Source organism: Gossypium arboreum, chromosome 11, assembly GCF_025698485.1.
Source record: "Gossypium arboreum isolate Shixiya-1 chromosome 11, ASM2569848v2, whole genome shotgun sequence".
Taxonomy (NCBI): domain Eukaryota; kingdom Viridiplantae; phylum Streptophyta; class Magnoliopsida; order Malvales; family Malvaceae; genus Gossypium; species Gossypium arboreum.
Window position 1 is genome coordinate 136,429,927 of NC_069080.1, and position 63,496 is coordinate 136,493,422.

The following is a 63,496-nucleotide window of genomic DNA, read 5'->3' on the forward strand; positions in this document are numbered from 1 at the left end:
ATTTATTGAGTTTTTAAACTTAACAATTTTAAAAATTAAGGCTATAGTTTAATCCAAAGTGAAAAAATAAATTAATAATCCTTATATATTCCAGGATTAAATCTAAAATTTCAGCATAATAGAAGGACTAAACCCAGAATAAACACATTTATTTACATTTAAGCGCCTAAACGTAAAATTTGAAAATCAAATGACTCGCACCTGCTAAAAAGTTATTGCTGAAATCACAAAGCAGTCCTTCCCGAGTCTCCTTTCTTTGCCTATAATACCGCCCATTTTTCATTTTGAAAAATTTGCCAAAATTCACCGTCTTCAAAGAGCCAAAAGCTTTTTTTTTTTTCATCTTTTGCTGCTTCAAAGAGACCCTTCATCAACGTTAAAACCCTTTCAAGCAAACCCCCATTTCTTCAAAGGTAAGTAGTTTATTACAAATTGGAACTAACCCAATCCAAAGTTTCAATCATTTTTTTTCTTGCTTTTTTCTCCATTTTCTTGGGAAGTTTTGGATACCCATTTGCTTGTTTTTCAGCAATGGCGGAGTCAAGAGATAGACTCGGGAGAGCCGTTGATATAGCGGAAGTCTTCGCTCGAAGACGGTCTGGGCCTTTGGGGATTCTCTCAGATGAATCGATGGATCTTTTAGGCTCTCCCGTTCGACAATCAGTCACGCGTAGGTCAATGGGTGTTGTTGGTGTTACTACTTCGACGGCGCGTGGTGTAGGGCTCCGACGAGGTGGCAGTTTTGGGACTCCGAGAATAGGTATTCGACGTAGCCGGAATCTTTATCGATCGACCGGAAGAGAGAATGCTTCGGTGACACCGAGTCCCTTGGGCCGTGGAAGAGGTCGTGGTACGGGTAGTGTGTTACCTTCTTGGTACCCAAGAACTCCTCTTAGAGATATCACTGCAGTTGTAAGGGTAATAATCACTTTTTTCTTCTTTATTCATTGGCTTTTGATCTGCTTCTTTAAATTTTGTTTGTTTAATTGCTTTGTTTTGTTTTGGTAATGATAGATTCTTGAAATTATGATCCATTTTTGGTGCTGAAATTTTTGTTCATTCATGAAAGAATACTTCAAAAATTTAAGGCAGTGTGTTTGTTTTTGGTATTACTATGAAAAATTGCTTATTCTGGGTTTGAATGAACTCAATTTACTTTCTTATTTCTGGGTATTGATTCATTGAAAAAAAACCCGCCTTTTGTACCCATTGATTTTAATCTAATTGTTTTTATTTTTAATCATGGTTGTCAATAATCTATTGATGGGTATGTTCCATTTCAGCCTTAAACCGGTATCAAGTAGTTTTGGTCAAAACATTAGTGTGCTTCGGATTGTTTTGGTCAATATCAGTTTCAATCAGTCCGTATTAGCTTGTATAATTAAGTTATTGAGTTTAATTAATAATTAATAATATTATATTTGCATATGAATATGTTGTTATATGTCATTAAATTATATTTGCATGCATATATATATTATATTAAGAAACTAGAAATTAAGGTATATATATACATAGCTATAAACACAAAATGGTATATTGAAACTAGTATATGTATATATACCAATGTTCATAGAGCCATACAGTACATGAAAAGTATCACATTGCTTATCTCTTGTGTGCTTGAATGTGGTTTGTATTTTCTGTTCTTTTGCTAGCTTTTAACGCTTTCATCAACTGTTATTCGTTATACTGCCCTGTTTCATTGTCATCTCATAATTGCATTTGATCTCTTTGGTGCTTAACTCGAGCACCAAATGAAATGTTTGCATTTTATGTGTCAGTCTGAAAATTTCTCGTCTTTCTTTTGGTTCAGTTTTAAGGGGGAAGCATAATTTAGATTCAGGTTCGTCGGAGTCATACATTTCGATCCTAAAAATAGTTCATGGTATATGCATTTTTGCTTATTTTTCACTGAAATTTATAAGGATGTAACCAGGCCATCGAAAGGAGGAGAGCTCGTTTAGGAGATGGTGAAGGCCAAATAGTAGAGACCCCAATACTACCACATGATGAAACTATTCTTGGTTCAAACATGTCATCAGTTGCTCAACTCGAGCACATTTTCTCAACACCAGCTTCAACTACTAGATTGAAGCCTTGTCCTCCATCGGTACGGAATGTATCGAAGATATTGCTCAATGTTACGAACCAGAAACATGAGGAATCTTCGGAGGAGCTTCTTACACCTCAAAAGAAGCTCTTGAATTCCATTGACACTGTGGAGAAAGCTGTGATGGAAGAACTAAACAAAATGAAAAAGACCCCAAGTGCTAAGAAAGCTGAACGACAACACAAGGTCCGAACATTAATGTCGATGCGGTGATGATGTCGACAGAAGCTGGCTGATGATCATCCTCTGATGATGATATGTTTGAATGGCATAGATACTTTCTATCATCATTGTCTTTAGAAGTTTGACATATTCATGAATGTCTATTACCGTATAGGTTCATGAGGGCAATTTTACTTCAATCCTTGCTGAAGGGGTCATTCATGGTTTAAAACCTCGGTAAGCAAGCAACCTTAAGTTTCTTGCTATCCTTCATTCTTTGAAGGGATTAATGTAGGAATAGGAGGATTTTTGTTTCAACTTTCACAATCCATGTAGATAATAATACCTTTTTGGGATTTGGTTCACATTTTTCTAGGGATTCTATATTCATGTTTCTATAATGTACTATCAAAGCTTCATTAGAATGGATGGTTTCTATATGCTTTATGGTTTTTAATTGGTGCAATGCTTTTGCCTTTTTAGATATGATATGGCTATTCTTGCCTCTGCATAATATGATTCTAAGCTTTGTGATGGTTTTTGATTGGATTAAGATTGAGTCGGGTCAATTTAGGTTTTTATAATTTTGGATATTTTGAATTAGAGTTGTTTTGAGTTTGGATCATTTGGTTTTACTAATTGGGGTTTTTCGGGTAGTTGCATCTTGGGTATATGTTATTTTGAATTATTTATTTGAATCATTTCAAGTTTGATTATTTTGTATTTGAGTTATTTTAAGTTTAAGTTGAGTGTATTCTGGTTGAGAACATTTTATAATTAAAATGGGATAGTTTGAGTTTTCGAGTTTGAATTTTTTTGTTCTGAGTAATTTTGAATTTATGTTGGATAAATCAAATTGAAATAGAATTAATATATTATTATTAATAAAAAAGTAAAAATTGAAAAAGAGTGTTTTAAAAAATATTTTGGAGTTGAGCTAGAGTGGATTTGATTTAAAATTGTCTTAAATTCTATTTTGAAAAATTTAATAAAACCCCTAACTTACCTACTATTTTAACTTGATTTATAATAAACAAAAAAAATTAGAATAGAAAATTAGAATTTAAATTGTCAAGTTTTATAAAAATAAAATAAAATAAAATAAAGGCTCATTGCATCGATTAATCTTTATAGTATTTACTTTTTTCCACTTTGATTTTTAATTCCTTCTAAAAAACTTAGATTAGGAGTTCCAGCTACTCATTATCTATGTGCCAGACGATGTCATCTGAATAATTTAAAAAGTAAAATTCATAAACATTAGGGCCCAACCGGGTTCGAACCGGTGACCTCTTGATCTGCAGTCAAATGCTCTACCACTGAGCTGTGGACCCAATTTGTTTGTAGCTTAGCTTATTAAGCTATTTGTATATTATATACCCGATTCAAAATTCATTAAAAGTTGAATAAAGATTTTGGGATATCTTTAAAAAAAAAAACATAACAAAATACTATTATATATTCATCTATAACCACTATTTCTAAAAATTAATTTAACTTTAATTTTAAATTATAAATAAATATCTTTAATATTTTTCCAGAAGTTAATATTTTATTTTGTTCAACCAATTTTTCTTTTAATAAAATTAGTTTCTAGAAAAGTGGAAATTTTCTTTTTCCATTTTAAATTGTTTACTATTTCATATTATATATATTTTTAAAAAATTATATTATATTGAATTTTGTAAATTTTAATCTTTCAATGTTATTTGAATTTTTATTTTAATTATTTTATGTTTTTTTAAAAAACTTGAGTTGAAGAGTAGGTTGAATATGGATTGTGTATAATTATAATTTTATGTTTTAAAATTTGATAATGTAATGAAATTTTATTAGTAGCTAAAACTTTTAATTTTTAATATAATATTAATATAAATTATTCTCAAAGATTTAAGTTATGAAAATAACAAATATCTATAAAATTACAATTCCAAGAAAGTTATGCGTTTATTATGTACAAATTAATGAAATTAATTATGAATATATATTTTAAAAATAAACCAAATATAAAATATATTTAGTTTTTTTAATACCAATTCTAGATTTTTGCATATTGGTAATTTTCAAACAATCTAACAAAAACTTGCATAAGAAAAAAAAGGGTAACAAAAATTGAATCAAATTAAGAACAAAAACACAAATTCAAGTAATAAAATTAGGGTTTTTTTTTTTTTTGCATTATCAACCAAAAATAATATCACAAAATTCAGGGTTTTTTTTTCCTTATATCATCTTTTAAATAAATCCATTGATATCCATTGATAGTCTTAAGAAACCAAAGTAAAATCACTTAAACTAAATGCAAAATTTTCCTCTCTAGAAGACAAGCTCATGAGGTTTCATGCCGGATTTGAGCGAAAACCTAGCGGCAAGGTAGGCTTTCAATTCCGGGACTCCATCGATCGACTTTATCAAAAAGGCATCGACGGCCTTCTGATCTTCTTTCTTATCTTCGGGTAGTTTCTTCTTGTCCTGTAATATATGGATAACAGGGGGAATCGAATTATATAAATCCGATTAATACGGCTTAAACTATATTATAAATGCAAAACAAGAAACCAACCTCTTTCTCAGCTTCGAAAAACTCTCCCTCGGTTTTCTTCTTCTTGTTTTCTACTTCCTTGGCGAAGTACTTGTCATCGAACTTGTCTAGGTTAACCCCGGAGATGTCGATCTTGGTGGAAGTGGCAATGACGTAGGATTGGTTCACACGCCGTAGAGGAACACCGTTAATCTTGAATGGTCCTGCAATGAAAGGGAATTCCGCAAATTTAAAACAAAGAACTAGAACGAAGAATGATAGATATTCAACATAAAAAACAAGAACCAGCAAAGAAATAGCGATAATCTAGCAACACTAAGCTAGAAGAGACAAATTTGGGAAACGATGTCAGGAAACAAATACAAAACACACAAAATCATCAAGTCAGTTGCTCGGGTTATGATTTCGGGTTATAATAAACATCTATGTTAGTTGCATTCTAGTGCAAGTATTGAATATAATTATGTTTTCATCTTTTCTATGTTTCTCCATATATAAAGGGTTCGGGTCATATCGCATACCTATATCATGTGTAGATAGATTTTCAACAAAAACAATGAGAACCGAGTTCATGAACCAGCCAAGAAATAACTAGCCACACTAAGCTAAAAGAGACAAATTTGGATACCATGTTGGAAAACAAATATAATGCACACAAAATCATCAAGTATGCCGCTCGGGTTATGATTTTGGGTTGCAATACACATCTATGTTAGTTGCACTAGAATTGAATATAAGCATGTTACGATCTTTTCTAAGTTTCTCCATATATATAAAGGGTCCGGGTCATATCCAATAACCTATATGTCTAGATAAGTGCCGAAAATGAGTGTCGGACACGACATACTTCAAGAAAAATGTAATAACACCATTGCCATGCATCAACTTTGCATTTGAATTACAAAAATATTACATTAATTAATTAATTTTTTACACAATGAACTGCAATTGCTTTAAAATTACACTTAACACTCACTAATTCCATTTCATAAAAAAAAACCCAAACCAAAATTCAACAAAACAAGAACAATATCACAATCAAACAAGTGATAGCAGTAAATAAATTCCAAAACAATGCTAAAAAATTACCAGTAACCAAAAGGAGCCCAGAGCTGAGTTGCTTCAAGAAAACAACTCTCTTTCCCATAAATCTCCCAGCCAACAAAATCAATACCGTTCCTGGAGTAATGCTAGCCCTAAAAAAAATAAAACCCAACATTAAAAAACATATCTTTAGAGATCTACAAATTTTATAAAAATAACATTTAAATAAAAAAAAACCTGAGTTTGGTGGGTTTGGTCTTGCGCTTATTAAGAAGCGGTTTCTTGACATCGTCGGCGGGGTAAAACTTAGGAGGCTTCTCGACGGCAGTGGTGGGTTTGGGATTGGGTTCGTGGCGGGGGAAAACGCCGCCGTTTTTGGCCTTGATTGCCCAAAGGCCACGCTTGTGGTACATTTTAGACCTTGAGTACTTACCCACACCGCGAATTAGATCTGGGTTTCGGGTCTTGATTGGGGTTTTCCTTTCGGCCGCCATTTTAGCTGTAAAACCCTTTTGCAGTGCTCTGGTTCTGGTCTTTTAAATGGCGTATGATAATTTAACAATGGAATTTCTAAATCTAGGGTTTTAGGGAGGTCAAGTTTTGAGTGTTAATGGGCTTTAGGGTTTTGGGCTTTTTGAAGACATTGATTTTAAGAAGGCTTTAACAAAAAAATCCATTAATAATTGGGTAAACTGCATCTAACCTCACTAAATTGTTTATGAATTTATTTTTTAATTACTCAACTTTAGAAAATTACAAAATAATTTCTGAATCTTTTAAAAATCTTCATTTAAATCATGTGAAGTACACATGGATTGCTACACAAATTATCATGCCAACACTGTTAAAAAAATTAATATTTTAGTCTACACTTCCTTTAAAAAAAGCAATTTGACACTTTTGAAAAATTAATGGTCAAAATTAACACTGCTTAAAATATTGATGGCCAAAATAAAATAAAATAAAATAGACAAAAAATATAAACATTGATGATTAAATTTATAATTATACATTTTTCTTTAAAATCGAGCCAACCCGATGATACCTCTATGTCCAAGTAATAACATTTTTTATAATAGTCCAAGGAATAACATTGATCATAGATAAATACCAAAACATCGTCTAGTAATGCCTGACTTAATGATTCAGGCAACAACAATGGCAAATACAGGGGATAGTTCGGGTTTATTCCGTTAAAACATAAAATCTGATGCTCGGAAAAGTACGAATACAACATAAGAACTGGCACGAAAACAGGACAACAAGATGGGAAAGAGAAACGGGACGAACTTAGAGTGACCAGTGAACATACTGTGCCGATGTGTCAAATGATCTGGAGTGCTGCTCAAGTTCCATGTGTTGCACGCTGTTTTGCTGAGGCAACTCAAGCCTGCCGAAATGTTGAGCATCAGCAGGCTCCGAGGTTTGCAAATACGGGTTTACGAATGTGCCATGGGGCATTGGTTCGGTGTTCATCATGTCGTTAACACCAAGAGCCGAAGCTCGGTTTTTGGAGCCCCATGGTTGATTTGACAGAAGAGAGAGAGCACAGCTAGAGTCACTAACTCCCGTGAACCATTCTCCTTGAGAAGTTGTGGTACTGGAAAAACCGGTCCCTCCTAGTGAACCTTGAAGGAAAATATCACCCGAAGAAGGATTCTCCGAGTTGTTTGGCCACGGATGATGATGTTGAAGTGACTTTCCCGGAGCTGTGTTTTGATTTCCAGGTATGCGGTCCAACGATCTCATTGTTGGGCATGCATCTTTTCCGGAAACCCTTGAATAAGCCGTGAAATCCAAGATAAAGCTTCTACCTCGACCATTGCTTTCTGCATCATAGTTGTTGAATCCGGACAACATATCAATTACACACGTAATAGGAACTGCAAGTCAGAAAAGTACAAAAACTGAGAACTAACCGATAACAGATGAAGATAGCCTGCCGAAATGAGGGGGAAATAATGATCCAGGCGATGGTTTTCTGCGACGCTCGTTGTGACCAGCTAGCCGTCTACGGCAACTCCGTTTCACTTTGTCAAATTCAGGAAGCTGGTGAAACCTAAATTAGAGATTAGAACAAAAGATGTTAATGTTATTACACACACAAAAAGATTCCGAATTTCTTTCATTGGAAACCAAACCCGGCAAGAACTCATAATGTTCGACATGAATATAAGGATCGGAAACCAAACCTAAAGGGAGTAGTAGGGTTAGCCCATAACTGAAATTAGGGTTCTTGATAAATACTCAAATGAGTACGAGGGTATGATCCTCTAACGATCCAACACCCATACATAAACAAGCTCTAAAAAATTCTAGATCTTAGAACAATAGACACGCACTTATGTTACTCTGACTCGGACTTGATCCTATCGAAAACTCGGGTTTTATATAAAAAAGCATTGAACAAAATGGGAAACTATAATCAATGCTAAAAGCCAAATAATCTAACCAAAACCTGCACTCATATAAGCTCCAATAAACATCTCTATGATGTATCAATGCAAAGAGTAAAAGACTACTAGCTCCCATGGAACTAATAAACCAATAATCACAATAAAATCTATGTTACTCGGATTCAAGTATCAAGTCTCGAATATGTATAAAACAAAGGTATGTGCTTCAAAACATGATAAAAAAGCTGTTGAGGGAACTTCCAAGTTCCGATACTTTCGGAAAAAGTTTTCGAAGTTCTGTCTATCAGGCGGCTGGCCAAACTCTCCAACAATAGTCCCTTCCGTGAACCGTTTGGGGCTCTCAGCCAAGACGGAAGGCAAAACCCCACCGGCGACAATACCAACAATTGGTGGGAGTTTGACTATCTGCCTGGTAAGCGTTACTTCAAAAACTTTTCCCGAATTAGTGTGTATATATATAAGGCAAGGGTATGTCTGAAGGTTTTTTTTTTTTTTAGTTCTTCCATGTAATTAGGGGTACTGAACAAAGAATTTGAACAGGACTAATAAGTAGCAGAAAATAAAAGAGCTATCGAGTAAACTTCCGATTAATTTGGGAGAATTCTTCAAAATGACATCCCTCTTCGGGCAGTCGACTCAACCCCAACAATAGTCCCCTTCGTGAACCCTTCAAGGCTCTCAGTCGAGGTGGGAGACAAAACCTGACGACAATACCAACTATTGATGGGAGTTTGAGCGATTGTTCGACAAAACACTTCAAAAATTTCTTCCAAATTGGACGTCGATTTAATTGAAATACAAATAATAATAAAAACTTTAATCCATTGCAATTTAAAACACTAATCAAATCAATACAAATATTAAAAATATAGGGAAGTAAAAAGGTGAAACCTGCTACACTGCTGACAAAACCTTTGTTCAATACCAGCAACAATGGCTTTAGGTGATTTTGAATGAGTAACACAAACTTTATGCCTTGCATAATAAGCCTTAACATCACTCAGATCCACTTCACACCCTTCTACTTGACACCTCGGTGGTTGACCACCGTGAATCATCCCACCAGCCCTAGGTTTCTTACAACCCAGAGGTCGCTGTGACGGTGGTGATTGAGTCTTCATAGTAGCAGGACCATCGTTGACAGCGGCGGAGGAATCATTGAAGTAGATATTTCGACCCAACTTCAAGGCGTTGTTGTTGAGTGAATCAATGGAAGAACCACCTGAGTCAGACAGAGAACTCGAACCCATTTCCATGAGTGACTCAGTGGTGCTCTTTCATGGGTTTTATCTTCTTTATGTTATCTCAAAACTGTAAACAGAAACACACACTCTTTACCCAATTTCAGAAAAGGGTAGCTAAAAATGGGGATTCTTTTGTTTTTTCCTATAAAACAAAAGCATAATGAGAATAGAAATATGGGTAATTGCATTTATAGTTACCTAATTATTAGTAATTATTTTTATCACTTAATTATAAAAATTACAAAATCATCATTAACTATTTAGTTTTATTTTTTTTATCGCCACCTGGCTAATTGTGACAACTTTTATAATAACTTTAACTTTCAATATTTATAAATTATGTCAATTCAGTATTGATTCTAAAAAAAATTAACCTTTAAAATTTAAGCATTGTGCAATCTGTTTTTTTTTCTTATTTTACTTTTTCTTTTTTTGTGTGTGATATTGAGGTTTAATTTTAAAAGAACGAAAAAAAATGAAAATTGTTATCCTGAATTTTTCGGTGTTTTTATTTTTTGTATACTTTCATTCAAATTTAGCTACTAAATTTGTTATTTTAGCTTTTTAAGTGAAAAGGATCACAAATAAAAACAAAATTACAAAAAAATTAAATAGCATAATGCGTAAATGTAAAAGGTTAATTTTTTTTAGAATCAAGACTAAATTGACAAAATATATAAATATTAAGGGTTAAAGTTGCTATTATACCAATTTAAATAGATACCATCGTTAGCCCGCTCGGAACTAAATAGAGCTAAAATTGAATAATTAAATGATCATTTTGTAACTTTTTATAGTTGAATGGCTAAAAAAATACTAATAATTAAGGGATTAATTTGTAACTTTTATTAATTAGATGATAAAATTTCTAATAAGAATTATGTGAATTTCAAAAAAAAAAAGAGAGAGAGAAGGAGAGAAAATATTAAAAAGTTGTGGAAAAAGAGAGAGAGAATATGAATTTGCTGAGTGAGTTGACAGTAAAAGTGGCTCAATGCCAGCAATGAGAGGTGTGTATAGTGAACGACTTCATCTTTCAACTGTCATCTAAATAAAATAATCCCCAGCTCCCCCACCAAAGATTTTGAAAATGATGCTGATTTGACACGTAAAACTATTAATTAAGATTTTATATTATTAATTTATTGTTTAATTTATGTTAAATCAAAAATAAATTAATTATTTCTGTTAAAATTTTTATTTATTTTTATTGTTAAAAGTTGACATAGTTAATAGAATAACCATACAGTTATTATATTATTTCGATGTATAATGACTAGTTTTTAACAATAGAAATGAATAGAACGTTTAATGACGAATCAACTTGCTCTTTGATCTATTTTATGATGATTAATTTATTCAATTTTAAATAGAAAACAAAATGTAATTCAACTCTTAGTACAAAAGTTTTAACTATACTTTTACCGATTTCACTTTGTTGGCAAAGTTTAAAACTTTAAAATTTGAGTAAATTCAAGTTTCGTGATTAGCGTGTATGAGTTTTGTTTATATTCTCGTTCATTATTTGTTTGTATTTTATATTATATTTGTGATTATATTATATTTATATTTTGATTTTTTTAAAAATCAAAATGATTTAAATTAAAATTAACTAAACTTCAATTTCAAATGGTTTAAATTAAAATGGTTAGATTTGAAATAAGAAATTTTGTATTAAAAGAACTTAATTAAATTATTTAATTAACCGATAGAGTAAAACAACTTAAATTCAATTGTTAAATTGTAAGAAGAGTTAAAATCAACATTTGTACACTTAATCGAAGAATAAAAATGTTTAAATTAAATTATTAATTTGTGAATTTGAAAAAATATTTAGACTTTTCCATGGGTCGACTAAGTAAAAATTTAAGCTCATATTTTAGGTCCGAATTTAGCTTGAAAATGAATCTAAAATTGTGCCTAAGTACAACCGAATAAAAATATTAAAACCGTGTCCAATCTACATTAATTTTTTTATACAAAAATATAATATATCAAAATACTAAAGCCATTAAAATAAATGTTTCTCAACAAACAAAAAATTAAAAAATATACTTAAATAACACTAAGTTAAGAGCAACTTAACAAGAAATTTTTTAAAATACTAACAAAATTAATAATAAAATAAAAGTTATACAATATCTAAATAATAACAATAAAATAGTATCAATATAATAGTAGAATGATAGCAGAACAATAAAAAAAAAATAATAGTTGTATTCTTTTTCCTGCAAATTCAAGCTAGGTCAAACTTAGCTCAAATAAAAAAAATTTACCCAAAGCCCAGCCTATTTTAAAAACAGACCTTATTGTTTTGTCTAAACCCATTTTTCAGTTTATATTTTTACCTAAACCCTCTCATTTTTAAAATAGACCCTCAAGTTGGACAGAATGGCCTGACCCATCAACAAATCTAAAAAATTATTTACTTTAATAATAATATTAGTTTAATCGATCAAAATCCACTATGAATAACAATTAAAATATCGAAATCTAAAAAAAAAAAATTAAATATAAGCAGAAATATTCCATAAATTTTCAACAATAATACATAAAGCTCACTATCCATATTGCTAGAAACATGCAAAATGAACCAACATAATTTCCCGTACGTATGATACATAATAAAGATGATACGCAATTTCTACGAAAGAAAACATCGCTAACTCGATTTGATTTGAAAAAAACTTTGGCATTAGCAACTCACAAGAATGTCATCGACATATACGAGTGCTTTCACTCCATCTGTTTTCTTCCTCCAAACCCTAAATCACATTGTAGAAGCCCTTTCTCATTGTATGGAAAGGAACAAAAACCATGCCTATAGAAAACATTAGTAACATCATCAAATCGAAAAACCCCGATGTTGGATTCCGAGACTACACAAACGAATCAAATGTGACAAAAAGGAAAAAACCGAATCCATACATAAGCAAGCAAACAAGCATTACTTTTAGTACGAGAAAAGAAGGTAAAAGACACGGTGACGGTTATTCAAAACCTCGTCATTTGCACTCAACAATAGCTTCGGCGGCCCGTTGAGGTTTGTTTTTGCGCCTGCTACCATTTTGTCGATACCCCACAGGTTTAATCGAATCATTGGTGCTTAACTCTGTCGTAATCCCATTTTCTTTCGCCTGCATTGACCTTTTCCGTTTCCGTCCGTTCTCCGTGACAGCTTGATTTTTCGTCTCCTTGATTGGAACTGAACCTTTTACATCACCACTATCTTCTTCTGTCTTCTCCACTTTGAGTTCCTCGATGATTTCATCGTCGCCACTCCCGGGATCTTCACGAGACGAAACAACAACAGCCTGCTTCTTTACTTTTCCTCTACCTCTTCTCATTGTACAAATTAATCACTTTCCAAAGCAATTTCAAACAAATTAACAAGGTTTCTGTGATTGTAAAGAAACAACAACATCGATTCAGTAAAAAAATTCGACGTTCGTACGATTACACGAAATACATATCATGCTAACAATACATTTGAGTAAACTATCAGTTGAATTACAAAAATTAAACAGAAAGGAAGTCACTTAGATTCTAAATTGATCTCTGAACTTAAAAATCTTCTGAGTCCTTCAAGTATCAGTAGTATATCAATCAAGTCCTTAAATCAAATTATAAACACTTGTGCACTTATTATATCGGCAACTTGAAATCTAAAGGGTTAAAAAGAACAATGTCCCTAAGATTTAAGAAGGCTAACAAAGGCATCAAATCCAATTCGTCAATACAGTAAATACATACGTGTTTTAAATATGTTTCATGTCATATTTGAGCTGCATTTAACGCTTAAGCTAATGACTAAGCCAACGGAAAAACTTGATCGATACCAGGGGCGAACGGAGGGGGGCAGGCAGGGGCAATGGCCCTCCCTAAAATGAAAAATTGCAGCTTTAGACCACCAAAATTCATAAAATCCTAAGTTAATATATGGTAAAATTATAGTTTGACCCCCCAAAAATGCTAGGATTTCGATTTAATCCTTTTGAAAACCATAAAGATATAAGCCAATACAATGATGAAATTATATTTTAACTCTCCTAATAATATATAACTTAATCTTGCCAAAAATTTCTTGCTTCGGCCCTAGTTGATATGATATAGACCAGCTTAAAATCCGGATCATAGTTCAAGTACTTCTAGAGATATTAACCCTAAATTAAATGAAAAACATTCATGTAATCATTCCATCATTACAAACAAAATCATTCACCTCTTCTTAGCTTATCTTGCAAAAGATATAACAAAAGAAACTGTATGTGTATGTGTGTGTGTATGCATATATACATATATATAAAGTTCCCATTTCTAAGAAACTTCGAAGAACTCACCTAAACCAGAAGAGAAAATCCTAAATGATTCATCCAACAACAGATTTTGCCCCTTTTGAAATCAATAAGAAATGAAATTTTCCTGGATTTCGAATCCTCTTTCTATTTCCCTACATTTTCTGGGAAAAAAATAATAATCAAAAGCATAAGAAAGAGAGTAAAGCAACCTAATTTCAAACTGTATTAAAACCAACAATAAATCCATGTAATCTTCAATTTTCAGTAACTAACTAACAAAAGATTGAGTAAAGCAAAAGCCTTATTCATGTTTTTTTTCAATTAAGCCCATAAAGATTTCAAATCTATAACCCAAAATAGCTATATATATTCTTCATTGACTAAATTACACCACCAAACACAGCTTTAACTTCACATAAAGCAAGTACAACATAAATGAAATGATGAAGCTTACCTTGAAATATAGATCAATAATCTGCATCTTTGAAACAAATCCCATTGTATAAATCAATGAAGCTACTAAATCCCCAATAAAAAAAGTTGGGTTTTTTGCTCTTTCTTTCAATGGATTTTTTTTTCAAATGAGAAAGCCATTAAAGAACAAAACGGAAGCTTCTTTTTTATTTTTTTAACTATGATCTGAATGAGAAACAGAGGGGAAAAAACCCAGATCAGATTATGTGGTGTAAGTTAAAAAAGATGAACAATTAGGAAATTTTTTTGGAGAAAAAATAAAATAAAATCAGAGGCTTTTTTGCTTTGCTTACTGTTTAGGAAGAAATTTATGAATCTTGTGTTCACCCTTTTTTATTAGATCATTTTATCTCAAGTTTGACTGTGGGTGTGTGTTTGGGTGGGTTTGACTTACACGTGTGCGGTGATTACAGCTTAACTTTAGTGTTTGCACACTGTATTTTCACCCGTTGGATTGGGATTCTGTGAGCTTGGGGTTGGTTTTTGAATTCATACGCCAACGCCTGACAAAAACTCCTTTTGATTTGGAAAAATAAAAATTAAAAAATAAATTAAAATAATTCGATTTGAATTATTCTAGTCAATTTTAATAAGTAATTTGAGTTCGAATCTAGTTAAATTTTACAATTCAAATAATAAATTAATACAAATACTCTTTTGGTCCTTTTCAATTTTAAAATGAATAAATTAGTCTCTTTCTCAACAAAAATTACAAAAATTCAAAATTTATATTTTTTATAAATTATAAAATATGAAAAATCTAAAATATATATTAAAATTTTAAATAATAATTTTTTCTAAAATAATAATTTTATTGACCTAAATAAGTTAATTAATGATTTAAGTTATCATACTAAAGTATTTTTTATTTTGTTTTGAAAAATTTTCAAATATATATGGTTTCAAATTTATGTGCTCTAATATGGAATTAGTTATACTGTAACAAGATTTTAATTTGACATATTTTAATTTTTTAAATTTAACTCGAATAATTTCACTCGATTCAACTCAATTCAGTTCGAAAAAATTTCAAATTAAGTTAGAATAATAAAATAGGACTTGTCAACTCAATTAATTCAAGTCTTTTTATTCGACTCGATTTGATCGAACGTTCACCTTTATGGAAAATTATCTTTTTTTTTTGTAAATGTGCTTGATAGGAAAGAGAAAAAAATGAAAAAAAAACGAAATAATTTGCTCTTCATCTATTGCTAGATAAAGTTGAAAAACGAAAGGAAAGAAAATAAAACATTTGGAAAATGAATAATTTTGAACTAATATGCACTTATTTCTCATTTTCTTTTCTCTCGTCATTCCAAGTAAGAATAATTAATTTTTATGCATTATGATGGAAAATTGTCATCTCTCCTATTTTCTTTTCTCTCATTTTTCTTCTCAACCAAACATACTCAAATTTCATTCTCTACTTTATCACCCAACCAAAGACACTCTTAATGCTTGTTCGAATTATAGATTCATGAGTTACGAAGAAATTTTTTACAATTCATGAAAATCTTTTTAAGGTTCGTGATTATAATAATATCATTTTCAAAGTTCTTCTTAAGAATGCAACGTGCATTACCTTTGCATCTATATTCAAATATAAATTTAAATTTGAGTTTAAGTAAAAGTATGTATTGGATTGAATATATTTATTTATTTTTAAAATTTTTAGGATTATTAAAATTGGTAAAAGCACATTTGCAGTCTCTCACAATTTTAATATTGAGCAAATTAGTCCTTCTAAAAATGGAGTAATTTAATCCCTATCAATTTTAAAAGTAAACAATTAAGGACAATTAATCACTATGTTAATATTTTCCATCAATTATATATAATTTATACCAGTATAATATCAAATTTAGCCCTGGATGCCTTTATATTCTATGTAACTATTGATAGAATGTGTAAATGTTATAGGCTAACCGTTAAATCAAGATCAAATTGATGAACACGTAAATTTTAAAGCTAAATTTTTATTAAACTAATAAAAGTATCTACTATTTATCATAATTGCTCGAATTTAAGAAAAAAGGATCGATTTATTTAATATTAAAATCGAAAGAAATTAAAATCAAAATATAAATCCAATAATGAAAATTGACGTCATAAAAACTTAAAAAAAAAACTGTAACATGATTCAATGAATTATCGTTGAATTATATAATCCAAACTCTTCATTTACATGCACAGCTCTTTACATCTCCTACTTAAAGTAAAGAAAACACTAATTATTTCTCGAGAAAAGAATGCCCAAAATCAAAGATCCAATCCTTAAAAAAACCAAACAAAGAAATGATGAACAAACTGATCAAAACGAAGCTAGTTCTGGGTAGGATTCGAAACACTAGTTGGTGCTTCCCTTAAACTTGGCTCCACAGCTTTCTTGGGCTCTTCAATGGCGCCACCATTGATGAACTTGCTTTGAGTTTTACCAGTAGGAAATGAAGAAGAAGAAGACAATACCATCTTTCTTGAAATCTGATACATTTCTCCATGGCAGGTGAGACTCAATGAAGAACATATTAAGAATATGTGAAATATAATTAAAGCATGGAAAGATATTGAATTCATTAGAATTTCAGAGAAGGAGAAGAGGAAGAAAAGATTACAGTGAATTAAAGAGAGAAAATAAATGATTCAAAAGGATCTGGAAAACTTTGGAGTTGGTTTGTTTTTAAGGGTCAAGAACATGCATGCGTGCTCTTTTTGCACGTGGTATGCCCATAAGCCCTCCACTAGCATATCATATATATATATATATATATATAATTTAACTTAAACAAAATAAATAGAATATTAAATTTGAGCACTCCACTAGCATATCATATATATATATATATATATATATATATAATTTAACTTAAACAAAATAAATAGAATATTAAATTTTATTTATTACAAATAATTAGTATGTGAAATTATATATAGGTTTTATATATCTTTTAAGAGAGGTTCGAATTTAAATTATGATAGTAAAAATAAATTATCATTTTAATAGTTTATACATTTATAATTTTAAATGATTAAAATCAAATAATATTTTGAGGGCTAAAGTGTAATTTTACCATTATTAATTTAAAATTTTATAAATTATAAAGAAGTCCTTTTATGGGGCTAGGGCTAGAGATGTGCAAAGGCGGGCCGGGCCGGTCTCAACTAAAAAGTTAGGCTCGTTTCTAGGCTATGGCTTGGCTCGCCAAAAAATAGGCCAAAAATTTTTCCAAGCCGACCCAAATAAAAATATTAAAACTTGGGCTCGGCTCGCCTATATTAATTTTTATATTATTTTTACATAATTTAAAATATATATAATACATCAAAATAAATATTTCCCAATAAATTGAAAATAAATTTTAAAAAATATGTATGCTTAAATAACACTAAGATAAATGCAAATTAACAAGCAAATGCCTCTAAAATAATAACAAAATTAACAATAAAATAAGTTTTATACAATATCCAAACAATAACAATAAAATAATAGTACATAATAGTAAAATTGTAGCAAAATAGGGAGGAAACAAAAAGAAAATAATATTTCCTTCAGTGAATTCAGGCCGGGCCCTAGCCAAAAATGTCTTATCCGAGGTTCGACCTGTTTTTTAAACGAACTTTATTTTTTTGTCTAACCCATTTTTCATGCGTATATTTTTACTTAAATCCTCTCACATTTCAAGCAAGCATTCAGGTAAAGCCGAATTACACTCATTTCATAAAAAGGCCAAATGTAGAAGTATACATGTTGTCTATAGCCAATGGTCCACAAAGGAAAAAAAACTTATGAAATGGTACGAGAGCCATAACCCCTTCCCATGCAAAATGGAGTTTCATAACTATGCATAGATCAAACTTAAAGTGTTATACTAAATTCAAGAGTAATTTTGGTTTGGTTTTGTAAGATTTTCTCAAATTTTTTTATATTAAATTTTGATTTTAATTTTTTTTACTTGAAGAAAGATCATCAAAAGAAAAGATTCAAAAACAAGAGACATTAAAGAAAAAAGGAAAGAAAAAAAAAGCAAAAAAAATTAAATATTATTGTGACAAAAACACTAACAATATTCATGCTATCAACTTTATTCTGATCTTATGTTTCATTTGGTATTTAAATAACATGGATTCAAATTCTATCATCCTCTTGTAGTCTCCAAATGTAATAATAAAGAAAAAAAAGTTTTTGCTATCTAAATATTATGGGTAGATGCATATTTAATCATCAAATTTCATTAAGTTTTCATTTTAGTCATTGCAATAAAAAAATTCTCACATATAGCACATTATTAGATAGTTTTCCCGTTTTAGTCTCTCAACTTTAGTAATTTTCATTTTGGTCACTCATCGTTAATTGGGCTAACGACAATGTTACTATACACTCATTTTTTAGTCACCCAATTTTAGTAAATTTATCATTGTGGTCATTTATTTTAAAAAAAAAAATTAATTTTATTTTTTCAAAAGAAAAGAAAAGAGTTTTTATAGCGAATTGAGAAAAATCTGTATTTTACTGAGAAAATGGTTTAGGGTTTAGTAAGTCAGTGTGAAATAAAATCTATACCCATTTCAACTTTCAAAAACTCACTTTATAACCCAATGAAAGATGTTTTCGCTATCTCCAGTTTATGGATTTGGATCAAAATTAAGCATAATTAATATTAATATATTTTTTATTTTCTCAAACTCGTTAGACCCAAAATATGAGTCTAAAATTTTATGCAAGTTTATCCGTATTTGTAAATTATTAACCTAAATTCATTTTAAACTCACTCATATATTTTTTATTTTTAAAATCACATTTATATTATTTTTAATTTAATATATTTTTATATATTAAAATTTTATATATAAGCAACTTAATATTTCTTTTAATATGTTTAAATTATAGTATTAAATATTATTTTATATTTATGCCTCATTTGATTACTACTGTAATAACACTAGGAAGCTGCTTATTTATAAAGTATGTGTTATAATAGTTCTACATAAATAAAAATGTGTTCAATACAAATTTAAAATCGATATTAGATAGATAGGTAATAACTCTTGTAAAAAATAAGACCGCTTAATATAAGTGGAAAATTTACCTTCTATGTGCTACAAGAAATCGTAGGTATGGGTAAATATTATCAATTGATTTAGTTTAATACTAACTCATATAATAAAATGTGTGAAAATAATACTCCTACCAAATGTATTTATGTATTGTAAATTACATAATAGAATATATTAGAAACTTAGAAAATGGATAGAGCCAGGCTCAGGCCTTTAATGCTTGAGCCTAAGCCCGCCTTGCATATTAAAGCGGGCCCATTTATTTTATCCATGACCATTTTCGAGCTTAATATTTTTACTTAAACCCTCTCAAATTTCAAATAAGTTTTTAGGCTTAGGTGGATAACTCGACCCTAGATTAAATGACCCTATAGTTACCAATGTAAAAGCTCTCTCATAAATTTTGTTCAAAAAAAAAAAAAAGCTCTCTCATAAAGCTCAAAGGTTTAGATTTACCCCCAGTTGGTTTTTTAAATTAACAAATAAAAGTTGTTCCTAAATACGGATTGTTTTGATCAAGTTCAAATATCAATCTTTTTTAATATAATTATTTTTCATAGAAGTTGTTCTAAACAAAAGTAATTTGTCGTGATACTTTTTTTGAAAAGAGTGTTTTAAACAATGACTAATCTTGAAAAATAATTGTTGTTTATAACAGTACTTATTTAAAGCAATACTTGTTTTTAATTTTAGTTGTTCTCAAATAACAGTTATATTGAATTACAATTATTCTGAATCAAAGCCCTATTCTAAACATGGTTGTTTCGAATGTAATTATTCTCAAAAAAAATATTTTAAATAACAACTATTTTAAACAAGATTGTAGGAGTTATTCTTTTGGACACGAGCGAATGGGGAGGCATGGGCCTTATCCCCTTCCTCAAATGGAAAATTGTAGCTCCAAGTCACTCAAATTTTATAAAATCTTAAAATAATATGTGATAAAATTATAATATAGTCTCTAAAAATGTTAAATTTTCAATTTAATCATTTTAAAACCAAGCCAACTAAGAAATTGATGATTGGTCTATTCCATCTAGCCCACTTGTTGGAACCTTTATGTAAAATCAAATAAATCAAAATTTTAACTTCAATATCACTTCTAACAAGGGGTGAAGCGACAAAACTTTTTTAGGACTTAGATGAAATTTTAATTTTAAAGAGGGTTAAAATATAATTTTATTTTTATTAATTTAAAATTTTAAAAAGTTAAAAACTTAAATAAAAATTTTTCATTTTAGGGTCCCACCCCTAGATTCCCCTTATGCTTTTAACAAAACACAATTGAAACTTCGTATAATCACTTTCTTCCTTAATTAAAGAAGATGGGTGACTAGCTTTTTTTTTTATATCTACCTCCTTTATTAGTATACCCAATTAATTAGAAGTATAATGTGAAATTAAAGGATTTTATTTTTTATATAATCTGGATTATATAAATAATAAAAAATAAAAATAATTTTACAATTTTATAGATAATTATTTAAATTATTGCTATACTCTTTAATACAAAAATAATAATTATTGCTAAATTAAATTTAAATAATAAAATATTAGCATATAAAATGTATACATAATTACTGACTAAATTATAAAAATATAAAAACATAAGTATACTTTTCGCTAATCAAATTTCCTTTCTTTAATTACAACACTTCACATCCACTAATTACTTATACGGATCTTTCTTTTCTTTTCTTCAGTAAATAATTATTTATTCCAATGCCAAAAAGTATTCATAATTTATAATTACAACATTTCACTTTCTACTAATATATTTTTCTTTCTTATTAATAATTATGTTGATGATATTTTATATTTATTAGATTATTACATACTCATTATATGGGTGAAAAATAAAATTATATATATATATATATATATATATATATAGAAAGATAAAACATCATCAAAATAATATAATTTACTCAGTAAAGTAAATGTATCTTAGTTATTACAGATTTAAGTAGTGGCAGATGGGGACTAGCAAGATCTCGTCCGTCTTAAAATAAAAATTTTCTATTTAGGTAGTTTATAATTTATAAAATTTTAAATTAAAAATTGTAAAATTTTATTTTGACCCTCTAAAATGATAAAAAATTGATTTAATTCTTTAAAAATTATAAAGATATAAACTGCTAAAATGGTGAAATTATAGTAAAAATATTTAATTTAATTCCGTCGCCCCAAAAAATTTTTCTGGCTTAAGCTACTAAATTTAAGTTGATGTTCGATTGACTCGTGATATCAACTTAATGAAGGACTCAATATATTATATAAATATAAATTTTAATAAAATTAATTATATAAATTTTAACATATTCGTATATTGATATTATATATATTATTTTTCATATCATATTTTCATGTTGTGCTTTAGTTAATAATTTGAATTATATAAAACATGAGATATATTTTAGTATATTAAAATAATTCTTCGTTAATAATTATTTATTATAACATCAATAAATAATAAATACTTTTAACCGGTTTACCCAATTTAATAATTTTAAAAGAAAACAGAAAAAAAAAAGGAAGAAGAAGAACAATTGCGGCACCTGCTTTTAGATAATTGCAATTTTAGCTCTTGACAATTATTAATTATCTAATTTAGTTTTTTAACCTTTTAATTGATGAAAAATTACATTATGATGTCTTCAAAAATAATAATTTAATTTAAGCATTTTATAAAAAGAATTTAAATTTTACCACTTGAAATTTTATAATTTTGTGATAGCCCTTTAAGAAAAATTTATAACTTTATCCCAAACCTATACAATGAGGAAATTATCACTTTAGTATATGAATATGAAGTCACATCATCAAATATCAACTATGAACTATGAAGTCATACTAAAAACAGTAATACATTAAAAGAAAAAGAAAATCTAAAATATTTTCTAAAAGCATCATAAACTTCTATAAAATATTCTAAAAACATCAAATACGTAGGTTTAAGTCTTACTGAAATGTATTATTTTCTCAATTTATTAGTTATAAAAGAGTAGTGATTAAAACTTATAATAGGATTATACAAAAATCTAGTAACTAAAGCCTTCTTTAATAGACCTTTGAAAGAACTAAAATTAATAATTTTAATGATATAATGCTTTAAACATATTTATTAATATATAATAAAATGATAGAAATATGGCTACCAAAATCTCTTTGCACCACAAAAGATCACAAAAGCCTTATCTTATCTAAGTATAGTCTAGAAGGTTCTGTAATATCTTTATTATGTTCATATTTCTTACCAAATTATAGAGTTTGCCTTAGAGGTAATCATGGTCTTTGACTAAGGACTTCTACTTCTAACCTTGTTTTTAGAAGGTTTTTTTCCTTTACGCTTCTACCAACAATTGTGTTTTCAACATCACTTCAATAGTCCTTATTTTATAATTAGCTGATAATTGGGGGATTAACGATGTAATTTATTTAAAATATATTTGAAGAATAATGACCTAACAGTTTACGATAATGTAGTTTTCTAGTTAATAGAGTTATCAAATCATAATTTTTGAAATTAAATAATAAAATTATAAATTTAATGATATTTGAATGACCATAAATGTAATTTACCTGATATTTACTTTCTTCCTTTTTTCTCCTTATCAATTGAAGCATGTATCGATAAGAAAGTTTTCTTTTTATCTCTTAAGATATGTACTGGAACGAGTTCAGTAATTAATCTTTCGCATTCTGTAGACTCATTAAGAGAGTAGATACTGGAAACAAGTTTTAAAGCTGTTTCATACTCAGGATAAAAATCGAACGGTCGACTATTAGTTAAAGTAGAAGAGACCCTTGCCCCACTTGCCTTCCGTGATTTGAATTCGATTTTTAAATAAGAGAGAAATAATTGTTGTAATCTTTGCAACAGTTAATTTAGTGACAGGTGTAAAACTTAGTCTTAAATTATTGTAATTTAATTGCTGACGTGTATAATTTTTGAATAATTTTAAAAAAAGGCTGCCTTGTTTAATAAGGGATATTTTGTCAAATTAAAAGGAAAAACTTCTATTAGATGGGGTTGAACAGTGGGTAAGTACTATTCGCTATTGCTACTGTTTCAATTCTATAATAATAAATTTAATATATTTTTTATTAATTTAATTTTTATTTTTAGTTAAATTTGATCTTCAATTTTTAAAAGAGTAAGATTTGACTATCATTTTTTTTAAAATTGATTTTGACCATTAACTTTTAAAAGAGTAAAAAACTAATTAAAACATTAAATTTTTAAACACAGTAGCTCAAATAGTAATCCAGGTGTACTTCATGCTTTTTATTTTTCAATCTTTTATGGCCTTTCTATATTTTATATTTTATATTTTTTAAATTTTAAATTTTTAATATTTTATAATTTTTAAAATATTTGTTAACATGACATTGTTAGCATGAAGTGCATATGAACTACCACGTGAGTTAACATACAAACATCGTTAAAAATTAAAAATTTTATTTATATAGATTTTCGTTAATTTAAAGTATTGATTGAAATATCTAAAATGTAAATGAAAAAGCATTTGATAAAGAGTTAAAATTTTATTTATTTATATGCTAAGCTAAATAAACGGACATAAATAAAATTTTAATACTTATTTATTAAAAATTATATTTAGATTTTTAATTAAATTAATTTTGAATTGGATTTTTAGTTTGAATTTTCTGCTCTTTATAAAAGTTGAAAAAATATCTGAAGTCCAAAAAGATGAAGACAGAAATAATTGTTGTAATCTTGCTGCGGTTGGTTTAATGACACGTGTAAGGCTTAATCTTAGATAGTTGTAATTTGGTTGCTGACATGTATAATTAGTAAATTGTTTTTTTTGGATAATTGTGTATAAAATACATTGATAAATATAAAGGTGAAAAAAGGTTGCCTTGATCGATTGAGTTCTAATTCGGTTGACATTAATATTATTGTTAGTGTAGGAGAATATAAGTTCGAGTGCGTTAAAAGCGTATTATTCTCTTTTATAAAAATTAAAACAACGATTCAATTATTGAAATCATAAATAAACACAATATTCGACCGATAATTTATGAACAATTCAATTTATGTTCATTCATGAATAATATTTTGAGGTTCGTTTATTAAACAAATTGAATAAGAATAAAACTTGTTTATGCTCGTATAATGTTCATTTAATAAATTATTTAAAACTCGTTCATTATTCGATTAGTATATATATATTAATGAAATTATTAATTTTGTGTGCCTATTTTCTTTATTTATAGTATAATTATTAATATTTATATTTTATACTTTATATCTAAAATTAAGATATATATTTATTGTTTGTTCGTTTATTGTTTATGAACATATTTATTTAACATAAAACAATAAATATGTACACACGTAATTTTAAATAAATGAACACAAACACGACTTTGAGATTCTTAACAAACATGAATAAACTGAGCACAAACAAACTTAAAATAAACAAATGAACATGAACAAAAACTTATTTTCTCACGTTCGATTCATTTACAACCCCAAAAATGTTACAAATATTAAAAAATAACCTTTAAATATATTAAACATCACATTTAAAACATAACTAATATGGTTTCCACTCACGCTTCAAGTTGGGTTAAGTATTTATTTTATAGAGTAAAAATTTGAAAGTTACAATTTGTTCAAAGTTGTTGTACTCTTCGTATATTTGAAATTTAATCTACATATTGTTAAAATTCTTTTGTTAAAGAAAAACTCACTTGGTATCCATGTAAGAAAACAATAACATTGTAACGAAGCTAAATTTAATAAAGAATTTTAACGGTGCTAACAATTCTTAAAATTCTCATCACCATTTTAATTAGAATAAAGTATTCAAACTAACTAATGGCATTATAAAATTAAGATAAATTACATCAAAATTAAAATAAATAGATTAAATCTCAAATTTGAGTAAAATATAAAAATTAAATTGAAATTTAACCATTTTATAATCTTAAAAAAGTAGAGGATTGGAATTGTAATTGACCCATCATATATTCTCTAAAAAATGTGGAAGACCTTAGGCTATTGATTAAGCTTTTAACTACATTTAAATTTAAAAAAAAGAAGTTGGATTCCTTATTAAAACCATCACCTTTCTAGACAGGGATACAAGAGTGATACCATTTAATGAGCAATACTTCTCTTGAACCTTTTTCCCCTTCTTTTGTCCTAATTTAATTTCCTAAACTATACTTCACATGTTAAAAGTACTTTATAGCTAATATAGTATATAAGGGTTACACAACCTCTCTTAATACGAAATCCCACTTTTGAAGATATGTCGATGTTAAAAAATAGATAAATAAACACATAAAAATTTACGTGAAAAACTCTCAAATCGAAGAAAAATCGTAATTATTGTGAAAGATAAAGAGAAATCACTATATGAAACCAAAACAAATATTTAACTATACCCGTCAAACACTCTAATTTTTTTTTTTGAAAAGGCAAAATACAATGCTTAATACTTGACTTTATGCAATTTTAAACCAAATACTCGAGTTCGTTATATAATCTTGGAAACAAGATTAACAACAGGGGGCTAGCAAGAGCTCCGCCCCTAAATTGGAATTTTAAAATATGACCTCCCAAAGATATAAATTATTAAAATAGAAAAATTATATTTTAACTCTCATAAAACTATACAATTTAATTCTGAGTCCCGATAAATTTTTGTAACTTTCCTTATTTTCTTTCTTCCTACATTTTCAATCTGACCTCAAATGTATTGTGCTTCATTAATAATTAATTTTATTTAAGGCTAATAGACTTTAATGCAGTGTTATTCAAAATGAAGTGGCTACAAGTGATTCAATTAACAACAGTTAAGGTAGTGAGTAATTTTCTTAGTATCAGTCAAATTACCTGCATGCAATCAATGTGTGGTATCCAATCTTAAGCAATTTGGTGAACCATATAAAACTGAACTTCGCTACAACTTTTTTTAATGTCTACTTTAATCATGTCATGCAATCTAGTGACTAGCAAGTACATCATATGCCTTACTTGGTACCATGAAACACTGTTTACGTTTTACGATTTATAAAGATTATTGTCAAAGTTCCTCTAATCAATGTCATTTTAGAGATTTGAATTTGAATTCTCTCCATAGAACTTAAAAAGTGTAATTTCACTCATCATTATGATGAAAAGCAATGTTCCTGTAAAAAGATAAAATTTATTATAGGGACAAAATTACTTTTTTTTATTATTTATACATTTTCCTTATGTTTATAACATTTTTTTACTAGAAAATTATAAAAGTTATTTAATTTTAATTTCATTTTGAATACTATCGAATTAGATTTTAAATTATATTCTATTTGTTAACAATAAACTAACTTTTTTAAAATAATAAATATAAATTTTATTTTATTGAGATAATTTTGAAATTTACTTTAAATTTCGATGTAATGTAAGAGCACGTAGATTCGAGTTCGTTGAAACATATTATCTTTCTATTTATATAAGTTGATAAGGAAATATGAGTAATTCTAGACATAAAAAAAATTAACTAGCAAAATACTTAATGAATCAACCCTCACATTCTTAGGGACGACATCACATAGAAATGAAACTAAAATCTCCTCATAAAAGAAATATCAAATACCTATAAAGATTATAACCATATTAACTATAAACACTAAAAGAACACACACACACACACATCCACTATATAAAGAAGCCAGAAGCCCCCCACTTTCTCACAATTCCAGCACTTGAACTACATCCCATCATTATTCTCTTCTCCCATAATCCAATTCAAAGGTTTGAAAAGCTTTCAACAAATGTAAATGAGCAACATTTTGTGTGATGATCATATCATATGATAGCTTTTTGTGTTTTGCAGAGATGAAGGGCAATGATAAAAATGGCCTGAAAAAAGGGCCATGGACACCTGAGGAAGACAGGATTCTTGTAGATTACATTCAGAAACATGGTCATAGCAAATGGAAATCAGTACCAGCTTTAGCTGGTTTAAACAGGTGTGGAAAAAGTTGCAGGCTTCGATGGACTAATTATTTGAGACCTAATATTAAGAGAGGCAATTTCTCTAGTGAAGAAGAGCAACTCATCATTGATCTTCATGCACTTATGGGCAACAAGTAACCTCTCTTTACTTATTACTTTTTTGGGTCTAATTTTACTACTAGTCTCGTATTTTATGTGAGTTGTGAGTTTAGTCCCTAAGCTCCAATTCGGTTTAGTCTTTGTATTTTTAAAATTTTGAATATTTAGTTCTTCCTCAAATGTTAGTTGTTGAATTCAGTAATTTATCGGCTACCATTTGGGTAACGATTGGAATTTTAAAATTAGAAAAACACAAGGACTAAAAATGATCATATTAGAATTTAAGGATAAAATTTAAAAACCACACATAGTATAAGAAGTTAAGAACTAATATAACCTTCCCTTTTTTTACACTTATCTATCCATTATCCCTGCATGCGTGTATAAAATGGTTAATTGCACTAAACATTCTTAAATTATCTCTAAATTTTAAATTGATCTCTAAACTTTAAAATATTCTAATTTAGTCCTTAAAATTTTAGTATTGTATCTAGGGGTAAATCTAGAAATTCTTTTAGGGGTCAAATTTTAATTATAAATTTTTGAGAAGTCAAAACATAATTTTATCATTTATTAAAGGACTAGTTTTTTTCATTATTTATGAGGGGACTAAATAGAGAATATTCCATTTAGGGGCTCTTGCCTTCCCCTTTTAATGTCACACCTAATTGTATATTTAAATCCTTACAGCTACACCTATCATGTGCCAGTCAATCCAGCCCAAAGACTCACCTGAAAAGTGAGAGGACTTGAGTAAAAAAATAAACTCGTTTTCTAAATAGGTCAGGCTTCGAGTAAAAAAACGGGACACCCTTTCAAGTCAACAAATGTTTATGAGATACCAATTTTGGGCGTCGCGAGGGTGCTAATACCTTCCTCGCGCGTAACTGACTCCCGAACCCCAATTTTTCTCTGAACTTTCACGTAGACCTAAATTTGGCCTTCTTTTTGTTTTAAAATAATTTTATTAGGTGTCCGATCACACTTATAAAAAAGGATCGGTGGCGACTCCCTTTGCTAATAAAATCAAAAGTTGGTTTTCAAATGTTTAATAAATCGCCACAACTAGCGACCAAGCAAAACTAAATTTTTTTTACGTCGCTACAGTTGGCGACTCCACTGGGGACCTCCATTTTTGAGAGTCGAGTTGAATTAAACGCGTGTTGTCAAAATTTTCAAATTTCCGTGTTCAAATTAATATTTAATCATGATCCTTAAGTTTTGTTTTCGAAAAAATCATACATACGTATCTCCTAATTTGTTTTATCTTTCGTTTTAGTTTTGTAGTTTTAAAATAAATGGAAGGATTGCAAGTTTCTCCCACACACCGTGCACCTGCATTTTGCATAACATAAGCTCTCTACCCGGGCTCTGTCCGTTTAAGTGAAAGTAAACGCTATGCCTTCGTGAGTTAACTCGTCCCTCCATGCAAGCTAGTGAATACTTTCGGGTTACATATGACTTATGCTTTCGTGAGTTAACTTGTCCCTCCGCATAGGCATAAGTAAATGTAATCCCTCGAATTGAACTCGTGAGCCTGTGATGGGTTATGACCGAGGCTTCGTGCTAATCTTAGCAGATGATAGTACGAGCAATTCGAGTACCTGTCTAGAATCAAAACCGCATATAGTGAACCATAAGAGCCACCAAACTAGAGCCATGCCGAACCTCCACTCGTTTAGTAGTCACCGAAATAAGTACACGGGAAAAGCACATCTTACCTTCTATTTCTTTTACATTTGTGCTTTCTAAGCAAGGGAATCGAGTCCACTGGACCAAGTAGCTTAATTTGTTAGATTTTCCACATTTTTTCTCTGTTTATATGTGTTGCGCTAACCAAGGTCGTTTGTCTGTATTTTTATTTTTCATCATGCATCGAAGGCATCTTGTTAGGAAGGTGTTGATTAGAGATTGGTTGCCAAAAACGGGTTTTTAATGGATGAGTCAATTATACGAGTGACCGAAACGTTGTGTAATACTCCTTTGATTAAGGAAATGCCTAAATAGGGGCTATCTTGAAATTAACACCAAATTTTTGACATTCATGACTAACATTCATTTGACATTCATGCATTCATTCATACATTGCATATCCCATACTCAGTCGGTGAAGATAAAATATATAATTCGCAGTTGTAATACCACAAGACTGGAACCACGTCATCCGTATAAAACGCGCCGACAAGCTAGAGTAATGGAGGTTGAATTTAATGAGAGAATTGAAAGGATGGAAAGGGCTCAAAAGGAATTACAAGAGCAACTGGCCAAATTGCAACAAGAAACAAGAGACCTAATGGTGAGATCTCGAGAGGAATCACTCGAGCAAAGAGATCAGATGGCCAAAATGATGGAGATGATGACAACTTTGGTCAAAGGAAAAGGACCCGTGCAGAACCCCGATGTTATGGAACCTCAGTCAAGAATTCACCACGATCAGGATCCACTCTATCCCCCGGGATTCACTCCACCACCGCATATACAACACAAAGAGGGTATACTCAAGGGAACCCACGGTCTTGGAACAACGACCTATGCCACCTGCTCCACCCACTAACTGGGCAAGGAATATTAGTGTCGAACCCAGGGGCAAGCCTGCGATCCACTAGTTCGGATCCTGGACGACCAACAGAGGTAGCCAAGTTGAAATTGGATAATCATGATGCAAAATATAGAAGTCTAGAGGAAAGACTCAAATCAATAGAAGGCACTGAAGTCTTCTCCGCACTAGATGCCAAAGAACTCAGTTTGGTACCTGATCTAATCTTGCCTCCGAAATTCAAGGCGCCTGATTTTGAAAAGTATGATGGGACAAGGTGCCCAAAAGCACATCTTATCATGTTCTGTCAAAAAATGACCGGTTATGTGAACGAGGATAAGCTACTTATACATTGCTTTCAAGATAGTCTAACAGGGTCAGCTCTTCGGTGGTACAACCAACTCAGTAGAGAAAAGATTCGATCCTGGAAGGACTTGGCATCAGCATTTTGCGAGCAGTACAAGCATGTGTCGGATATGGTGCCAGACCGGATGACCTTGCAAATGATGGAGAAAAACCATCGAAACCTTGACGGTAGATGAGAGATGGAGAGACGTCTCGGCCCGAGTGGAACCCCCACTAACAAAAACGGAGATAACCGTTCTCTTTATCAACACCTTAAAGGCGTCATTTTATGACAAATTAGTGGGAAGTGCCACGAAAGAGTTTGCGGATATTGTAATATCTGGTGAGCTCATAGAGAATGCCGTCAAGAGCGGTAAAATGGAAGGCTCAGAAGGTTAAAAAAGGGCAGCACCTATGAAGAAGAAAGAACCAGAAGCCCACATGGTGGGAATGGGAAGCCGTTATGCCTCTAATCCATATCCGAACCAACCCCGACCTCGAAATTATCCTCCTCCAAATTTCTATTATCTCCCTCAAAACCCTTACTACCAAGCACCACCTCCTTCCTATCCCGTTTACGCCACGAACAACCAAAGACCCATCACCTCATTCCCACAAAACACTATACCCGCTCAAAGCCAACCCAGAAATGAACCAAGACCAGCAAGGCCTAATCCCAAGAGACCGCAGTTTACTCCCATCCTTGTGTTGTATGGGGAATTGTACCCAAAACTTTTGGAGAAACAGTTAATATCCCCCCATTACATGGCACCCCTTAAACCTCTATACCCAAAATGGTACGATCCAAACGCTAGTTGTACATACCATGCTGGGAATCAGGGGCATTCTACGGAGAACTGTCTTGCCTTCAAAAGGAGAGTTCAAGGACTCATTGATGCGGGCATTTTGTGATTTGATGGTACTGGCGGTACAACCGGGAATCCATTCCCAAACCACACCGAAGGGGATGTGAGCGCAGTAGGAGAAGAAAACAAACGGCAAAGTAGAAGATGGGTTTCTGAAATAAGAACACCTCTGCAGAAAATCTGGGAGGTACTAGTTGAAAAAGAGTTGCTCTATCGTCTTGACGGAGTATTCGAAGGAAAAGATGCAAAAGGTCACAGTTTTTGTGAGTTCCATGGCGTTGAAGGGCACGACATTTAGTCCTGCGATGAGTTCAGAGGATTACTGCAAAGTATGATGGATAACAAGGAGATTGGGATCTTTTATAAAAGCGAGGAGGCCGATAGAGGAGAAATATGCGCTTCTGACAATCAATCATCAGGTTTCCCACATAGCGCCGACCGACCGTTAATAATTTATTATGACGCTAAGAAAGAGCCGGTGAAGCCAAAAATGATAATCGAAGTACCATCTCCTTTCCCTTATAAGAATAATAAAACAGTATCGTGGAGATACGATGTTAATATTTTCACACTGGAAGTTGGAAATTTCAAAGCCATAACTGAAGATGTGGGAGAGGTAGGTCATTTTACCGAAGTGGACGGTGCTATTCTAAAGAAATTATACAGAATGTGCTCATCGACAATGGATCGACACTCAATGTCATGCCTTTAGCCACACTTTCCAGGATTCCGATGGATTTGTCCTATCTAAGGCCTTGCCATTCTACAGTAAGGGCATTCGATGGAACAAAACAAGAAGTTATGGGAAAAATTGAGATCCCTTTAGAAGTGGGTCCCTACATATACGATGTTGAGTTTCAAGTCATGGACATTACACCATCATACAATTGTCTCTTGGGAAGACCTTGGATTCATTCTGCTGGAGCGGTCCCATCATCCCTTCATCAAAAGGTGAAATTCATCATGGATGGCTGTTTGGTCACTGTCGAGGGAGAAGAAGACATTGTAGCATCTATTTCTGCCGACGCACCATATATTGAAGTGAGTAAAGATGCTATGGAATGTTCTTTCCGATCTGTTGAATTTGTCAATGCCACATTTGTCGCTGAGGGAAACAGAATTCCCGAGCCAAAACTGTCGAGAAATACCAAGATGGGTGTCAAGTTGACTGTAGGAAAGGGAGCCCGAGCAAGGAAAGGTTTGGGAAGGTACCTGCAAGGAATAGTCAGGGCCCTAAAGCCAGTGCACCACAAGGCCCGATACGGTTTGGGGTTCCAGTCGGACATGCGTCAAAGAAGAAAACAGTGGAAGAAGGATCAGGAAAGAAGGATCACGAGAACTTTGGGCCGAGAAATAGAATGGGAGCCCATAACTTACCCTCCTTTGTCAAAAACATTTACATCTGCAGGAATGATATACCCCAGACAGGATAATATACAAAGCACGCTGTTATTAATTGAAAGGGGTCTTTAGAATGTCAGTATAAATGTCATTGACAAAGAAGCTAACGCAAGTAAAGACGTCTCAAGGATACGCCTTTGTCCCCAGGTTTCAAGTTGAACAATTGACCGCCGAGGATCTTCTTGTAGTTTATAAGTCTTCAGAGTAATGCTCAAACGTTAACATTCTGTTATGTCCTTAGATATAATAAAATTCTTTTGTAAGAGCCTGCATTCGCTCTTTATCATTCAAATGAATATCAATGAAGATGCATTTCGTCATAATCTTTCACATTATCACTAATTTCATAATCATTTTCTCATGTCATAGCCAATCCTTACATTTGCCTCATCCCATGCCATAACATTTCGTTTGTTGGTTTCAATACTTGGATGCCCCTCTATAGTTCCTTTTTCCATTCAACTTTCAGGTGCTCAGATGTCAACAGCATGAACAAACCCATTACAAGTCCTGAAATCGATTTTGAGAAGGCTGTTTGTTTAGGAGAATTCGAAGCCGAAGAAAACGCTGAAGACTATGTCTCGTCTCCTGATTTGCTAAGAATGGTGGAACAAGAGGATAAACAGATTTTGCCTCATCAAGAATCTGTTGAAACAATAAATCTGGGGCCCGAAAAAGGAGGCAAGAAGTGAAGATTGGGACTTCTATTTCGAGGGCACAGGCATAATTTGATTGCTTTGCTCCATGAATACAAAGATGTATTCGCATGGTCATATCGAGACATGCGAGATTGGATGAAGATGTAGCGGTCCATAAGCTCCCATTAAAGCCAGAATGCAAGCCTATTCAACAAAAGCTAAGACGGATGAGGCCTGAGATGTTGTTGAAGATAAAAGAGGAAGTCAAGAAGCAATTTGATGCTGGCTTCCTACAAGCCTCCAAATATCCAGAATGGGTGGCTAACATAGTCCCGGTACCAAAGAAAGACGACAAAGTACGAATGTGCATGGATTATCGTGACCTGAATCGAGCAAGTCCTAAAGATAATTTTCCCTTACCACACATTGATATGTTGGTGGATAACACGGCAAAACATTCATTGTTTTCCTTCATGGATGGATTCTCGGGGTACAATCAGATCAAAATGGCCCCGGAAGATATGGAGAAAACTACCTTCATAACGATGTGGGGAACATTCTGCTATAAGGTGATGCCTTTTGGGTTAAAGAATGCAGGGGTAACATATCAGAGGGCTATGGTGACGTTATTCCATGATATGATGCATAAAGAAATAGAGGTCTATGTCAACGATATGATTGCTAAATCCCGAGGGAAAGAAGAGCATGTAGTGAACCTGAAGAAGTTGTTTGACAGACTGAGAAAGTTCGAGCTAAAGCTCAATCCGGCCAAATGTACGTTTGGAGCTACCTCAGGAAAATTGCTTGGTTTCATTGTCAGCGAGAGAGGTATTGAAGTTGATCCAGATAAAATAAAAGCCATTCAAGAGTTACCATCTCTGCGCACGCAAAAGGAAGTCAGAGGATTTTTAGGGAGATTAAACTACATCGCCCGGTTTATCGCTCAACTTACCGACCAATGCAACCCAATCTTTCGACTCCTTCGAAAACATAATCCCGGAGAATGGAACGAGGAGTGCCAAGTGGCTTTTAACAAGATAAAATAGTATTTGTCTAGTCCTCCAGTACTAGTACCGCCAACTCCGGGAAGACCATTAATTTTGTATCTGACAGTGTTCGAAAATTCAATGGGTTGCGTACTGGGGCAACATGACGAGTCAGGAAAGAAAGAAAAGGCGATCTACTACCTCAGTAAAAAGTTCACTGAATATGAGGCAAAGTATTCATCCATTGAAAAATATTGTTGCGCTCTGGTTTGGGTAGCTCGGAGACTCAGGCAATACATGTTGTATCATACGATATGGTTAATTTCAAAGCTAGATCCAATAAAGTACATGATGGAATCACCTGCACTCTCAGGAAGAATGGCACGGTGGCAGATCTTACTATCAGAGTACAACATCGTCTATGTGAGTCAAAAGTCAATAAAAGGAAGCGTAATAGCTGACTTTTTGGCGACCCGAACAATGGATGAATATGAGCCATTGAGATTTGAATTCCCGGACGAAGATTTGATGTGCATTACAGAAAAAGAATGCGAGTCACCAAAAGAGAAGTCATGGAAGATGAGCTTTGATGGTGCATCAAATGCATTGGGCACGGGTTGGAGCGATCTTAGTATCACTAGAAGGAACCATTACCCACTCACTACCGCCAAAGTTGAACTTCTTACGTACTAATAACATAGCGGAATATGAGGCATGTATCATGGGACTTCGTGCGACTATTGAGCGAAACGTCAAAACTTTAGAGGTATCGGAGACTCACCTTGGTGATTTACCAAATCCGTGGAGATTGGGAAGTGAGAGACTCAAAATTGATTAAGTACAGTGATTTAGTAGCTGAATTGATCAAAGAATTCAAAGAAATAACTTTTCATTACTTCCCGCGAGAAGAAAACCAATTAGATGATACCCTGGCCACCTTGGCTTCAATGTTCAAAGCAAGTAAAGAAGCAAAAATAATGCCCCTCAAAATGAGCATATACGAGGTCCCTGCACACTGTTGTAGCATTAAGAAAGAGGCAGACGGACGACCATAGTTCCATGATATCTTAGAATATATCAAGAATCAAAGGTATCCCGAACAAGCGAATGAGAACGATAAAAGAACAATTAGAAGAATGGCAGCGGGATTTGTTCTTGATGGGGATATCCTGTATAAAAGAGGAAAGGATCAGATGCTTTTGAGATGTGTGGATGATGTTGAAGCCAGAAAAATACTTGAAGAGGTCTATGAGGGAATTTGCGAAACGCATGCCAATGGTTTCAATATGGCCAGAAAGATCATGAGACTCGGTTATTGTTGGCTGATAATGGAAAGTGACTATATCAATTTTGCCAGAAAATGCCACAAATGTCAAATCTACGGCGATAAAATTTATGTAGCCCCTTCACCCCTTCATGTCATGACTTTTCCGTGGCCTTTTTCTATGTGGGGCATGGATGTCATAGGGCCAATTTCTCCAAAAGCTTCAAATGGACATCGATTCATTTTTGTGGTTATCGATTACTTTACAAAATGGATTGAAGCCGCTTCATTTGCCAATGTGTCGAAGATTGCAGTGTGCAAGTTTTTGAAAAAGGAAATCATTTGCCGATATGGTTTGCCTGAAAGAATCATTTCAGATAATGCCATGAATCTGAACAATAAGATGATGGAAGAAGTGTGCGAGCAATTCCAAATAAAGCATCATAACTCCTCGCCCTATCACCCAAAGATGAACGGGGCTGTAGAATCAGCTAACAAAAATATTAAGAAGATCATTGGGAAAATGACTGAGACATATAAAGATTGGCACGAGAAACTACCATTTGCTTTGTATGCATATCGCACATCTGTGCGAACATCTACAGGAGCAACTCCTTTCTCTCTGGTTTATGGAATGGAAGCTGTGCTACCTATTGAGGTTGAGATCCCTTCTTTACGAGTTTTAATGGAATCAAAGATAGAAGAAGCAGAATGGGTACAAGCTCGATATGATCAGCTGAACCTCATTGAAGAATAGCGTCTCAGGGCAATTTGTCACGGCGGATGTACCAAAAAGCAGAATGATCGCACCCATGACAAGAAGGTACGACCAAGAGAATTCCATGAAGGAGAACTCGTCTTGAGAAAAATTCTCCCAATACAAAAAGATCTGCGAGGAAATGGGCACCAAACGGGAAGGACCGTGACGTCGTAAAGAAGGCATTCTCGGGAGGAGCTTTGATCCTTACCGAGATGGATGGGAAAGAGTTGTCGAATCCGGTGAACTCGAGATCTTGTGAAGAAATATTATGCTTAAGATGAAAACCGAAAAGGGCATCTTAAAAAGAAAAAGGATCAAGGCGAAAACCCGAAAAGGGCGTCTTGATTAGTACAAAAAGATTAGGATGAAAACCCAAGAGGGTGTCCTAATGAAACAAACCTGGTGGTCGAACGATCAGTCAAGCAGTGAGGCTACAGTATTTGAAGCATTTCTGAAAGCTCGAAATCTTCTACGCAATAAGCCGCGCTCGAAAAGATTTTTGATTGAGGAACGAGGAAGAGTTCATGTGTTGAATATCTAGAGCATTTGTATCCGTTGAATACGATCCTTTCTTTCTTTTTGACATTTTTTACTCTCATTGTTTAACTTGCTTTGTTTGCCACATTTGAAATAGATGAATATGAAATATCATTTTTGTCCCTATCTGACCTTTTTCATGCATCTCATTATGTGTTTATTTACATGATAAATGGTGAAATGACATACTCTAAAAAAAAGAAATATTAAGCATTAGCTGGATGAAAATTTGATAAGCACAAGAGTCTCAAAGTAAGAACAAAGTTCAATCGGGGGCAAAAGAGTGATATCTGAGAAACGTCGATTACTCGTGAAGCTTGAAGACAAGTATAAGGCCTGAAGAGAAAGTCGAGAATCAAAGCAATGAACACAGATCCTCAACAATCGTGGCTAAATGGACATACGACAAACATGCTTAAGGAGCACTGCATAATCATGTAGGCATAAAAGCATTTAAAACAAACATGTGCACATCATGATAACATCATACATGGCATATCTGGTACTCCAACGAGCAAGAAATCTTGAATGAGAGTCGCACTGAATCAAAGGAAAAGACACCCGAATTCTACCAAAGGACAGGTTTTGGTATTTTGATGTTTTTAATTCATGCTTTTCAAGGAAAATCAACTCATATTGCGAGAGATGAGTTGAGCCTCAAGACACGTTGAGGTATTTTTAATTGTTGTTTTCAAAATCAACTCATATTGCAAGAAGTGAGCCTCGGGGCACGCTGAGGTATTTTTAGTTTTAAATTAACTCATATTGCGAGAGGTGAGTTAAGCCTTTTAATTTTTGTTTTTCAAAATCAACTCATATTGCTAGAGGTGAGTTGAGCCTCGAGAACTGTTGAGGTATTTTCAATTTTGTGTTTTAATTTCAACTCATATTGCGAGAGGTGAGTTGAGCCTCGAGACACGATGAGGTAATCTCAATTTACTTTGTCAAGAATCAACTCATATTGCGAGAGGTGGGTTGAACCTTTTAATTTCTACTTTTTCAAAATTAGCTCATATTACGAGAGGTGAGTTGAGCCTCGAGTCACGCCGAGGTATTTTCAATTTCTGTCTTCATTATTATGTTTTGAAAGAATCAGCTCATATTGCGAGAGGTGAGTTGAGCCTTAGTCACGCCGAGGTATTTTCAATTTCTGTTTTCATTATTATGTTTTGAAAGAATCAACTCAGATTACGAGAGGCGAGTTGAGCCTCAGTCACACGCCGAGGTATTTTCAATTTTCGTTTTCAATTTCGTCTTTCAAAAAAATCAACTCATATTGCGAGAGGTGAGTTGAGCCTCGGGACACGCTTAAGGTAATTTCAATTTCTGTTGTCAAAAAGTCAACTCAGATTGCAGTGGCGAGTTAAGCCTCAGTCACACGCCTGGTATTTTCAATTTTATTTTCAACGCCTTTAAAAAAATCAACTCATATTTCGAGAGGTGAGTTGAGCCTACGACACTGTTGAGGTAATTTCAATTCTGTTGTCAAAAAATCAACTCATATTGCAGTGGCGAGTTGAGCCTCGGGTCACGCCGAGGTATTTTCAATTTTCGTTTTCAATTTACGCCTTTCAAAAAAATCAACTCATATTGTGAGAGGTGAGTTGAGCCTTAGGACACGCTGAGGTAATTTCAATTTCTGTTGTCAAAAAAGTCAACTCGTATTGCGAGCGGCGAGTTGAGCCTCAGGTCACACGCCGAGGTATTTTCAATTTCCGTTTTTCAATTTCTGCCTTTCAAAAAAAAATCGACTCATATTGCAAGAGGTGAGTTGAGCCTTGGCTCACGCGCTGAGCTATTTTCAATTTCTGTCTTTCAAAAAAATCAACTCATATTGTGAGAGGTGAGTTGAGCCTCAGATCACACGCCGAGGTATTTTCAATTTCCGTTTTTCAATTTCTGTCTTTCAAAAAAATCAACTCATATTGCGAGAGGTGAGTTGAGCTTCAGATCACACACTGAGGTATTTTTTTTACTTTAATTTATATTTTTCAAAAATCAACTCATATTGCGAGAGGTGAGTTGAGCCTCAGATCACACACCGAGGTATTTTCAATTTCCATTTTTCAATTTCTGTTTTCAAAATTCAACTCATATTGCGAGAAATGAGTTGAGCCTCAAGACACGTTGAGGTATTTTCAATTTCTGTTTTCAAAAATCAACTTATATTTGAGAGGTGACTTGAGCCTTGGCTCACGATTGAGCTATTTTCAATTCGTCTTTCAAAAAATCAACTCATATTGCGAGAGGTGAGTTGAGCTTGAGATCACACTGCTGAGGTATTTTTTCAATTTATATTTTTCAAAAAATCAACTCACATTGCGAGATGTGAGTTGAGCCTCGAGTCACATGTCGAGGTATTTTCAAAATCTGTTTTTCAAATTTCATTTTCAAAATCAACTCATATTGCGAGAAGTGAGTTGAGCCTTGGCTCACGTCTTTGAGCTATTTTCAATTCTTTTTTTTCAAAAAATTCAACTCATATTGCGAGAGGTGAGTTGAGCTTTTTAATTCTGCGAGAGTTGAGTTGAGTCTTTTAATTTCTTTTTCAAAAATCAACTCATATTGCGAGAGGTGAGTTGAACCTCCATCACATATCGAGGTATTTTCAAAATCGCTTTTCAAGTTAAGTTTCAAAAATCAACTCATATTGCGAGAGGTGAGTTGAGCCTTGGCTCACGCTATTTGAGCTATTTTCAATTTCTATTTTTAATGTCTGCTTTTAGAGAGTCAATTCATATTGCAAAAAATGAGTTGAGCTCAGGATCACATGCCGAGTAGAGAATAAAGATTGAAGCGATTGAAGACATCGATTCTGTCTCCTTAAAGTTGCAAATGGAGTTGATTGAGGGCATCGATCTTGCCTTTCGGAGTCGCAGAAGAGAAGACTAAAACCTTATCTCTTTGAAGCGATAGAAGAGCATATTGAAGTTGTAGATCTTATCTTTCTGAAGTTACAATGAAGCGGATCGAAGCCACAAATCTCATATCCTTGAAGTTACATTAGAGCAGATTGAAGCTACAAGGCATATCTCGAATTTGCGATGGATTGAACCAAAGCTACAAGATGCGGTGGATGAAAAAGGACTAACTAAACAAGAAGAGTTCCAAAGCAAGTCAAGACCTAGCAAGACCGAGCAAGTTTGGTCTTCCTTGAAAGTCTTTGCTCTATTATCGTTGCACGACAATGAGCAAAGAGGGCAAATAGAAGCCCAAATTGCCCGGCCCGATTATATCAAACCCAACCAAACCTCTAAAGCCACTAAAACCCTTAACCCATGACCCATTTACATCTACCCAAACCCATTACAAAACCCAAATATTAAACCCAATTCAAAAGCCCATTAAGCCCTCCCCAAAAAAAAATCTAACCAAAAAAAAAAAAAGAAAAAACCTAACCCAAAAAAAAAAAGAAAAACCTAACCCCCCCAAAAAAACCAAGAAACCCTAGCCACCTAGCCACTTTCCCACTTGCCCCATTTTTCCTCCCATTTTGATATCCATTGTCTACCACCACCACCTACAAAATAGAAAAGAAATAATAGAAAATCATGTAAAAGATGGCTATAAAAGCCATTCAAAAATCATGTAAAGGGGATTTTACAAAGATTGAAAAGGAGACAAACACAAAAATCCCTTCAAATTTTGAACACAAAAAAACATCAATAAAAGGTTGCATCTTTTCTTTTTCCTCTTCTTTGAATCTTTTTTCTTTTTTTGTGTTGTTTTTTTTTCTTTATATATACATATATTGTTAAAAAATTTACCTTTTCCGCCACCACGCCCATAGTGGTGGTGGTGGCGACGACAATGACCAATAATCGACCGATGACCGACCCCCTTGGCGGATTTCCTTTCCCCTCCTTCTCTCTTCTTTCCCCTTCTTTTTTAGGTATTTTATATATATTATGTATATATTTTTTAATGCCATTAGTTATATATTTCTTATGTATATGTTCTTAAATACTATTATATATACATATATATATATATTTTTAATACCATATTGTGTATATATTATTATTATAAATTATTACTATTGCTAGTATTATTATAACTATTATTATATTAGTGTATATTTTATGTACATATGTATATATATATATATATATATATATTTTTTTTTGTACATATCATTATTTTATATTATTGTTGTAAATTTTTATGTATATATTTTTATGTACTTTTCCTAATATTTTCTTTTATTGTAGATATTATTATTATTATTACATACTTTTATTATATGCATATATATATATATGTATTTTATGTACATATTATTATTTTATATTATTATTACCAAATATATCATTTTTCCTATTTTATTATTAGTACATGATTTGTTTTATTTTGTAAATATCATTATTATTGTTATTCTAATATTCTAGTATTCCATGCTAATATTTTTCATTAATGATATCATTTTTTTGCGTCCTTTATCTATTTTTAATTTCTCACTTTAGGAATATTTTTCTCATGTTTTAATTAATTTCAAAAATAAGGCAATGTACCGATTTAATATTAAGCCATCGATTTCATCGCTATGTTGGGTGAAATTAAATGGCTTGTGTTAAAAACAGGACACCCTTTCTAAAAAAATCGAAAACTAAAATTCTCATTTTTCAATCGGATCACGATTAAATATTATATTGAACTCGTATTTTTGAAAATCAAGTCAACACATGTTTATGAGATACCAATTTTAGGCGTCATGAGGTGCTAATACCTTCCTCGCTCAGAATCGACTCTCGAACCCCAATTTTTCTCTCGAACTTTCACGTAGACCTAAATTTGGCCTTTATTTTTGTGCAAGAATAAGTTTTCTTTTCTAAAAGGATGATTTATTAGGTGTCCGATCACACCTAAAAAAAAAGGATCGGTGGCGACTCCTTTTTAATAAAATCGAAAGTCAATTTTAAATTTTCAAATAATCGCCTCAATTAGCGACCAAGAAACTAAATTTTTTACGTCGCTACACTTATGCGACAATCCAAATGGGTTTTAGATTGCCAACTTGGATGTTCAATTGGGATGATAATAGTTTTTCAGTCAAAATGGAAAAGAAAAAGGAGACAAATGGTTTTTCTTTTCCAGTTCAATGTATAATTAATTTAAAATTTTCAATTAATTAAATTTATTTAATTAAAGACCTATTCTCGCCCCAATTGGACATTCAAATTGGCATTTAAAACTCATTTGGATTGTCACGTAGGATTGCCGTTAGGGAGGTAACGAAACTTAACGACAGGTGACCACTTCGTAACAAAACTGTCGAAACCATTTTTTTTAAAACGGGAAATCGACTTTTGAAAACGAAAAGTTGAGAGTCGCCACCAATCATTTTTTAATAAGGTGTGATTGGATCACCTCAAAACACGATCGTTTTTAATAAATAAATAAATTTTCCAAAACGACGATTTTGGTCTGCGAAAATAGAAAACCGGTTCGAAAGTCGATTCACGTGCGGGAAGGATTAGCACCTCGACACGCCCAAAATTGGTACTTAATCGATTAATTAAGTCCTAAATGTCGAAAATTAAAGATTTGGACGAGTTCAAAATACGATCCTCCTTTTATTGGCTTTTAAAACATTTAGGTAAGTCAAATGTGTGTTAAAGACCATCTCACCTTGAGGTAAAACATTACATCCGATGACGTTAGGACACAACATTTTGACCTCAAATGTGATTTTACCTTTAAAACGTTCGTTTTAGCTTTAAGAGGATATTCGAATATTCAAAATAAACAAAGAAAGCGAAACCCGATGACGTTAGGGCACGATCCTTTGAATTCTTTAAATACCGAACATTGCCTTGTTTAAAATTTTTTAGAGTGAACCGGTAAAAGGATATTCTGATATTCAAAACAAACAAAGAAAGCGAAACCCAGTACGTTAGGGCACGATCCTTCAAATTCTTTAAATACTGAACATTGCCTTTGAATTAAAAAACAAAGATAATGGTATGTCACATGCAAATAACATTACCATAATAACCTAAACGATGCATACTAACAATAAAACATAGTAGCAAAAAGGTTTAATGACAAATAAAAAAAAATGGTAATGGTAACATATTAATAACGGTATAAACAAAAGAAATAAAACAATTATATAAATATATAAAACGGAAGATAATAGGAAAAATGATTCCTAATAATATACATATTAATAATAAGAAAATAGTTGAAATAAACAAAGTATAAATTTTAAAACGGGATCTTTAAAAAATAATAATAATAATAGTAGTATACGTACAATTAAGAAAAATAATTTAAAAAATAAACAAATAATAATACACAATATACAAGTAGAATAATATGGAGTCAATAATAATATATATATATATATATAGATAGATAGATAAAGAAAGGATCTATAAAAAATAATAAGGTGAAAACAATAATATATATACATATGGAGGATAAAACAAATTAACAATATAAAAATCAAACTAATAATGCAAAGTGACTTGTTTAAAACGAGTTTTAAAAGAAAGACTAATAGATGATAGAATAATAAAAGGAAAAAAATAAATGAAACTAATAAAGAAAACATAAAATGAAATAGGTAAATAGTAATAATAATAGTAGATATAACCGTAATTATATAAAAACACGAAAAGTAAAAATATATATATACATTAGTAAGCTTAGTAATAGGTTTTAAAGAAATAAAAATATTGGATAAAAGAATGCTGAGAATATCTATTAAATAAGTTATAATAATATATTAATAGTATAGTAAAACGTAACAATATTAAAAAAGTGATAAAATAATAAAGTCATAGTAGTAAATAAAAACTTAATGTGATAAAAATTGTACAAAGTTGATTAATTTAACAATATGATAATTAACAATGTCAATAAAATAACTAATTTAATAATAAAGTAAGCCAAATGGCTAAGAAATGACTAAAATCGGGCCAAAACAGAAATTTAGGACAAGTTTGAAAAAAGAAATATAAAACATTGAAAAGATAGAAATCACAGAAGGATCAAAAGCACAATAAAACCAAAAAAGTAAAGTGGCGCTATTCCCTTTGCAATTAAAACCAGAAAAACCAAAGGTTGTCTGCCATTTTCTAAAGCAAAATTAAAACACCCCATTTACCAACCTATTTGCCGAAACTGAAAAAAAACAAAGGGGCTTTCACCCTTCTTCCCTCTGCTAGGACCAGTGAACGCGCCCATCATCGCCGGACCACCACCAGATCTAGTGGCCGACATCGCGCAATAGGGGTTTCAACCCCGTTTTAAAACACGCGGTAAGTGTATTCATTTTTCCCCTTTCTAGTACTATTTTTGAGAAAGAAAAACAAATCGAAACTTAAAAGGTGTGAGATCTGAAAGAAAATCACCTAACAATCAATTTCTCTGCGATTTTCCTCTGTGTCTTGTGGTATTTGTTCGTATATTCTCTTTTTTAAATCCAAAAAAACGTAAAAAAAAATACACTGTTTAAACGAGTTTATATAGCCTAATTTCTAACTACTTGTTGCGTGTTTGCTGGTGCCAAGCGGAGATCGCGAGGAGGTGGTGTGGCGCACGACTCGGAGTTGCGCGACGTGCGGAGCCCGGATTCAGGCTTGCGGCGCTGGCTTCCCTGATGCTGGGTTTCTCATTTCCTTTTTTGTTTTATTGGTATTTGGGCTAGGTATTATGTGGGCTTGTGTTTTGTTTTGTATATTGGGCTGAGAGATGTGGGTTAGGTTTTGGGTAATCTGTTGGGCTTTGGGTTTGTTTTAAATTTGGTCCTACAAAACAATAACGTAAAATGTAACATTCCAAACATAAGTGACTAAAAAGTAATCTGAGTCAAATAAAAATGACTATTTTATAGTTTACCCTAAATGCGAGAATAGAAAATGATAAGGAAAGTTATTTTAATGTGATCTGAATTTGAGTGGTAATAATATGAAAAAAATGATCTAACTTGAATAATATATTTAATATTTTAAAGATAATTTTATTTTATTTTATTTTAAAATATAATTTACAATAGAGGAAATTACATTATGAGGTTTGAACTTTAATTGTTGAGTTGTCAACAAAAATTTTAACCACTACTCTTTTATACTATTTTTTTATTAATCTTGTTATAGGTTTTCATCACATCTGCTCTTTTTGACATAATATCTAGAATTGCCCATAGCACCTCCTCGACCCATAAATAGGAGGATATTGCGTTTCAGCGCACTCAAACCTACATCCTCCTACATTGACAACAATGTTCATGCCAATCAAGTTAAGATTCAACCGATACTTTTATACTGTTTATAAATAACTTTTTCATATATATATATATGAGATTCAAATATTTTAAGATACTGAAAGATATATAATCTCTTAACAATAAATAAAAAGCTAATGTGTCATTAAAATTGCTTTAAGAAATAAATATAGATTGTGCAGGGGTGAAGCTAGAACAATTTTTAGGGGCGAATGAATTTTTAATTTTTATAGTCTATATCTTTATAATTTTTAAATGATTAAATTAAATTTTTATAATTTTAGGTGGAACCAAAATACAATTTTACATTTACTAATTTAAAATTTTAAAAAAATTAAGGGCCTAAATAGTATTTTTCTATGTTAAGGGTGCCAGGGCCCCTGCCAGTCCCCTAGAATTGCCTAAAATTACGTTAAATGTTGTGTAATTTTTAATTATTTTCTTTAATCAAGATGAAAAAAAGGTAAAACAAATGCTTTTTAAGACATGTTTTCTGTTATTTTTTATTTTAAAACAATATAAATTTATATTATAATTTTTATACAATATAATTCTAATATAGAGGATTATATATTTATAGTTTTATTTTATCATATAGAAAATTTTTGTTATTTTTTATACAATATAATTCTAATATAGAGGATTATATAACAAATGCTTTTGTTATTTTTTTGTGTGTTTTATTATGTTTTGCATAGTTTATTTTTGTTAGTAATTTTTAAATTAATGGACTAATATTAGTACAATTATACATAAGTTTATTATGGTAAAAGTATTGTGGAGGTCTCTGTAATAGAGTCGAGTATATTTTAATCCTTTACTAAAAAATAGGTAAATTAGTCCTTATGAGTTACATCAAAAGAGTAAATTAGTTTTTTTTTGTTAAAATTTTTATTCATTTCTACTATCAAGAGCTAATGTGGTTGACGAAATAACCAGACAATTACACATGGTGTGCCACGTATATCTTATGCTGATATACAAAGACCAATTTTTAATAGTAAAAATAGATAAAATTTTTACCAAAAGAATCAATTTATGTTTTGACTAAATATACAAATATTATTTTACCTTTTTTTTTTAGTTAAAGAAATAAAATGCAATTTAACTTCAAATAAAAAGAGACTTTTATCGATTTTATCATCAATTGTGTCACATTTTCAAACCAAAAAAATTAACTCAACACAAGAGAGCCTAAAGAGATGGAAGGATTCAATGCTATTAATGGTTCAACAAAAAGCAAATGAAAAAAAAAAAAGAGCCAAATTATAATATCATATAAGAATATATAAAAATTGTTGGGCTCCAAAATTTGAGGAAGAAGAGGCCCAGTGGCTTTAAGCAAGCCCAAAACTAAAATTGAGCTAAAAGCTTATGTCTAAAGACTAAATGAAAAATAAGCTCTTGTTAATTAGAGGTAGATCATTCGAAATTAATTTTTCTTTTATATAATACTAAAAATTATTTATAGTCCCTCCCAACCCTTAAATAGGAGGATAATACGCTTCAGTATATTTGAACTCAATTGAAGAGCATGCATAATGTTAATGTGAAATAATATTTGAATCAAAACCAACCATAATAACGAACTGAATACTATGATAAATATTAGTTTTCGATTTTCTCAATTCTTTTGTTCAATACACTTGGGAATCGAGACGGTTGGATATCTGTAATTTCCATAATACCCAAATTTGAATATGAATATTTAGATTTGTTTTAAAATATAAGTTCATTTATTATGCACAATAGATCTTAGTACGAATATGAAATTCAAAATAAATAATTATTTATAAGATATCCGACTATGCTAATTATATATGAATTTAATAAATAAAAATAAATAATTTTTTTAAAAAATGCAAAGTGAATAATAGATTCTAATTTCGTTATTTATGAAAGTAAATTAGATTTTTAAATAATGGATGTTTGAAAGTTCGCATTCATTTTCACTTTCAATATGATGAGAAAATAATTATGATATTCAAATTCGAATATTATCTAAATCCCCAAAAAATAGTTTTAAAGTATGCAAATATCTAAACACTAACTATCCATTACCATCGTTTAACATTATGTCCGAGTCCTACCACATGTTGTGATAAAATACTTCTTCAAATCATCAACAACAACGAATTCAAGAATTTTATGGTAAAAATTATCGATTGAGTCTTAACTCAATTAGCATAAGTAATATTGTCAATGCAGGAGGACATAGCTTCGAATGTGCTGAAATGTATTATCCTCCTATTTGTAGGTCGAGGAGGAGCTATGGATAGTTCTAGACTTATATAAAAAAAGAGCAAATATTATCAAAACCTATAATAAGATTATTAAAAAAATTATGATAAAAATCGAAGTAAAATTATAAAATTATATTAAAAATTTAAATCAATTTGTTAGTTATAAAATTTGGCCCTAATCTCCAATCATGTCGATTTCCAAGTCAAATGGATTTTCAATCAATCATAATAACTTTCCTGTAGAAATTGTATGAGAGAATGTTTACATATTTTGCGTAAATATTAATAGAATGTATAAATGTTTATATATTTTGCATAAATATTGATAGAATGTATAAATGGTATGAGTTGAAGTTGTTAAATCAAGACTAAATTGATAAAATGTATAAACTTTTATAGCTAACTTTATTATTATACCAATAAAACACATCTACAATTGATGAAAAGCTCAAGGGGCAAATGCAGAATTTTTTTTCTAGAAGGATTGAATTTGAATTAAAAACCTTTGAGAGAGCTAAAAATGTAAAATTTCACAATTTTTCAAGGGATTAAACTATGAAATTTTCATTTTTGAAGAGGTCATAAATTAAATTTAAAATTTTAAGAGGGATCAAAATAGAATTTTACCTAGGCGCAAAGCCAAAAAAACTTTAGGGAGGGTTGAAATTAAATTATAATTTTTACGATAGTAAAAATGCAATATTATCATTTTAATAGCCTACATCTTTATAAATTTTAAAGGATTAAATCAACATTTTATCATTTTAAGAAGGGACCAAAATATAATTTTATCTTTATTAATATAAAATTTTAAAGCTTCCATTTAGGAGTCCAGAACCCCTACATACCCCCTAATTACACCCCTGATTTTATATTAAAATAATTTAAAACTTTGCAATTTCTGAAGAAACTAAAGAGTTGATTTTTCATTTTGACAGGCCAAACCCTTGTTTGCCCCCCTCTAATCTCACCCCTAGTCCTTTGACTTCTGAAATTAATTTTTCGAGAAGGACCAATATATTTAATCTCGAAATAGAAAGAGATTAAAAGGGGTATTTTAATCATAAAAACGCACACAATTGGGTTGCATAAAATATCGGCACATTCCAAGATATTGCCATGAAACCAGTGGCCATGAGCTTCATCTTTGTCTGTCTGAAAATGAATAAAAGTTATCCATATATAAATGGGGAAATTATTCATTACCATCCCTTTTCAAGTAAAAGAGTTGGCCACAAAAATAGACTAAAAATGTACTGGAAAAATATTTCAAGCTTATCGAAGATGACAAAATGAAAGCATGCGAAAACATGTGATTCTACTACTAGGAAAATTTATGGCCAAAAAATAAATTACAGACAGGTGATGGGGATTGATCTTTGTCTCCCTTTTTTAAGTGGCTTGTGTTTCCTCAATAGTACAATTCAGTATTGTTCTCGGTTGAAGTTTTGTTTCTTTACTCCAATGAGAATATGAGCACTTAAAATTGTTTGAAGAAGTGAAGAGTTCAATAGGGTGAGAGTGTCCCATCGGAAACCCATTGGGGAGACCAATTTTCAATTAAAACTAAGAAATTTTATCCAATTAATTTAGGCCATTTCTGTTTGAATGGTTTGGTCAGTATTTTTTCGGTTATAAGTTGGTTTTGTTGGTTATTTAGGTTGGTTATCCGTTTTTTCTTTAAATTTTTAAGTTGACCGATTGAAAAAAAAACATAATTTAATTTCTTAATTATTTAAAATGGATCTATAGTTTATAATTCATAAAATAAATATAAATTATTTAAGTTCAATAACCTAAGTCGATTAAGACCGAACTGATAGATCTAAAGTTGGTTCAGTTACGTCGATTTTTGAGATCTAATTCGACCGGGTTGATTTTTATAAATTATAATTTATTAAATTGGTTTAATAAGAAAATTAATTGAACCTCTCGGAAAATCGAATGGTTGCCCCTAGCGCAATACATCCTCAAACTATTACTCTCATTTCAAATTGATCCTTAAATTTCAAATGATTTTAATTACATCTCCACACCTTCAAGATTATATCTATTAGGTCATTCTATTGCTCAAATCGTTAATTTAATTGTTAAATGGCATGCTAAATCTTATATAACATAATTAAAAATAAAAATTTAAGAAAAATGATTATTGTAAAAATGGGTTTTTTTAAAATCTTAATTTTAAGGTTTTCAAAGTTTTACAACAGTTTTATCGTTTTTTGTCTTCTTCTTTTTTCCAGTTTTGCTTTATTTGTAGTTTTACTCTTAAAAGTTACGTGATAACATTCTTTTTTTTAATTTTCAATTTAAAATTTACTATATAAAATTTTGATGCATCTTTTAACAGTTAAATTAATGACTTTAATAATGAAAGAACTTGAACTTAAATTTAATCAGTATTAAATTTGACTAGCTCGATTCAATCTCGAGCCAAACTTGAACTTATAATTTAATATTCCATTAAATTCTCGAATTTTGAGCTGAGCTGTTGCGATTAGTCATATTCAATTCGATTACACCCTTAACTTCTACCCAACATTTTCTTATCGCTTTAATTTCAGTATGTAGTATGGTTTAATAATGATGTTGGTCCCTCTAAAGTGTCAATTTTAAAGATTTTCTTTTGGCATTTTTTTTTCTTTTTCTTTATAATATTTACAATAAGTTCAAATTGATACTATAGAAAACTAACTATCGATGATTAACCAATTTATATCTATAAGCAATGGCGAGTCTGAAATTTTTTAGGGCGGAATTAAATTGTATAATTTTACTATAAAAAAACAATTTCATCATTTTAATATCTTATATCTTTGTAATTTTTAAAGGGTTAAATCAAATTTTTATCATTTTAGGGGCCAAAGTGTAATTTTACAGTTACTAATTTAAAATTTTATAATTTATAAAGGGCCTAAATTAAAATTTTACTATTTTAGGGGTTATAAACTAATTGAACGTTTAAATCTATTCTCAAATAAATTTTATATCTATCACTTTGACTACAGCGACTATATATGGTATCGATTTGGATGCACTCATGTAAAAATATATTAATTTGGAAATTTTAACATATTAAAAGGACTAAAATCACAATTAACCTATTCAAAATCTTGTGTTCGTGATTTAAGGGTATCATTGTTGAGTTTGATTTGTTAGAAAAATGTCGGTGTTTACATTTTATTTTGTAGAATACAAATGAAAGGTGAATTTATATATTATAAACAAATAATTAAATTATTATTAATAAGATAATATGAATACGATATGAATATATGTGAAAGTTAAATTTAATAAAATTGAATTATTAATATAATAATATTTATATAAATATAAAACCTTGAAATTTAATTGAGATGTGATAAAAATATATAAATGTTGATATGGGTTATTGAATGGGAGGAGAAGATGGTGAAGAGGAGTGTTAGTTCACCTGTAATAAGTGAAGAATCGGTGCTAAGAAAGAGGTGAAATAAGAGGAAAAGAAGGGAAGAGAGAAGAAGGATGCTCTAGGGTTGTTGTCTAAAAGTTGTTAGGGGGAGGAGTTGATCCCTGATCCCTTGTGCTCTCTAGCTCATATGATAGATCATTGTTTATGCTCTAGTGCTACGTGGTGATTCATATAGTGCAACTACACAAATATCTAGGTTGATCATGTATCAATGTCGTTACTAGTTGTCATCAATGTGTACTATCTGATGTATCTATTTTTGGAATCGTATGAGACAATTATGTCCAGTGACTCTAGCAAAAACTTCATAACAAATTATTTTTTAAGTTAACTCACCAAGGATTAATGAAGGATTATCTACATGTTGTCCTTCACAAATGGTCTCAACTCAGGCCCAGCCTAAGGGTCATCTAGAGGTGTGACCGTCCAGTGCCCAAGACTGAAAGGGGCTCAAAATATTGTTTTTCAAAATATTTTTTTTTTAAACTTTTAAAGGTCAAAAAAAAGTTTATCAACTTTTAAAAGACTAAAACAAATCTAACTTTTAAGGGCCCAAATTTTTTTTTAATGTCTTTCAAGGGACCTAAAAAAATATTTCACCAACTTTTAAAGATCTTAAAACCTCTCTTTATTATTTTACTTAAAACCTCAAAAATATAAAAAACAGACCTATCTCAACTCATCAAGGATTTGCAAAACACCACACATATATAGTATCTGACAGCTTGCCACAACTCATATATTTGATAGGGGTGTAACAATTGTATAATGGTGCAACCATGGAAATTACCAAGATTAAGCCAACGACTAGAGATCAATCATTGAAGAATTTTGTCAAGATAAAATAATGATATCACGTACAAGATTAGACTTTAATATAAATAATAATAAAAACAAATCACACAAAAATGTTTTAAATAAACATTAATCTTTAATGTAATGCGTTTCATTTTTTTTATAAAATATTTAATTTTACTGTTATCATTATTTTTACAATTACCATAAATAAACAAACCTCTATTCAACAATATCTTAATTTTGTAAGATTCGATGAAAATATTTACATAACAGCTTACGTGGAAATGAAAACAACAAATTGAAGAGAGGAAAAAAAAAAACCCAAAAAGGTTGTTCATAAGCTGCCCATGATGAGTAATTGGGAAAAGTGGGTTTAAATAGTATGACAAGCTTTGACACGTATTTATCTAATACAATGATTGGCTGACGTGAGGACTAAGGAGCTGCAATCGTGGGGTTTCGGCGAGTTCATCGAGGCGACACAGTTTATTAGCATTAATTGTGGGTGGAAAAGTGGAAACATATTGGCTTTCAGATTTAAGTTAGAAATATATAAATTCAAAATTAATGTTTTGTGCGAAGGTCTTTTACATTAATAATATGAAATAAAAAAATACGGTTTTTATACGTAAATAATATAAAAATAATAATTAATTACGAAAATAATATAAGGCATTTGTTACTGTGTTACTCGATATATTGATGGCACTAAATTGGAATGAAATAAATTAAAATATTTAAGACTTGATATTCGAAAAATAATTTACATATCGGTCCATAGATAATATAAAATAATAATTAATTAAAAAATAATATGAGACATTTGCTACAATGTTTTGCCGGTGCTTTGATATATTGACGACACTATATTGAAATGTGATAAATTAAAATATTCATGGACCTGATATTGATCATATTTAAACTATCAACGTTATCTCAATAAAATCTTTTGTCACTTAGATCGTTAATTTAACTGTTAATTTGGTCAATCGATTATTTTAAATTTTAGATGTTTTTATTTTTATGTTAATTAATTAATGATTAAAAGATAAAATTAAATAATTAAATAATATTTTATAAATTTCGTAATGACTTTTATTTTAATTATTCAAACAAATCAAATTTAATTTAATTTAAATTCAAATCCTTTTTAGACACTTCAACAATCAATAAATATCTATAGACTTTGATGCGAATGCGTGTTGGAATCCCAACTATTTTCTTCCTATCATTTATGTAATTCATAATTGTCTTTCCACTTCAAGTGGTTGTTTAGGAGAAAAAAATAAAAATATTTGCTTCCTAGATTGAAAATGTTGTGGATGAATTTGGGTTGTTTATGAAAATGTGGTTGAAAATTTGTTAATTTTTTCTATTTATTTTAAGGTGATGAGATAAAAAAATATAAATTTAAGGATTAAAAAAGATGAAAAATTAAATCGAGAGTTAAAATGGCTTTTTTTATTATATAAAATTGGCGACAAAATACGTCATTATGCCTTATTGTTATTATTAGTTCGGATATTGTTAAAATATTTAGTTTTTGATTTATGATATTTCTAGATTTAACACAAACTTTATTAATATAATAATTCAAAATTAGTATTTGTTAAATTTAGTTCAACGCTTAACTTTTCATTTTATCAAACAACATATTGTGTTGTTAGTAACTATGAAATAATTATATATATATATAATGTTCACCGCCTCAAGTGTGACTTGGGTTAAAATCGCGTGTTTATTGTTTAAAATTTATCCTATTATTGTAATTTACCATACATATATATATATATATGTTCAGAGGAAATTCTGAAACAAAAATATTTCATCTATAGATTTTTCTTTGAGTTGAATAAAAATAATACAAACATATATATTGTGTAAAATGATGAGCGATTAATTTTACATATTTTTTATAATTTTTATTTGATTTAAATTTTAATAATTCAACCGTTTAATTTATCGATATAATTGTGTTGAATATGCATGTAAATTTTAAATTGAAATTTGACCTAAAATATTATTTATATTAATATATATTACATAAAAAATAAGTAAAAACATTGTTATTATAATAAACAATTCAATAAATCCAATGTTCACATATTTGGAAAATAATTGAAGAGAAGTCCCTTTTTCTGTTTTCTTGTGGGAAGAGAATTTCTTCATTAGTAGATAAATAAAAGGTCCCTTTAGCTTAGGGAAAAGGAAAATTAAATTAAATTAAGTTTGGTAAGACATGTAATACTCATTAAACACGGTTCTCTTATGAAGAATGTGAGAAACAATTTAATAATATATACAATTTAATCACAAATTTAGCAAGTTTTAATGCATTCTTATTTTAGTTTCTGACTTTTTTTTTTAAAAAATTTTGTCACTTTTATTAGATTAATTGTCATTTTTAGTCGCCCTGCTATTAAAATGCATTGGCCATTGAATAAGATGTTGATGTGGTAGTCTTTTGATTGGAATAATAACAAATTTAGCCCTTAATACTTTATACATCCTATCAAGTTGGTTCTAATTCTAAAAAAATTCAACAAATTTTACCCGTAATGCATATTTTTTCAATTCAGTCCAAACTCAAAAATATATATTTTTTATTATAAAAGACATTAATATCTATATATAATTACCTGGTTTGGCTTTGATTGGAGATGAAATAGTTTATTCTTTTCTTTGGCTAATGCAAACTTGGTTTATAGTAACAAGGAAGATGCTCATTGATCAAAACAATTTCATAAAAGCAGTTGTGGATACTGTGTTTCCTGGTATACGACATTGTTTCTGTATGTGTTGGAAAAACTTTTCAAGCATCTTGTATATTTTATATATTTTTTAATATTTTATATTTTTATGTCATTTTATAATAAATTATATATATTTTAAAGTTTTTAAAATTATAACTTTTTTTGAATTTTGACTAAATTGACAAAATGTACAAACATTGAGGGCTAAATTTATTGAATTTTTTTAGAATTAGGACCAACTTAATAGAATGTGAAAAATGTTAAGGGCTAAAATTTATTATTATACCAATTAAAAGACAATTACATCAACATTTTGTTCAATGACCAAGGCATTTTTTATAGTAGAGTGATTAAAAAATGACAATTCATCTAACGGAACTGACTGAATTAACAAAAAGAATTCGGTAACCAAAATAGGAACACATTAAAACTTAGATGACTATATGAGTAGATTACCCTTTAAATTATTTAGAATTATTATTAAGAAATATCTTATAAATATCAAATTGATATTTTAGTTATAATTTAGGAGCTAAATTGATTATTAACCTTTTATATTAACGTGCTACACGATCCTCTTAATGGAACCGAACAAAATAGACATAATTTTTTGGCCAGAAAGACATAAATAAATAATTGGTATTATAAATATTATTACATTTGTTTGATCTAGCTTTCACGTGAGCTTTGATAATTGTTTGTGAAGTCGTTTTTATTAGAAAATATATTGTGATCCCAAAATAAGAATATATAAAAATATTAGGGTAAATTTTATCTAGAGTCATTAAACTATTAGTAAGTTTATGTGTTGGTCACTCTATTTTAAAAAAATTCAAAATAATCACTAAACTGTACGAAAATTTTCATTTCAATTATTGGGTTGTTAAAATCACTATCGTATGACATTCTTTGTCCGCAAATCAAAAACTCTCTTCCTCTTGTCTTTTACAATTCAATTTTTTTTTGTAAAATAGCTTTGAACGTCATGAATCTGTTAACTAGAATCCAAACATTTTTTTTTTGGTTCTCCGGTCTGATATTGACCATCAAATCGACTTAGATTTAATATATGTTCTATTCGTCAATGGGTATCGGTCCACCGTACTAATCATCGAATTATCGCTTGAAGCTCGCTATCCAAACTTTTTTAAAAACAAAACTTAACAACCAACTGAATCAAATAAAAACTTTCGAATAGTTCAATAACTTAAATAAAAATTTTAGAACAATTCAATAACCATTTTATAAATTTTTAAAGTTGAGTGACCAAAACGTGAACTAACTAATAGTTTAATAGCTTTAGATGTAATTTATTCAAAATATTAATATGTTCCAATATAACTTTTTATATTATTAATATTTTAGTAATAAAAAAGAATTTTGGGTTCGGATATTTTAGGGTCATATATAAAGAGGTTTGATTTTTACTGGTTTTGAATCTCAATGTTTATTTTCCAAAACTTTTATTATAATTTTTGTTAAAATTTAAAATATTTTTAAGTTAAAATATGTTATTTATAAAAAGAAAATATTTGAGGTTTGAATTCAAATTTAAGTCAAAGAGAGAAGGCGAAGCCATAAATTTTATAAATAACATATTTCAACATAAATATAATATTTAAAATTTAGAAAATAAATAATCAAACTTACAAAGTCCAACAAAACCTATGAAAAATCAAACCCATTAAGTACATGCCTAAAATCGATCCTAAACCCATCAAAATAAATTTTGTAATTAAAAGTTAGATAAAAAATTAATTAAATTGGTCAAATGCCGGCATTGTAACCCTATTTTATAAAATACTTTTAATATATATATATATATTTATGGGTGGTCAATTGGGTCTTAGTTCGATTGGCATGAATATTATTATCAATGCATAAGGATGTGGGGTTGAGTACGCTGAAATGCATTATCCTCCTATTTATGGATTAAGGAAGGGTTACGGGTAATTTTAAGCATTGTTTTGAAAAAAAAATGATAAGAACTTATAATAAGAGTGTTCAAAAAACAAACTTACGGATGATGAGCGTATTTATTATTTATTTTAAAGAAAACGTTTTATAAATGATCTTATATACCTAATATGATATTTTAAAAATAAAATAAAAATAATATTTATCTATACTTATTTTAAGTGTTTTATTGAGTTGATGTCATAGATCAACGGATCTTGACTCAAGTATAAAACTACTAAAATACCCTCTTAGATGCAAATTAAATTATATTTTTATGAGGTTTTTATATAATAAATCAATAAAATTTAATTATAATGAGATTTAAACTTAGAACATCATGCATGATAAACAATTAATTTTGTTATTGTAACCAAAAACATAATAATTTTTTATGAGAAATTTCAATTAGTATATTGCCTTAATATATTATTTGCTACCCGATTTTACCATTTTTGTCAATCGATACTCGTATTTGAAAAAAATTTATATATTTTAGAACTCAAAGCTAACAATATTATTGCTTTTTGTATTTAATTTAGGTCTGAAGATTGATTTGATGAAAGTTAATTGTTAATATTATTAATTAATTATAAATTTTCATTAAATTAACTTTAAAATCCGAATTAAATTCTAGGTAGTTAACACCATTACCTTAAAGTACTAAAATGTATAAATTTTATTAAATACATGCAACAGACTAGATAAAAATAACATAAATATCATATTAAAAAATATTAAACTTAAAGGACTAAATTATTTATTGAATCTAATATACATAATTATTTTCATTTACATCAGTATTCAAAATCAATGTTACAGTAAAGTGCCAAAATTATGTAAGACAACGATGGACAAAATAATATTCCATGCACTGTAAATTAAAAATAAAAACATCGATGAACATGTGCGAAGCCGACCATATGAACGACAGTTAAACACGTAAATTAGAAAATGACGTGAACCAAATTTAATTTAAAATTTCAATTAGTGCTCTTTGAAAAAAAATTAACGTAATTTATATTTAAAAAATCTTAATTAATAATTCAATTATGATTAATTACGATATGAATAAAAATAAGTTTATAAAAAGTTGATATAAAATTTAAAATGATATTGGTTGAAGGAGTAAAAATTATAATGATTTGTATTCAAATTATGGTAGTTGGTATTATATCAATACCGATTGTATCGGTCGATACATACCATTCCAGTCTTCAATCGATACTAAGTAGTTCATGTATTATTTCAGTTAAGATTTTGGTGCATTTCGACTTGTTTCAGCCAATACTAGCTTGTATTGGTGTGTACCAATCCATACTGGTTGGTACTAGATTTATGGTAGACACACAATGTGGTGAAAAAATTTGATGTTTTGGTGATAATAGTAAAATTAATTGCTCATCATGTATGATGTTCTATGTTCAAATCTCATTATAATAAAATTTATTGATTTATTATATAATGAAAAGACAAAAACACCCTTGTAAAAAGGTATTTTAATAATTTTATAACTAAGTTTGTGTTTGATTGACCATTGATACAAACTCAATAAAACACTTAAAAAGTATTTTATTGATGTTTTGATTAGAAAAATTGAAGTAATTTATATTAAAGAAAATATTAATTTTGAAGTTTCGATTTAAAAATATGGAGGAGATTTTGATAATTTTGAGGTTTTATATTCAAATTTAATAAATGACGTGGGTTTGGTTTAAATTTAAAATTGAAAGTATCTAATAGGTTTCTCTATTATTAAATCGATCAATTATTCAATTTAGTATTGCATTATTAAAAGAGCAAATAATACATATATTATCATTTTATTTTTGCTAGACGTGAGTTCGAGTGGGTTGAAGTGTATTATCCTCCTATTTATGGGTTGAAGAGAGACTATGAATAGTTCTAGCCATTTTATCAAAAAGAACAGATATGATCAGAACCTATAATAAGATTATTAAAAAAATTAAACACGTATTTTTCCTATGATATTAATTATTAAATATAAAATCAAACATTTAACTTTTTTAGAGCAAATTTAATAATTAATTAAACGTTGAATACAAGTTTTATAATATTAATTATTCAACATCCAATTTTAATTAGTCAATAGTGATCCGTATGTCAAAGCTTGTGGTTTTCATGGTACGGCAGCGGAAAGAAAAAAAGTTTGACAAATTTCAACTTTGGTACAATGAGATTAATACGTTTGAGAATATAAGGTGAACATGAATTAGGTAAAGAAGGATGAAACGTACCACTAATAATATTTAATTTTTTTTTTCTAAAAAAGCCTTGTTTGGATTTTTTTATTTGAAGTAAAATAAAAATAAAACTACCAACAAAGTCAATCAATAGTAATTGCGTTGAGATATTTTAAAATTTACAAAATAAGGTATTATCTCCATTCTCAATTTGTACATAATATCAACCTCGAGTGTTGGCTTTGAGGTGTTTATATAGTGACATTGTACTTTTAATCCTTAAATATTTTAAAAATAATTGAAAATTATATAAAATAATACAATAATAAAATTATAATTTAGTCATCATAAAATATATAATTTAATTTTATTCTACCTTTAAAATAAAATTCTAACATCAACCTGTTTGTGAATCGATTATAAATATACCCCAAAATTATATAGGAAAAATGTGATATTGAAACTTGAATCCAAAATCTAATGACATGGAATCCTAAATCTTAAATCCTGAGTCTTAAACTTTGAATCTTAAACCTAAACCATGAATCTTAAACTTAAACCTCGAATTTGAATCTTGAACTCAAGATTGGAGTAAAAAAATTACCAAAATTATGTATAAATGACATGAAAAATTTGTTGAAATGTCATTAGAAATTGGAAATGGGCCATGGATAATGTGGTGGGAAAGGTCGGATTTTGGTAACTTTTTTATAATGAACCCTGAATCTCAAACCCTGAATCCTAGAGAAATTATTTTATAAATCCTTCCCGCCACATCATCCATGGTCCCTTTCCAATTATTTAATGACATTTTAACAACTTTTTTCAATGTCATTTATATACAATTTTGGTAATTTTTTTATCATGAACCCAAATGTCGAACCCTGAATCCTAAACCTTGAGCCTTGAACCCTGAATCTTAAATCCAAATCATGAACCTTAAACCTAAACCTTAAATTTAGATCATAAACTAGGGTTTGGGGTTTGGGATAAAAAATTACCAAAATTATATATCAATGACATGAAAAAAATTATTGAAATAACATTAACTAATTAAAAATGGACTATGAATAGTCTAATAGGATGGGTCATAAAACAATTTCTTTATAATAATCACTAGTTGATGTACATTGTATGTTTTTGGAATTATTATTTTACCATAAATTTTTATATTTTTAACACTTTCATATGATTTTCTTTAAAGAAAAAGATAATAATGTGGTCGTGGAAAGGATAGTTGCGGATTAATTATAAAAATGATATTTTTTTGGGGTAGAGCCTTTCTCATAGGCGCCACCACCTTTTTTTATTATATTTAAAAAAATATTATTTTATTAGTAGTGTCTTTCTCATAGGCGGGCACTGCTTGTATTATTTTTTCGGGTACAATACACGACTCGTGTATATGTACGAGTGTGATATGGGGTAGGTGGTACTTATCTGATAGGCGCCACTGGTGACTCCATCCTTATAGACAGCATCGGTGCTTAATTTTTTACCCATTTATACTTACTAGAAAATCAAATGAGCAGGAGATATCCAAAAAATTTAGCAGAATATAATATAAGTAAGAAGATAAGGAGAATAAAGAAAGAAAGGAAAACAAAAAGAAGTATAAGGTATTTTAGTTTATTTATTTTTAAATAGAATAGAGAGTTTTGTTAGTAATTTTGTTATTTAAAAGTTATTTTATTAAGTTATTAATTTTGTTAGCTTCTAAATGAAAAATTTTACATTAAAAATTTTATGTAAGTAACTTTTTACTATTCAAACTGTTTTGAAAATTTTGAATTTTTTTTAATAAATCTAGTATCGAATATGGAGAATCAGTTTTTCGTATGCGTTTATTTCGATGGAGAAATTTTGACAACAACCGTGGGATTTATATTTGAAAGTCGCCAACAAGTAGCAATGAGATTTAATAGAAATATCTAGTTTGATGATATGAAAGAAATGATTAGTGCAAAAATTGATAGACATTGTAGGAGAAGGATCTCGAAACTTTTCTACAAGTTACTAGTTTCGACGGATCCCATAAAATTCACCGAAATGAAACTTGTAGACGATGAAGACGTGGAGACAATAGTCTCTCTTTATTGGGACTCGGAGCAACCAAAATGCACCGATTCAGTTATTTGCTAAGTTAACTGGTGTGGAGCCAACTGAATATCCCACTCTATTAGGTAAAGAACATGGAGCTCAAGCACTGTATATAGTGGTTTCGATAACATACGTTAATAGTCAATCGACTATACATGGGATCGACATCGATCTTAATGGTGCACTCAAGATTAGTGTGGTTGGTGATGATGTATACCATAGTAGTGATCATTCTGATCACGAAGTCGATAATGATAGTGATCTCGACGTGGACGGGGTCCCAAATGATATTGACGACGAATGTGTGAATAATAAAGAAAACGTTAAAGCGTCTTCAGTCGGGAACCAGATTGTCGTATTGTGGTATACAATAATCCTGAGGCACACATGTTGCAGATAGACCCTGATGCAGCGCACGTGGCCGAGTTTCCGTAGTACCTTAAAATACTACATGCTCATCGGCTGATCGTAAATTCTGATCATGAAGAGTTGTTCGTAGGCCAAAGATTCGAAAATAAGGAATAGTGGATATTTGCCATTAAACGGTATAGCATGAATATATCAGTGGACAACAAAGTCACCGTGTCTAAACTGACATTATATATTGGGGACGCTACAATTGGTGGATACGAATTACATTTATCTAGAAGTCGCAGATGTGGAAGATACAAAAACTTGTTAGGCCTCACAGATGCAATTCAACACATATGAAAGAAGATCATCGAAAACTTGATTCCCAAACTATTTGTACGTGCATCATGCCAATGGTGAAAGACATGTCGACCATTATAGTTTTGATACTGATTACCGAAATGGAGGCACGATTCTAATATCAAGTATCATACTGAAAGGTATGGATAGCTAAGTAGATGGCAATTGAGCAATTGTACGAAAATTTTGATGTGTCGTACAATGAGTTACAGGGATGGATAGTCGCTAGCGGGAGTACGTGCTGGGGACTATTATTGAGTTGTAGACACGATCTTATTACGGCCTGGATAACCGACTACAACCAGGAAAAAAATCCCAATGGATGTTCTGAACATTTGATCTATATGTGCATGCATTTCCCCACTGCAAGTCATTTGTGCAAGTAGATGGGACATGGCTATACGATAAATATACATATATCTTACTTCTTGTGTTTGCTTAAGACGGGATCAAGAACGTAGGAGAACATGGAGTCGTGGGAATTTTTCCTTATAAACCTGCGGAGGTATGTTATTAGTAACAATAATATTTGTATCATCTCTGATAGAGGGAAATGATTAATTGCCACCATTATACATTTCAGTATGCAATGAACATCCATTTACTGCACCCGGTACATCGTGGCTAACTTCCATCGAGATTATAAGAATGCAAATTGGCAGAGATAAGTTATGACAATAGGTAAAGAATAACCTTATCCTTTCAATATATAACCTAATGTTTTAAGGCGAGACTGTAAATTATATTTTCTTAATATATACACAGCGCACAAGCTAGAGCCACACATTTTTCAACAAAGGATGACTCGGCTTGAGAGTGACATAGAGGGTCACACAAACACATCTTTTCGACAATGGTTGGGTACAATGGAGCTGTGGCAATAGGCTCAAAGTTTCAACGAGGGCTTTCGCTATAGTCATATGACCACTAATTTGGCGAAAGAGGTTAACTCCGTGTTGTTAAAAATACATCTTCTGATTTCATCTATTTTATTGGCTACATTCTACAGGTTGATTACCTTGATGCCAAGAATAGGATAGCACCAAGTCAACTAAATGGAGGTGAGACACGTGTTTGTCGAATATGTTAAGAATGTAATGGTTATAAACAAGCAGATGGCGAGGTCTATGAATGTAAAAGTACATCCACGAAGTAATGAACTGTTTCGAGTTACAAAGACCATTGGTAATCAACTCGATATACCACTTAGGTCCTACGAAGTTGATCTCTGAAATAGACGGTGCAATTGGAGGAGGTTTCAGACACTCTATTATCCATGTGTACATGTCGTAGCAGCTTATGCTAAAATCTCACTCAATGTTGAACAATTTATCGACGATGTGTACACCCTCGAGAGCACATTGCGTGTATGGGAGAACGAGCTCCCCATGCTTCCTGATCTATCTACATAGGAGGTGTCTCTGACGAATTTTGAGCTTGTCCCAAATAAAAGGTTGCTTAGGAATCTTAAAGGTCGTCCGCAATCATCTAGAATCCATAACGAAAAGGACATTAGAGAGAAATCTGAAGGAAAGTTGTGCGACGTATGCAAATTAGCCGGTCATAATCGGGGTAAATGACCACTCTGAAACTATCATATTGGACAATCGTCGCGGTCGGGTAGAAATTGAGATGTTGTTCAAACCCTATTAATTACATTGACTACATGAAGATATGATTGAATCTAAAATTTGTCTAAAATTTGTTGCAATTAATCTAATTTGAATTACAAAGTTAGTCTAAAGCTTGTTGCGTTTATATTTTTGTCGAATTAAATAACGTTCTTACGTAAATAATACAAAATTTATTATTTAAATTATAAAAAACCCTAAAATTAATAACTAAAATGGCAAAAAAGTCATTACATAAATATAAAGTTATTTAAATTATAAATCCCCCTAAAATTGATGGTTTGATGGTCTAGTCCTAGGGATATATTTTTGTGGAGCTCGACGTTTACGTTGTGAGTGATTGCGACGATCAACGTTCTCTTCACCCGTATATGAGGTGTGCGAAACATAAACAAAAAATCATATTTCTCAAATACCATCGATAAACCTAAGCCGAGAGGAGTGGAGTACGGCGGTGGATACAAGCCGGGAGTAGTGGAGTACGATGGTGGATACGAGTCGAGATGAGTGGAGTGCTGAGGTGGATATGAGCCTGGATAACTGGAGTACTAAGGTGGTAGTAGGCTGAAGATATCAAACTCTAAATAATATCTATGGCCTAATGAGCCCAAGAAATAGTTATTGCCCTCCAAATTTGGATAATAAAAATTATCCCTAGAG

General features: G+C 30.5%; 4 protein-coding genes, 1 long non-coding RNA gene and 1 other non-coding gene across 9 annotated transcripts; 2 read left to right on the forward strand and 4 right to left on the reverse strand.

The window, feature by feature from the left end:
• The first annotated feature begins 217 nt into the window (after positions 1 to 217).
• Positions 218 to 2,732, forward strand: LOC108471191 (protein POLYCHOME). The gene is made up of 3 exons (XM_017772799.2): positions 218 to 413; positions 530 to 918; positions 1,940 to 2,732. Exons 2-3 carry the CDS (start codon positions 532 to 534, stop codon positions 2,324 to 2,326), a joined length of 774 nt encoding a protein of 257 aa, XP_017628288.1. The 5' UTR covers positions 218 to 413; positions 530 to 531; the 3' UTR covers positions 2,327 to 2,732.
• An 805-nt stretch (positions 2,733 to 3,537) lies between these two features.
• TRNAC-GCA (transfer RNA cysteine (anticodon GCA)) lies at positions 3,538 to 3,609 on the reverse strand. Its single transcript has one exon. It is a non-coding gene; the product is annotated as a tRNA-Cys (tRNA).
• An 861-nt stretch (positions 3,610 to 4,470) lies between these two features.
• Positions 4,471 to 6,443, reverse strand: LOC108473522 (60S ribosomal protein L6-1-like). The gene is made up of 4 exons (XM_017775136.2): positions 6,099 to 6,443; positions 5,907 to 6,013; positions 4,839 to 5,020; positions 4,471 to 4,747 (listed from the first exon to the last, which is right to left on the reverse strand). Exons 1-4 carry the CDS (start codon positions 6,353 to 6,355, stop codon positions 4,592 to 4,594), a joined length of 702 nt encoding a protein of 233 aa, XP_017630625.1. The 5' UTR covers positions 6,356 to 6,443; the 3' UTR covers positions 4,471 to 4,591.
• Positions 6,444 to 6,851: 408 nt separating this feature from the next.
• Positions 6,852 to 9,659, reverse strand: LOC108473521 (squamosa promoter-binding-like protein 17). Its single transcript, XM_053021256.1, has 3 exons — positions 9,163 to 9,659; positions 7,781 to 7,913; positions 6,852 to 7,690 (listed from the first exon to the last, which is right to left on the reverse strand). Exons 1-3 carry the CDS (start codon positions 9,532 to 9,534, stop codon positions 7,152 to 7,154), a joined length of 1,044 nt encoding a protein of 347 aa, XP_052877216.1. The 5' UTR covers positions 9,535 to 9,659; the 3' UTR covers positions 6,852 to 7,151.
• Positions 9,660 to 12,163: 2,504 nt separating this feature from the next.
• Positions 12,164 to 14,637, reverse strand: LOC108473520 (uncharacterized). Of its 4 annotated transcripts, none has more exons than XM_053021258.1 (3): positions 14,275 to 14,637; positions 13,863 to 13,981; positions 12,164 to 12,884 (listed from the first exon to the last, which is right to left on the reverse strand). In XM_053021258.1, the coding sequence occupies exon 3, from the start codon at positions 12,867 to 12,869 to the stop codon at positions 12,528 to 12,530; it is 342 nt and encodes a 113-aa protein (XP_052877218.1). In that variant the 5' UTR covers positions 12,870 to 12,884; positions 13,863 to 13,981; positions 14,275 to 14,637; the 3' UTR covers positions 12,164 to 12,527. The 4 variants fall into 4 exon arrangements, with proteins under 4 accessions (XP_052877218.1, XP_052877217.1, XP_017630622.1 ...); XM_053021257.1 differs by having other exon boundaries at positions 12,164 to 12,920; positions 14,275 to 14,635; XM_017775133.2 differs by lacking the exon at positions 13,863 to 13,981.
• A 29,193-nt stretch (positions 14,638 to 43,830) lies between these two features.
• On the forward strand, positions 43,831 to 44,585 carry LOC108472618 (uncharacterized). The gene is made up of 2 exons (XR_001869572.2): positions 43,831 to 44,024; positions 44,277 to 44,585. It is a non-coding gene; the product is annotated as an uncharacterized LOC108472618 (long non-coding RNA).
• The last annotated feature ends 18,911 nt before the right edge of the window (positions 44,586 to 63,496 follow it).

Bases quoted from the DNA above. Each gene is read 5' to 3' on its own strand.
- LOC108473522 (XM_017775136.2), bottom strand. From the start codon at position 6,355: ATGGCGGCCGAAAGGAAAACCCCAATCAAGACCCGAAACCCAGATCTA. The intron at 5,021-5,906 runs GTAATTTTTTAG...CTTTCATTGCAG, and splicing joins TGGGCTCCTTTTGGTTACTG to GACCATTCAAGATTAACGGT. The intron at 4,748-4,838 runs GTTGGTTTCTTG...CATATATTACAG, and splicing joins TTTTCGAAGCTGAGAAAGAG to GACAAGAAGAAACTACCCGA.
- LOC108471191 (XM_017772799.2), top strand. From the start codon at position 532: ATGGCGGAGTCAAGAGATAGACTCGGGAGAGCCGTTGATATAGCGGAA. The intron at 919-1,939 runs GTAATAATCACT...GGATGTAACCAG, and splicing joins ATATCACTGCAGTTGTAAGG to GCCATCGAAAGGAGGAGAGC.
- LOC108473521 (XM_053021256.1), bottom strand. From the start codon at position 9,534: ATGGAAATGGGTTCGAGTTCTCTGTCTGACTCAGGTGGTTCTTCCATT. The intron at 7,914-9,162 runs CTTTTTACTTCC...TTTAGGTTTCAC, and splicing joins AGCAGTGTAGCAGGTTTCAC to CAGCTTCCTGAATTTGACAA. The intron at 7,691-7,780 runs GTTAGTTCTCAG...ACTATGATGCAG, and splicing joins GCTATCTTCATCTGTTATCG to AAAGCAATGGTCGAGGTAGA.
- LOC108473520 (XM_017775133.2), bottom strand. From the start codon at position 12,869: ATGAGAAGAGGTAGAGGAAAAGTAAAGAAGCAGGCTGTTGTTGTTTCG.